Source organism: Pan paniscus, chromosome 10, assembly GCF_029289425.2.
Source record: "Pan paniscus chromosome 10, NHGRI_mPanPan1-v2.0_pri, whole genome shotgun sequence".
NCBI classification, from domain to species: Eukaryota; Metazoa; Chordata; class Mammalia; order Primates; family Hominidae; genus Pan; species Pan paniscus.
In genome coordinates this window covers 139,338,331-139,409,395 of record NC_073259.2, presented here as the reverse complement: position 1 = coordinate 139,409,395, position 71,065 = coordinate 139,338,331, and the positions used below count along the sequence as shown (strand labels likewise).

Below are 71,065 nucleotides of genomic sequence, written 5' to 3'. Positions count from 1 at the left end.
AGTGAATGCCTTCTCATCCCCTCTTTCAGTCACTCTCTTGAATGGTTCCTAGTGGATACAAAACGGTTTTTCTCCAATGGGAAAATAGAATGCAGGCAGCCACTCAGTTTGCTCCCAACACCCCTTTCCAGCTGCTCACTGGAGCTACCTTGGCAAGTACTCTAGGAGTATGGGAAAATGAAAACAACAAACTCACACCTTTTTAACACACACAACCAGTTCTGTCTACCCAGCCAAGGTATATTCTTCTTACGTGGAACGTCGACCTATATCTGCCTCCCCACCACCTGGACAGGCACCTGCACCTTAGTCTTTCTAAGGTTTCCCAACATTAACACTGCCCCAGGAAATCAGACCCTATCAGTACCCCTCAAAGTTCAAGTCCGTCAGCGCAGAGCCATACAACTAATACCCCTACTTACAGGGTTAGGAATGGCTACTGCTAAAGGAACCAGAATAGCCGGTTTATCTACTTCATTATCCGACTACCACACACTCTCAAAGGATTTCTCAGACAGTTTGCAAGAAATAACGACATCTATCCTTACTCTACAATCCCAAATAGACTCTTTGGCAGCAGTGACTCTCCAAAACTGCCGAGACCTAGACCTCCTCACTGCTGAGAAAGGAGGACTCTGCACCTTCTTAGGGGAAGAGTGTTGTTTTTACATTAACCAGTCAGGGATAGTATGAGATGCCACCCGGTGTTTACCGGAAAAGGCTTCTGAAATCAGACAATGCCTTTCAAACTCTTATACCACCCTCTGGAGTTGGGTGACATGGCTTCTCCCCTTTCTAGGTCCTGTGACAGCCATCTTGCTATTATTTGCCTTCAGGCCCTGTATTTTTAACCTCCTTGTCAAATTTGTTCCCTCTAGAATTGAGGCCATCAAGCTACAGATGGTCTTACAAATGAAACCCCAAATGAGCTCAACTAAGAACTTCTATTGAGGACACCTGGACCGACCAGCTGGCCTAAAGAGTTCCCCTCTGGAGGACACTACAACTGCAGGGCCCCTTCTTCACCCCTATCCAGCAGGAAGTAGCTAGAGCTGTCATCGCCCAATTCCCAGCAGCAGTTGGGGTGTCCTGTTTAGAGGGGGGATTGAGAGGTGAAGCCAGCTGGGCTTCTGGGTCGGGTGGGGACTTGGAGAACTTTTCTGTCTAGCTAAAGTATTGTAAACACATCAATCAGAACTCTGTGTTTAGCTAAAGGTTTGTAAATGCACCAATCAGCACTCTGTAAAAACGGACCAGTCAGCACTCTGTAAAATGGATCAATCAGCACTCTGTAAATGGACCAATCAGCAGGACGTGGGTGGCACCAAATAAGGGAATAAAAGCTGGCCACCTGAGCCTGCAGTGGCAACCCGCTTGGGTCCCCTTCCACGCTGTGGAAGCTTTGTTCTTTCACTCTTCACAATAAATCTTGCTGCTGTTCACTCTTTGGGTCTGTATTACCTTTATGAGCTGTAATACTCACTGAGAAGGTCTGTGGCTTCACTCCTGAAGTCAAGCAAGACCACAAACCCACCGGAAGGAAGAAACTCCGGACACATCTGAACATCTAAAGGAACAAACTCTGGACACACCATCTTTAAGAACTGTAACACTCACTGTGAGGGTCCGTGGCTTCATTCTTGAAGTCAGCGAGACCAAGAACCTACTGGAAGGAACCAATTCTGGACACACAGCCAAGTGCCCACCCCGGAACCCATCACCCAGTCCATGGGAATGGAATGTTCTCCTCTCACAGGCCTGGGTCACAGGAGCACACCTGACCTGGGGGTGGAGTCAGCCCCACCCAGACCAGACCACGTGGACAGAGTGAAGGAGCAGGGGACTCCCAGATAAGCCAGGGGTGTGGCCTGCAGCAGAGACATCCCCTCAGCTGTCCCCTCCAGGACTCCCAGGCTGCTGTCACCCAGGGCTCATCAAAGCCTCTGGCAGACGGGAGGCCCTGCCCAGCATCCATGATGCCCACTGAGCTTCTCCTGGGAGCTGGCCAGGTTCCACAGGGAGGGTAGTGCCAGGAAACCCAGTGCACAGAGGGGCTTACAGATGCCCATGGGAAGACAGCTGGGTGTGCCTTGCTCCCACAGGATGTGGATGTGTCCCCTGTGTCCCAGGCTGTGGGCCCATTTGTGTCACTCATCACCCTGGCCTCATTTTCTGAGTGACTGTGCTTCTCCCTAGGAGCCCCGAGAAGAGACAGCCAGCGGGTGCTGCTAGTTAATGAGGCTCAGCTGGAATCAGCTGTTTCAAACTTAAAAGGCTGTTAATGGGATTTCTAATTCCAGGGGTGGAAAGAGTTAAATTGTATTGCCAAAGACTCTTGCAATCCAAGATGTTTTCTGATTCTGGTTTTGTTCTGGTAATTAATTGGATAGAAGTTGTCCAACTTTGTGGAGACACCAGAGCTATTGCAGGTTTCACTGAGTCTCTGGAAGATTAAGTTACTTTGTCTCTCCCGGGAACTCCCAGAACCGGCCACATTGGTGCCATTTCAAAGACAAAGGGCTGAGCAGCTTTCACAGCGTGTGTCCATTGTTTTCTAACTCCAGAACCGTGGAAAAGCAGCAGGCTGTGTCTGCTCAGAGCAGGGCCCTGGGCTCGCCCGGCCCAGACCCCAGGACCCCAGGACCCAGGAGCCCCGCTGAGGTGCTGGCTGGGGCCTCGGGCAGGTCCAAGCCTTGGTTTTCTCATCTGGAGAAAGGGGCTGAGGACAGCACCTGCTGTCTAGGGTCTCTGTCGGCTGTAGGAGAGAGTGCAGCAGGCATTTGGCCCCAGGCCTGGCACATCCTGAGCCTCACAAATGTCCAAGAAATGACTCCATGGGTGAATCACCACTCCTCTGTTATGCAGCTTGCGATGTCTTCCCACTGTCCTGAAAGTCCCAAACCTTTAACATGCCATGGAAAAGTCCCCAGAAGGCAGACTAAGGACATGTTTCGGGGACTGAAAGTGGAAGAAGTTTTTAAAATAGGGAGAGAATTTGTGTTTGGGCTTTCTAAAGAGTGTGGTGCTCAGAGGAGATTCGAACTCCATTGGGCTCCCATACCTTCCTTGGGGAGGTAGAATCGTCTTTGGTTTCAGTAACACAGGGGGCCCCACAGCCTTGGCTGACTCAGCCCTGGCAGCTTGGGTCTGTCCAGTCCTGCAGGACCGGCCCCACCCCTCACATCTGCTGTCCTTCATCCTCCTGAGACCCTGGGTCTGAGCTAGGGTGGGCTCCCGCCCACCACAAGCTTCCCCACAATCAGCCGCCCCCCAACTTCACCTGCAACCCCCTTAACTGCTGCTCCTGTCTTGCGGGATCTGCCACCTGTGCTTGGAGGTGCCCCCACCACCTCCATGCTGGTGGGCTTTAAACCATTTCCACGAACTCTCCACCCCTTCACTCTTATCTCCTCACTTGTTCACATCAAGTATTTTCATTTAAAATGTAAAGACATGGTTACAGAAATGTAATTCCCCATGTATTATGAACATTGATATTTTAGAAACTGCCTCATCCTTCTCAGTGTCTCTTTCCATATTGCAGCATGGGCATGTAGGATTAGATAAGTATACTTGCTATCTGTATACACATTTATTCTTTTTCCCTTTTCCAGTTCTAAGGCTCGGGTAAGTGCCACTAGTTCTGCTAACTGGGTGCTGGTCCCTGGGGGAAGAGGCTTACTTTCAAGTACTGTTACATCACTAACTATGGCATAACCTGCCCGTTGTATGCCATTCTCCACAAATGAGCTTCCATCCTATACAGGTTAAGGTCAGGATTAGCTAAAGGGACTTCTAGGAGATCCTCTTGGGTGGCATAAATCTGGACTATAATTTTTTGGCAGTCATGCTTGATTGGTTCCCCATCGTATGGGAGAAGAGTGGCAGGGTTGAGGGCCACACACATGTGTATTTGAAGCACTGGTCCCTCAAGGAGTAGCACCTGGTATCTAAGCAGGTGGTTGTCTGATAGCCATAAACTTCCTTTGTCACCTAGTATGCCATTTACATCATGAGTAGTCCAGATAGTGAGATCCCTTCCTTGTATTATTTTGATAGCCTCTGATACTAAGATAGCCACCATTGCAACCACCCATAAACAGTGAGGCCAGCCTTTTGCTACTACATCAGTTTCCTTACTTAGATATGCCACTGGTTGTGGGGTTGTCCCATAAGTCTGAGTAAGGACTCCAAGAGCTATTCCCACTCTCTCTCTGTGACGTATAAAGTGAAGTTTTGTCCTATGGGAAGACTTTAGGCTGGAGCTTGTACTAGGGCCTGCTTTAAGGTTTTGAAGGCTGTTTCTGCCTCTAGTTCCCATTCTACTAGATGAGTATTTGCCCTATGGGTCTCCTTGATTATAGAGTGGTCTGGCCATCTCACTGTATCCTGGGATCCACAGTTGGCAAAAGCCGGTGATTCCAAGGAAGCCCCACAACTGTTTTAATGTCTTAGGGTGAGGATAAGCCAGTATAGGCTGTATTCATTCCTTGCTGGGGGCCCTGGGTCCTCTGGCTAAGATTAGGCCTAAATATTTGACTTGTTGTAGGCAGAGCTGGGCCTTTGATTTAGACGCCTTGTAACCTTGATTAGCTAGAAATTTCAAGAGATCTAGAGTAGCCTGCTGGCATAAGGATTCTAAACTTGTAGCCAAAAGTAAATCATCCACATACTGAAGGACCAGAGTGCCTGGACTTGAGAAGTGGCCTAGATCTTGGGCCAGTGCCTGACCAAACAGATGAGGGCTATCCCTAAAACCTGGAGGCAAGACAGTCAAGGTAAGTTGGGATGTGTGGTCTGTGGGATCCTCAAAGACAAAGAAAAACTGGGAGTCGGAGTGCAGGGGAATGCAGAAGACATCCTTGAGGTTCAGAACAGTGAACCATTCTACTTACTCTGGTATTTGAGAAAGCAGGGTATAGGGGTTAGGTACAACTGGATATAGAGGAATTACTGCTTCATTGATGAGTCTAAGATCTTGCACTAGTCTCCACGGACCATTTGGTTTTGTACTCCTAGAATTGGGGTGTTGCAGGGAGTGCTGCATTTTCTTACTAAGCCTTGAGCTTTTAAATGTCTAACAATATCCTGTAATCCTTTATGAGCTTCGGGACTTACGGGATATTGCCTTTGATAAGGAAAAGTGGTGGGGTCTTTTAGCCTGATTTGGACTGGGCAGGCATGCATTTTTTGCTCTCCAAATTGTCCTTCAAATGTCCAGACTTTGGAGTTGATCCCTTCCTCAAGTAGGGAACAACAAATGGGTAACTTTCCCCTATTCATGTAGATAATAGCTCCACCTTTGGCTAATATGTCCCTCCCTAATAAGGGTGTGGGATTTTCAAGCATAACAAGAAAGACATGTGAAAAGAGCAAAGTCTCCCAACTACAACTGAGGAGGTGGGAGAAATACCTGGTTACAGGCTGTCTCAGGATTCCTCGGATGGTAACAGACCTTGGAGATGGCCATCAGGGGCAGGAGATTAACACTGAGAAAGCTGCACCAGTGTCCAGGAGGAAGTCAATTTCCTGGCCCTCAATGGTTAAACTTACCCGGGGCTCAATGAGGGTGATGACATGAGCTTGCACTTGCCCCACATACCCTCAGTCCTGTTGTTGGATCATCTGGTTGGGGGCCCAGAGAATCTTTGTCCCCTGGGGCAGTGCACCTTCCAGTGATTGCCTCGGCATTGTGGACATGGGTGAGAGGGCGGCTTGTTTCTTGTTGGACAGTCTTTTTTAAAGTGTCCTTGCAAACCACACTGATAACAAGCCCTACTGGGTGATTGGCATGCTCCATATTCTGTACTCTCTGAACCACCAAAGTTTGTTTGTCTGAGGGCCATGACTAAGGCTGCAGCCTTTCTCTGATTTCGCTTTTCTTTTTTGGCCTGTTCTTGGTCCCTATTATAGAACTCCGAAGTTGCCAGGTATAATAATGCCTCCAGATTTTGTTCAGGGCCCAGGGCTGCCTTTTGGAGCTTTCTCCTGATATCTGTGGCTGATTGGGTAATAAACTTATCTTTTAGGATCAATTGACCCTAGAGGGAGTCAGGTGACAGGGGGGTATATTTTCTTAAGGCCTTCTGTAACTGCTCAAGGAAGGCAGAAGGATTTTCTTCCTTTTCCTGAGTTATGGTGGACATCATTGAATAATTCATGAGCTTTTTCCTAATTCTCCTTAGTCCTTCTAGAACACAGGTCAACAGATGTTTGTGACTCCAGTCCGCATGATCTGAGTCTAGGTCCCAGTGGGGATCCATACTGGGGACAGCTTGCTGACCGGTAGGGAACTTGTCCCTTTCTTCGGCTGTCATTCTATCATTTACTTGACTAAGATATCAGGTATCTCCAAACTCTCGGGCTGCAGCTAAAGCCACATTCTTTTCATTAAAGGCCAGGGTTTGATCTAACAATAGCATGACATCTCTCCAAGTGAGGTTGAAGGTTTGCCCTAGACCCTGTAGGACATCTATATACCTATCAGGATCATCTGAAAACTTCCCCAGGTCTACCTTGATCTGCTTTAAATCAGAGAGGGAAAAGGGGACATGTACCCAGATTGGGCCAAATTCCCCTCCCCTTACAGCTTGAAGGGGACATAACCCATAGCCCAGGGGGCTTTATGGTCCCTTGGAGATTTCTTTGCTTGTTTCCTTCTGGGTGGGGGAGATTAGAGGAGGCTTATCATTAATAGGAAGGGGAGTTATAGGAAGGCTAGTATGTGGAGGTCAGCTGAGAGGTCCTCCTGTGGGATGTAAATTGCAAGCTTTGCATAGTTGTGGATTATCCTTCAATAAAAAGAAAGCTTGGTCACAAGGTATTTAACTCCATTTGCCTTCCCTCTTACAGAAAAGTTTAAGCCACAGGATAGTATTGTAATTTATACTTTCCTCAGGTGGTCATTTTTCCCCATCAGAGAGAGAATACTGGGGTCAAGCCATAGTGCAGAAAAAAATAAGCCACTTCTTTTTCAGGGTTTGTGGGTCAAATTGGTCCCAATGGCTTAGGATGCATTTCAAAGGTGAGCCTGTTGATGCCTGAGTGTTTCCCATCTGAACGAAAAAACTGCCCATGGTTTTGGTTTGTTTGTCCCACCCTCTCCCCCAAGAACCCACAACAGTCCCTAGACCCTGCTGATCGGAATAGTTGCACTCACTGAAGCAGCAGCGGAAACACTAGTTTTCCTCCTAAACCACAAAGAGGACCGAGGAAGGTTGGATTTAGTGGCCCTTACTGACACGTTCTCAAAAACCTGCACCTTTGCCTTTCCTCTTAGACCACAAAGAGGACTGAAAAAAACTGGATTTAGTGGCCCTTACCGACACATTCTCAAAAACCTGTTAGAGTCCTAAGCATTTTCTTCTGTTAGTATTGGGACTTTACCCTTGTCCTATAAAGATGATATGCCCCAAAAGGGAGTGGAGGGCCATACCCTGAGGGAGGGAAGGGATCTCCAAGGTTGGAAGAGTGATGCCTTTTGTCTTCACTAATCATCTGAAGAGGAAGGATATCCTCCTAATTTTGGAGTCTATAATTTCTGAGGCTCCCCATCGGAAATAGCCTTTGTTAGGCCTGCTAGTCTGAGGAGGGATCCTAAAATTCCAGATAGCCCCCCCGCCAACCTACTGGGCTTGGGGCAAAATTGTGTCTTTCTGATTGGTGAGCCCAGGTCCCTAAAGAAAGGAACAGAGTCCCTAAACTTATATTAGAAATCATCCTTATAGGAGAAACTAGAAAAGCACCAGGGGGTGGTTTTTAGAAGCAGGACTAGCCTTGGAGAAGAGAGGTAAGAGGAAGTTTGTCTGACAGGCATTAGGACCCAGGAGGCAAGGGTCAGGCTAGATAGGATAGATGGGCAAGTCTCATTTGGGTGACGTAACTTTGAGAGTTCTGCTCATGGCTGCAGGGTCAACCACCTTTTTGTCAGGACCCTGGAACTGAATGGCTTTCCTCTCTGTCAACCCACGACTCAGCCAGGAAATGCAGGAAAAGTGGAAGCTGGTTCCAGGCAAACCAACCCTCCCAACTCCAAAGAGTTGGGGGTTGCTACAGAAGCCTTTCCCAGAAAGCCTGACACCTGTGTCTTTAGTCCCATAGCCATGCTAGTTGCTTTTAACTGGCCAACAGGTGCCTGGTGTTTAGCCCCCGAATTCTAAGGAAAAATAGGTCAGAATAGCAAGTGAAAGGGGTCCGATAGTACTCACTACATGGCAATCTCCCAGGGGAGCCCCCAAGATGTGTCTGGAGTTGGTTCTTTCTGGTGGGATCGTGGTCTCGTTGACTTCAAGAATGGAGCTGCGGACCTTTGCAGTCAGTGATACAGCTCTTAAAGTTGGCATGAACCCAAAGAGTGAGCAGCAGCAAGATTTGTTGTGAAGAGTGAAAGAACAAAGCTTCCACAGCGTGGAAGGGGACCCAAGTGGGTCGCTGCTGCTGGCTAGGGTCACCAGGTTTTATTCCCATATTTGTCTCCTCCTATGTTCCATTTCTGTCCTATCAGAGTGCCCTTTTTTCAATTCTCCTTGCAATTGATTACTTTTAGATTCCTGCTGATTGGTGCATTTTGCAGAGCGCTGATTGGTGTGTTTCACAGAGCACTGATTGGTGCATTTCACAATCCCCTTGCTAGCTACAGAGTGCTGATTTGTGCATTTTACAATCCCAGCTACAGAGTGCTGATTGGTGTGTTTTAGAATCTTCTTGTAAGACAGAAAAGTTCTCCAAGTCCCCACTCGACCCAGGAAGTGCAGATGTCTTCACCTCTCAGTAACGCCAAGACCCAGACACCCGCTTCTCACCATCCATGTTTAAAAGCACAGCGGGAAAACCACAGCATCCTTTCTACTCCAATTCAGAATTCACTGCATCCCATTTCTCCATGGAGCACTTGATGCTTGAAGTATTTACTGATTGACAGATTATATTCCCCACACACAACAAAAATATGTTCAAAATTTAAATACAATGTAATTCTTGTGTCTATAGAGTTCGAAGTGTTAAAATACTTTTCTGGATCCAGTTATGGTCCCATTTTTAGTAACAAGTAATTCTTCCAAACAACATGAAGAGATCAAATATTTATATTATGTCATGTGTATATTTCTGTTGCATATATATGCTTACGTCTGTATAAATATATGGCATAAGTGTATTTACATAATGTATGTGTAAATATTGACATATGGGATATGTAATATGGTGTATTATTTATGTAATTAATATTTCAAAAATTTTTAGAGCTTTTTTAAAGGAAAGTGCACCTTGTAGAAATGGATTTGAAAATTTCATGAGTCTCATTTGGAGGGTGCCCTGGGGTCTCTGTGCGCCCTCCCAGGACGTGCCTCTGGAGGATGCGGGATGGGAGATTGTCTTTCCTGGGAAAAGCAGGAGCTGGGAAGTCATAATGGGGAAGGGGAGGCCAGGGAGCTGACCGCAGGCTCCTTCCAATCAGGTATTTTTAGGACTTTAGGCAGCTGTGATGATGCCCTGGGTGGTCCCTGAGAGGGCACCCGCATTGGGGTCCCGCAGACTCAGGGATCCTGCCTGGGCCCTGCTTGGGATTTTCCTGCATCCATGGTCACCTTGGGCTCCTTCCTCAACTGTGCCCTGCGCTTGACCCACACCCAGCCTGGCCCTAAACACCATGGGGCTTTTGTTCAGGGGCCCTGCACACCAGGCCTCAGGATTCCATCCTCCCAGAATCATGGCCACAGAATAAGGTCCGCAGAGACAGGTACTGAACACATCTCAAACACCCGTGGGGCGGAGGTGTGAGGAGCTGGCCTCTCTCCACCCTCAGCCACCCTCCAGGGGCCCAGCCCTGCCCTCCCACTTGGCCTCCCTCTACCCTGGATGGGCTCCACCCCTCCTCACTCTGCACCTGTGGGTCCTCGGCCCCTGGACCCTCCCCTTCCTGTGCCCTCCCAACTCCACATCAGCGGTGGGGAGCTGGGGTCTGCAGGACCACTCCACCTCCAACCTCATGCTGTGAGGGGCCGAGGGGTAGCTGGGTGCCTTGTGGCTGTGCCCCATATGTGGTCAGAGACCCCACATCATCCCTCGCTGGGCACATGGGCTCTGTGGGGCATCTGAGTCCACTGAACTTGAACACCAGGTCCCAGGACTTAAAACTCAAGGACATCGGTGTCCCGTGTGATGCTGCCTGAGTGTCGGGAAGATGAGTGGTGCCTGGGGCATCATGGAAACAGCTCCCCTGAAGGCCAGACTCAACAACGCCTCCTAGGATGACCTGCTGATCCTGGGACCTTGCTCCCTGGGAAGCCCCCAGTGCGGCCCCTGCCCCTCTGCTGACACCCCTTGATCTCCACCCTGGCCCTGGCCGTGGCCCTGCCTTGTCAGCAGCTCCTGGGTCATCTCAGAGGACCTCAGCCTCTTCGAGTCCCAGCTGCACTCGTGACCCTCCCGGAATGCTTTACTTTTCCAGTATCCTGCCTGCAGCCTCCTGATGCTGACACTAGAAACCTGGGACGTGCTGGACACCCGTCTCCTCTCCCCATCCAACAGTCACCGAGCCGCAGATCCTGTGTCCTGAAGGCACCTGACACCATCCTCGTTCCCCGGTCTTCACAGCTCCACCTCCTTCCTGCAAGGCTTCCAGACCCGCCCTCCCTCTGCCCCCTTCTCTAGCGCTCAGTCAGGGGCCTGTGCCAACCCATTCTGTGCGGCCACCTCTGTGTGCGGCCCTCACACGGCTTCTCCCCGCATTTAGAGACCCCATGACCTCTATCATAAACCCCAGGGCCCTGCCACACCCCGACTCATGAGGCCTCCCCGCTCACCTCCTCTCTGTTCTCCCCACACCATGCTCCTGCCAGGGCCAGGGACTGGGCACCTGCAGCTCCCCGGATTCAGAAGCTTCCTGAGCCAGCTCCTCCCCTCTCCCCAGGTTTCTCCACACATCACTTCCTCAGAGGAGCCTCCTGAGGTCAGCCCAGGATGGGTGTCCTGTACCGACCAAGGAACTTATCGGAATGGGGCCCTTGAAGTTAATTCTTATATCATATGGAAAGAGCCACAAACACACAAGGACGTCCCCACATGTGTGTTTGTGGCTGCACTGTGTATGGTGGCTGAGAACTGGGAATAGTGACCCAGATGTCACCCGTGGGAGGGCAGCCGAGACGCAGTGGTCCATGGGCACTGCGGAATTTTCTGCAGCTGCTGTGTAGGGTGAGTAGAATTCCCGGCCCTGGGAGCCTGTGCCAGACACACAAGGGGTGCAATGAGAAGTGAAAACGTCAACTACAGTCCAGATGCTCCTCAACTTACATTGGGGCAGGGGTGCAATGAGAAGTGAAAACGTCAACTACAGTCCAGATGCTTCTTGACTTACAGTGGGGCAGGGCTGCAGTGAGAAGTGAAAACATAAACTACAATCCAGATGCTCCTCGACTTACAGTGGGGCTGTGTCACGAGGACCCACCCTAAACTGAAAATGTCCTAAGTCAAAATGCATCAATGCACCAAACCTATGGAACAGCATAGCTTTGTCTGGCCTACTTTAAACATGCTCAGAACATGACGTTAGCCTACTGTTGGGCAAAATCATCTCACAGAAAGCGTATTTGATAATACAGTGTTGAGTATTTCCTGTGATTTATTCAACACTGCACTGAAAGTGAAAGAATGGCTATGCAGATAATCAAAGTACGGTTCCTACTGAAAGCAGATCATTTTCACACCATTGTTAAGTCAAAAAATCCTAAGTTGAACCATGGGAACATCTGTTTGTATTTATGGTAATGGTACAAATTAATTAAAAAGTAAGTGTCCTATGGACAAATATTAATCATACAAAATAATATGGAAAAGTGAAATTACAGATGTGATCAGCCTATGGGAAATTTTAAGAATTTTAATGTGTGTTATTATTGCAATATGGTTTTCTCAGTGAGGATTTTTTTTTTAAGTAGAAGGACAAGTGTGTGGCTACTGTCTGTTTCCCTGACACAGCACTAAGTCTAGGAGGGCAGGGATCTTGTTTTTCTTCCGAATGGCTCTATCCCAAGCTTTAGCAGACAGTCTAGCCCACAGCATGTGCTCAGTGAACTGGATGAACAAATGGATCCATGGGTGGATGGACTGAAGGATGGATAGATGGGTGGAGGGGTAGAAGCATGTATGGATGGGTGGATGGGTGAATGGTGGATAGGTGGGTGGATGGGTGGAAGTATGGGTGGCTGGGTGGATGGGATGGATGGATGGATGAATGGGGGGATGAATGGTGGGTAGGTGGGTGGATGGGTGGCTGGCTGGCTGGCTGAATGTGTGGGTGGATGAAAGCATGGACAAATGGGTGGATGGATGGAAGGATGGATGAATGGATGAGTGGAAGGATGGATGAATGGTGGATGGGGGGTGGGTGGTGGGTGGGTGTATGTATGGATGGATGAATGAATGAGTGGATATGTGGAAGGTTGGATGGATGGATGGATGGATGGATGGATGGATGGATGCATGGATTAATGGGTGAATGGAAGGATGGATGAATGGTGGGTAGGTAGGTGGGTGGATGGATGGATGGATGCTGCTGGCCTGGTCAGGGGATCACTGACCCATGCTGGGAACCTACGTATTTCCTGTTCCTCCAGGTCGGCCCTGTGCTGACCTTTAGAGCTGAATAATCTTAACCTGCATGTGTGGAACTGGGATGGCTCCATGGATGCCTGGGCTGAGGCTTCTTCCTATAAGCTTGGCAGGAGGATGGCAATTCTCCTTAGCTGCAGACCTACAGGCTGGAGCAACAACTATAAAATACATTTCCTGTTGAATAGACAAAGTGTCCTCCAACACTTCAAAGGACACTCACTGACAAGCAGGTCTCCACACTGTCCCTCGGCCTCCAGTTCCCTCCCCAGATGCAGCTGGTGTTATCATCTCTGTTCATCCTTCCAGCGAATACTGTGTCACCAACAAGGAAACACATGGCGACGTCTCTTCTTCCCACGCAAATGACAGGGTGGTTTGTGTGCGGCTCCACATCCCTTTCACACGGCGCTCATGGGAAAAGTCCCTGTCAGTCAACAGTGATCTGCCACATTCTTTACCCACTGGATGGAGGATTCCAGGCCTGGAAGCTCCAGGCTCATTTAACCCACGCCTGCAGCGGGTCCCTCACAGGCTCCCCATCCTTTGCTAAGATGCTCATGTGGGTGCATTCATGGGAATCATTCCTGGAGAGCTGCTTGGTGGAAGAGGAAATGCATTTTAAAATTTGTCTTCTAATTTTCACGCCCTTGTTGGTGTGCAGTTCTGTGGGTTTGGACAGCTGCACAGACTCATATAAGCACCTCCAGGACAGCCCCATCACCTCCACATCCCTCCACACTTCCTCTTGTACTCACCCCTCCCCTCCACCCTAACACCTGGAAACCGCAGGCCTCTTCTCTGACATCCAGAGCGTCCTATAAATGGGCTCATGCAGTGGGAGCCTTCTGGGTGGGCTCCCGGCCCTCAGCCCAGGTCATTGAGAGTTGCACGGGTGGCTGTGCACACCCACGGCCTGCCCTGCCCATCTCCCTGCTGAGCAGCGTCCACCGCACCGATGCATGGAGGCTCCTTCTGCGCTCACTGATGGGGGCGTTTGCGTTGTTCCCGGTTTCTGCAATTACAAATAAAGCCACTAGGAACTTTAACCTACATTTTTTTGTGTGGAGGTAGGTTTTCACTCCACATGAGTGGGTCCCTGGGGTGGGGCTGCGGACTCAAGTGCTGAGTGTGTGGAGTGTTTCGCTGGAGCAGCAGCCACCCTGTTTCCATAATGAAGTGGCTGCACCGTCCACTGTGAGCGCAGCTTGCTCGGCAGCCTCAGCAGCACCTGCTGTCATTTCCTTCTTTCTTTACTTTCCTTTTTTTGTTAATTTTAGCATCCTAATAGGTGTGTGCTGTGACCTCATGATGACTCTAATTTGCATTTTCTTAATAATTCGTGACATTGTCCATTGTTTTATGGGCTTATTTGCCACTCGTATATTTTATTTGGGAAAATGTCTGTGTACATTTTTCCTCATTTAAAAAATATTGTGTCCTTTGCTTTGTTACGGTTGAGTTTTCAGAGTTATTTACAGATTCCAGATACAGAACTTTGGTCAGATATATGAATTGCAAATATTCCTTGCCAGCCGGTGGCTGGTCTGATCATTCTCTAAACTCTGTCTTCTGCAGAGCAAAAGGGTTTAATTTTGATGAAGTCAAGTTTATAGATTTTTTTTTTTTTAAGAATTGTGCTTTTGTCATTGCCTAACCCAAAGTCACAAAGCTTTCTCCAATGTTGCTTCTAAAACGTTTATAATTTTACGTTTTACACGTAGGTCCCCGATACATGCTGAGGTAGTTTTTGCGTGAGGTGGGAGGTGTAGGTGGAGCTCACTGTTTTGCTTGCGGACCTGCAATGGCTACAGCCTCATCTGTTGAAAACATGATCCCTTCCTGATGTGTTGTTTTTGTGGATAGATGCGTTTAAAATTTTAGTGAGTAATATAAAAGCCCTCTCCAGCCAACACACATTTATTCCTCCATGAATGAATGCACTGCGGGTGGATGGGGCTTTGTCTCCCTGGCGCTCAGTGCACGGGTGGGGATGGGTTCTGTCTGTGGGGGGAGGTGTGGGCCTCTGTGGGGGAGGCAGAAGGTGCCCAGGAAAGTGGTCACGAATCAGCCGCACATAGTTACCCCTGGCGTCTGTGCTGACTCCCACGCCCACCTGCATCTCTGGGGGGGTTCTCCAGGCATAGTTACCCCTGGGGTCTGTGCTGACTCCCACACCCACCTGCATCTCTGGGGGTGGTCTCCAGGCATAGTTACCCCTGGGGTCTGTGCTGACTCCCACGTCCACCTGCATCTCTGGGGGGTGGGGGCGGTCTCCAGGCACGAGATTGTCTCAGGCTCCTTGGGTTCCAGAGTGCACCAGGACTGACAGCCCCTGCTCCCAGGGCAATGCTGCTGACACGGCTGCTGGTCAGGCCACTGGCCGGCCAAGGTCAGGATCCAGGGGCCTCTGAGTTGGGGAGGGGCTCCTTTTCCCAGGCAGCCCCGCTCTCCCAGCCAGAGCCCGGGAAGCCAAGGCTGCTCTCTGCTCACTTCTGCTCCAGCTGCTGGCTCGGTGGGCCTGGGTCCTGCCACTGCTCCCCAGGGAGCTGTAATTAGGATTCCCATGCAAGGAGTTGATGGAAATGGCATTTCACAACACTAATGAACTTCTGCTTTCTTTCCGGAGCCACTTAGTCTATTTAAAATGCAAATTGAAGTCAATAGAAAGTGGCTTGTCTGAGTGCCATCCGGGGATGTGGTTGGTTTCTGTTGGAGGAAAGATGGGCTGTGGTTCCCCTGGTGGAGAAGAGGGGCACACTCAGACCTGTCTGTGCCCAGGGCTGGCTCAGCGTTGCCCTCCGCAGGGGAGGGGCTCCCTGGGTCAGGACCTGCACAGGGACGGGGAGGGGAGTGACCCGAGGATCGTGTCCCGCCAGAGCCCATGAGGCCCGAGTCCTCCGGGTTCTTGAGTGGAGTTGTTTTTATCCCAATTATCCAGGTAACTGCCCGAATTCCTCCCCCATTACCTGTGTAGGTTCAAGTCACCACCCACATGTGGGCTGCCTGGGGCATCCACACCGCTGGCCAGGTTGGCTGACCTCCTGCTGACTCAGATTGTGACCCCCTCATTCCCTGAGTATCCGAATTGATCAGGGGAAGTTGTGGAAACAGGAAGTTTGGGCTGCTGGGAATAGCAGGTGAGGAGTAACGCATCTCCTGGGAATGTGATGACCCTAAGATTTAAGTCAAACATGCGCTCTCAAAGTTGTCATTTGTGTGTATGGCCACCTACCTTCTCACTAATCCATCCACCATCCATCCATCTGTTCATCTGTCTGTCCATCCACTTATCTGAACTTATACTTAGTTTACTATCCAGTCTTCTCTCTTCCATGCATCCATCCATCCATCCATCTGTCCATTCATCTGCCCATCCACTTATCTGAACATATATCCAGGTTACTATCCATTCTTCTCTCTTCCATCCATCCATCCATCCATTCATCCACTTATCTGATCATATACCCAGGTTACTATCCATTCTTCTTTCATCCATCCATCCATCCATCCATCCATCCATCCATCTGTCCATCCACTTATCTGAACATATACCCAGGTTACTATCCATTCTTCTCTCTTCCATCCATCCATCCATCCATCCATCCATCTGCCCATCCTCTTATCTGAACATATTCCCAGGTTACTATCCATTCTTCTCTCTTCCATCTATCCATCCATCCATCTGCCCATATATCCTCCATCTAATCTCTCATCCATTTATACACCCATTACCCGTTTTAACCAGTCATCTGGATTTTACCCAATTACACCATTTATCCTGCAATTATCCAGTCTTCCACTGCACACCCATCCCCGTTTTTACCAATTCTCCATTTATTTGTCTGCCCATTTTCTTCTCTGTTCCTTAATGACCCTATCATTCATCACTCTCCAAAGAGAGTGAGGTTTATGCCACCCAGTCCAGAAGCTATTGTCCTTTCATGTTAAGAGAATCGATGTGGTCACTTAATCAGAAGCCACTTTGTTTAATTGTCACATTATCACACCAGAACCACTGTTCCTGCCTGGACCCAGCCTCTGCTCCCCAAGGGAGTCAATTAGCCATCTGAGTGGCCACCTGACACATGATGTGCAGAGATGGGAGGAGACATGCCGAGCAATTTCTTTTACGCTGGGGCTGTTAATGCTGTGAAGTCTGACTAAGGGTTACTGTCCACTGATGGTGCTTTTCATGCGATGCGTGTGGTTCTGTTCCTGTCTGAGTCCACCCTGAGTCTGCCTTTCTTCCACACCCTGAGCCCCTTCCATGCAAATGTGCCTTTCCTGACAGCCAGGCTGGTGTGGACAGAGAAGAGCTAGGCAGCCATGTAGAGTGTGGTGGAAACATGTCTTCTCTGGAAACATCAGCCTTCACCCCCACACCAGGGAAGTGCTTTGAGCTTCACTGTCCTAGATGCCTTCCTGTGGGCTGTCCACAGGCCTCTCTCTGATGCCAAAGGGATTTGCTCAGATGAGAAAGAAACACCAGGGGGGCTGGGAGGGTGTGCAGACCTGAGAGGTGAGTTAGAATATCTAGGAGCTGCCACTCCCACCGCAGGAGGGGACCATGGGAGATGCAGGAGGGGACCATGAGAGATGCAGGAGGGAACCACGGGAGACCCAGGAGGGGACCATGGGAGACCCAGGAGGGAACCATGGGAGATCCAGGAGGGAACCATGGGAGACCCAGGAAGCGACCACGGGAGACCCAGGAGGGAACCACAGGAGACCCAGGAGGGGACCCCAGGAGAGCCCAGGGCTGGAGATGTGGGTGAGGAGTAAGTGCAGGAAGGGGCTGACCATGACCATGGAGTCCTCTTCTCATTTCTTCCAGGCCCTCTTGGGCCTTGTTTCTAGGGCTCTGCACCCAGATCAATGGGAGGAGGACGGTGCCATTCACTGAAATAATAGGAATAGGTGTGTGAGGGGGAGCTGGCAGGGTGGGAGGTAAAGACTCTGTCTGGGGAAACCACTCACTGAGGGGCACCTGGCCATGGCCTCAGATCCCACCCTCCTGAAACCCACTCTGTTCTACCGAGTTGAAGGTAAAGGCACCTTTCTCTTGGCAACAGGAGGTCCAGCGGGGCTTTTCCCATAATTGTAACCCCCCCCCCCCCACACACACACAAGAATCCCTGATCTCCCCAAATTTGGTCAAGATCTAAAGTTTGTTTTGCTGTACAACTACTTTTACTGGAGTTTTACTTGCTTCCAACAAGGGAGGCAAAATTTCCTGTTTCCATGACAATGGAAAGCAGGTAACTTCTTCATGGAGTTTGAGCTCACTCCCAGCAGGGAAGACAAGGTTGAGTTTTTTCCTGCCTCTAGGATGGTAGAGAGCAGTCTTTAGCCTGAGACCCATCCCTCAGTAAGTAGCTGAATTGGGGTCTTGTCTTGGCTTAAGTATAACAACCGGCTGGTCTTAACTTATCTTTATCATTAGAGTCTTAACTTATCTTTACCATTAGAGTGCTCAGTGATCATATTATTGGTTTTTGTTGTTGTTTGTTCCGGTCTTTCTGTCATCAGATTTGACCAACTCTACCTGACTTGGTCAAATCCAAGTGAGAATTCCAAATTACGGGTAACAAAGCCTCTCTAATTTGGCTAAAATTTCTCACAGCTGAAAAAGAGGAAAAAACAAAATTCAAAAACCCAAAAAACTGTGTGCTTGGTTTCTGTGTTTGCTTCCTGCTTTAAAAAAACAAATGTTCTTTCTTTACTTTTCTTCTACTCTATAGCTCCTTCCTCCCACTTTGACATTTGCATACCAAAAATCTAGAGAAGGCTTCTAAGGACTTGAACCCCTTTAAAGAATTCAGAACAAAGGTGCCACTCACGCATTCTGGGGTGTTCTGTTTTCTTTATGGAGTTTCAAGAGTCATGGGCAGATTTTTCTTTGGCCTAAAGCTCTGTTTTCCTGTATTGCATGACCTGACCTCTTTGGCTTTGGGGGTAGCAGAGATGACCTTGTACTGTGAAAGGATTTGACCTTGGCGTGTGTAATGGCAGATGAGAGCTACAAAGTTAGGAGTGGCTGAGCAAATACAGGAAATGGTCTTGGCTGTTTTTTGTTTGTTTGTTTGTTTGCTTCTCCCAGGAAGTTGTTTAAGGATCCTAATTCTAGTTTGGAGATGCATTCTTAAGGGTCTTCTCTATTGCTTTTTCTCCCCAAATTAATCTAGATTCAGCTTGTCTGTGTGCATTTGCATGAGGAACTAAACTGTTGTTTTCATAGGTAAATAAACCGAGTTTTCTCAGCTCCAAGGAGAAGAGGCATTTTGCTCTTCCCAGCTGAAAGGCACCAATGGGTGACTGGAGGCCTCATAGAGGTGTCTGGGGTGTTGACTCCCCACGACATGCAGGGGCCCTACAGGGAAATCTCCAATGAAAATTAATTTAATAAAAACATGTATTCAGGAAATGCATAAAAGGGCTGATCAGCCAGCATTTTGAGCCCTCTCAGAGGTCATAGACCTCTGGAGAGAGAGAAACTGAGACATGTAAGAGGGCAGAAACGACTCAGTGGTGACACACTGTGGTGTCCTGTCCACAAGTAGCACACATCGATCCACCACACAAAAAAGCTAGGCTACAGCTCAGTTCCTGCTTAAAAAAAAAAAGGGAAACAAATAAGAATGAGGAGAAAACAAGGAGAATAGCCCCTTTGTGAACACTCTGTAGATTTTATGGCACCTCTACTGCCAGAGTTTATGTAAAATGGAAGTAATATGGTCTTTGTGCACATTTACATTAAGGAAAAAGAGCCCTAAGGTCAACCTGCAAACAATAGAGTTCCTAAGTTTTCTTTTTCTCTATTTTCTTTTTTGCCTACTTTAAATCTTATGCTATTTTTCTATTAAGATAAAAACCACCGTTTGGATCCAACAGGCTTTTTTTTACAAGCTGGTGAATTTTTATTTATCTCATGGCTAAAGTTCTGAAGTAAAAGCTATAGGATCCTTGTGTGTGTATATATTTAAAAGGTCTTTATAATTTCTATAATTTTATGTTTAATTGGCAATTAAATCTATTTTGATTTCCATCTAGCACACTTTTATTTTTTCTCCCTGCACATTATGAGGTAAATTTTGCTATTTGATTTTTACCTGAGTTGTTTCCTTTAATATAAAAATTTAAGGCTTATTTAGCTGACAACTGTCTAGAGTAGTGAAACAGGTTATCAATAATTTGAAAGTCTAAGATAGGAAAAAATGTTTTTATAAACCTATAAGATGTACTTCTATGGGCATGCCTAATACATATATCTATTTATGTGTTGTGTGCAAAATGTTTAACTGCTGAAAATATATAAAAGGGCTCTAGTTAATTGGCTTAAGAAAATAAAAGCTCTTGAATCAAATACTTTATCAGGAAAAAAGAAAAGACGAGTCAAATGTTTTTCAAGTTTATTAAATAAGCTAGCTTTAAAATTATTGGTAAAGTATAATAATATTATAAATATGTTAAGAATTGCCAGCACACATTTTTGTTTGCATTTACTAATTCAGCAATTTCGTACTTATCCCTGCCGAATACTATAAGGTGTCAAAATTTGGCATAAGGATTTCAAAACCATAAACCCAGCCCAAAATAGAGTGATGTCTGCTTATGTAATTTTTTAATAAATAAGACATTGCTATTGGTTTAATGAAAATAGCTACATCCAGAATTTAGTAAGATTGCCATAACTTGTAATCTGTGGCTTTAGGCAGTCTAGTCCACAGGCAGTAAGGTTTATTTTGGGAAAGGACTGCTATTGTCTTTGTTTCAAAGCTAAACCATAAACTAAGTTCATCCCAAAGTTAGTTCGGCCTATGCCTAGGAATGAACAAGGACAGCTTGGAGGTTAGAAGCAAGATAAAGCCAGTTAGTTCAGATTTTTTCACTCTCTCAGTTATAATTTCACAATGGCCGTTCCTTAACTTTAAATGATGGCTATTGCAGTTTTCATAAATAATCTAGGTAAATGATTAAAATAATTAGATAAATGTAATGGGATAAATACTTGTAGACAAACTCATCATAATTTAGAATCTAAAGTTATATCAAATTAAATATACATTTCATTATTTGGGTATTTTCCAATAAAAATATATTTGTAGGAAAATGTTTTTTCTAAAAAAGCGCGTTCTTTTTAAAAAGGTGAATGATTTTTGTATAATTCGAAGCTTATTTAAAGGTTATGTATAAAACAAGGTAAAAGGAACCAGGAAATGAGAAAAATGCAAAAAAAAAGTTATAAAAAGAAAGGGGATTTTTTTGGTAATAAAGCTTAAAGAGAAATAATTTTGTATGAGAAGAATCTTGTATGGTAAATTTAGTCCTCAAATAAAATGACTGGTGTTTAAGAAAGAGGAACATTCAGGACACACCAGAAAGTCCAAGCTGTCATGAATGGTCTTTGTAAGTCACAGTAAGAGGATTTGTCAAAAAAGACCAAAAACTTTCAGATCAAGTTGTCTATTAATTAAAGGGAAATTATAATGGTCTTTATAGAGATTGGGCTTAATGTAAAAACCACATATAAGAACAATAAAATTTTCTTAAGGGATTGATTTACTCTTAAATAATTATAAGAGATTTTAATTTTTTTAACCCAAAGTTCAACTTTTATTGCATCTTGCCATTTTAGGTTTTCTCTTCCCTTTTAAAGGGTGAGAAATAGTAATACTCTCCTTCAACTCATTTTTAAGCTCATATGTTTTTTTCTTTGAGATCTGTTTGTTGTGGCCTGATGGTAACAATGTTTTCTTAAAGTTCCAAAGGCAATGTTTTCTTCCAACATACCATTCTGTGTAGTGCAGAAGGTCTTTTCTTTTGCCATTGGTAACTGGCCTAACAGATTTTACAGTTTATTGAAACAATTGCTATGCCATTATTATTGTTTTGGTCTGCTTAGGAAAAAAACTCAGATTAAAAGAATTTTTTAAAATTAAGGTTATTACATCCCTCTATCTTTCTGTATAAGCTTTTAAAGTCCTTGTGACATTGTGTTACAGGGCTTTGACTCCTGAATCTAAAAAGGACACCAAGTCCTGATAAATTTTAAACACTGACAACAATTAAAGCCTCATCTTCAGGGCCAGTAGAAGATGCCAATCAAAATAAACTGCATTCCTGAGACACAGGGCCAGAAATTAAAGCTATTCAACTCCTAAAGGCCCAGGGACTATCACGGAAGACGTGGGCATATGAGATTGTCAGGGCCAATTTTGAGAGATAAAATAAGTTCAGTTTCTGTATGAATTAATCATTAATGTCAAAGGCACACTGATGCAAGACCAGCATATAGGCCCCTGTGTCAGATTAACAAGGTTTTCTTGAAGCATTCACCGACTCCTTAATAAATGTTATAAAGGTTATAGAAAGCTTATGGAAGTTATATCTTATGGTCAATATTTAAATTTTATAGATTGTTTATAAAATTTTGAAAAACAAATTTAATTGGCTTCATACTGTTTTTATTAGGGCTTATTGCTTGGAAAATTAAGTCTCCTCTCTGAAAGAATAAAGGTTTTTGCCCTTTTAAAAAAAAAATCCTTGAGTTATCACTTTGGTGTAATGAATGACTTATTTTACAACGACCTGTGATATCAAATGTCTATCAAGCCTTTGATATATGACAAACTCTCAAATTATAAATTATGCCTTTTTCTGACCTAATTAATCCTTTAAGATGTTAGGTTCCCTAAAGTCCAAAAATGACATAATTTGTTTTATTCATCATAAAAATTATACAAGAAGCATTGTCAAATATGAAATGGTGTTGGTTTTCTTTGGGCTGTATTTGTATAAATATGTATTCCAAAATTATGGGAAACTCCTACAATTCTGATATGACTTAGTGTACATTATCAGTAATAATTATAATTGTTATATTAAATTATTTTGTGGCACAGAGGTAACAAATTTCCTTGTCAATGTGTCTTTGACTATGGCTTCCCTAAAACTGTTGTCATCCCTGGAAAACTGTTGTCTTGTTTTGGTCCTCTTTAGAAGGTGTTTTTATAATCAGGTATAAAACTCCAACAGGTGCTCTTGAATACATATTTCTGATAACTTTGGAGACTGTGAAATCAGAACAGAGAAAAAACTTTCAGGACTCATGGATAGCTGAAATGTTTATGAATATCAAGCAGAACAAGAATTTACTGCATGGACTGAACTAAGGGAAGACTGAAGTAAACTTTTTGAAGTGATTTTTTGAAGCTTAAACCATTGCTAATCCTTTGTTTTGTTTTTTCAGAGTCAAGAAAACTTTTCTTTTGAGCTATTGACAGCTTTTAACAATTTAGTATACTCCTATGAACAAAATTTGGAGCATATTTTCTTCTTTCTACCTTTTTCTCCAGAATTTAGAAACTATTTTTGAGTATTCTTAACTTATGGCAATACAGTTATTTGCATAAGTGCAATAAGAATCTGTTTTCACTTGTAACAGAAAACAATTGGAGAAACTAGTTATTTTACCAGGATTTTGACTGGAATGATGTGTTTTCCTTAAAGATATCAAAATTGACTTATGGAGCCAATAAAAGCCCCTTAGGGAAAACTAACCTCATGACTTGTCTGCACAGTCCCTGTACAGGGTTCCTCGCCTGTGGTAAGTAAAAAATGTCACTTTCTAACAGGCCCAGAAGCCCTGAGTTTATCTTAAGACCTCAGAAGGAGAGAAATTCACCCAACTCATAGGTATTTGATGGTAAAAATCCATGGCTGGGCTCAGCTTTAAAAAGGTCTTTTCTAAGATTCCTTCTGTGGAGCAAAGTTCCATCAAAATTAATGTAAAAGCCAAATAATCAGGCCAAGTATAATAAAGCAAATCAGTCCTACCATGACTTGTCTTTAATAAAGATAAAAACTAGAGAGAGGAAAAAATATGTTTCAAAAACTATAGTACACTGTTAGATTCTAGCCTTGCCTAATGTTTTTCAATTTTTATTATTTTCTACACTTTGGGCTGAATTCTAATTTTCTTGGCTACAGTCTTCGAAATAGTGTTTTCCATTTTTTCTTTCCTTTAGAAGGAAAAAAATACCCCCCATTTTTCCTAATTTAGAGTCACTAAAAACTAAGCTGTGCTTTCTTAAAGCCCTGTGAACTGAAGCCAGACAACTTAAACTTCAGAAAAAAATAACATACATATTTACATACATAAGCCACTTTCATACCTGCCTACTGATGTATAGACTTCAGAGTAATGCAGCCTATATAAATTTTCCAGGATTGTTCTTTTGTTTGTTGTTGTTTTCTCCCTTTATCCCCCTATTTTCTCTTCATAGGACATGAGACTTCATAGGACATGAGACTTAACTTTTCTCGTAACTCAGGATGTACCAATCTAGGAATAAACCATCCTAGCCAGGAGATATCAGATGAAACCTGAGACCAGAGACTCATTTTCTTCTAAAATGCTTTCTTCAAAAGATTTTTAAAAAAGAAAAGGGGAGAAATGTGAAAGGAAAATAAATCTTGGGACCTCAAAAATCACTAAGCTAAAGGTCAAGCTGGGAACTGCTTAGGAAAAACCTGCCTCCCATTCTATTCAAAGTCACCCCTCTGCTCATTGACTTAAGTGCATATCTGATTGCCTCCTTTGGAGAGGCTAATCAGAAACTCAAAAGAATGCAACCATTTGTCTCTTCTCTACCTATGACCTGGAAGCCTCCTCCCCACTTCGAGTTGTCCTACCTTTCCAGACCCAAGCAATGTCCATCTTACATATGTTGATTGATGTCTCTTGTCTCCCTAAAATGAATAAAACCAAACTGTGCTCTGACCACCTTGGGCACATGTCATCAGGACCTCCTGAAGCTGTGTCATGGGCACCTGTCCTCAACCTTGGCAAAATAAACTTTCTAAATTAACTGAGACTTGTCTCAGATATTCGGGGTTGACAACTCCCTCATTCACTCCCTCCCTCACTCTGTCCCTTACTCATTCATCTCACTAACTCATTCACTCATTTACTCTCACATTCTCTCACTCACTCATTCACTCACTCCCTCACTTATTCATTCATTTACTTATTTGCTCATTCACTCACTCATTCATTCACTCACTCACTCATTCATTCATTCATTCAAAAACTCATTTATTCCCTCACTCACTCCCACACTCACTCTTTCATTCACTAATCTACTCATTCTCTCACTCACTCCCTCCTTCACTCACTCTCTCACTCACTCAATCACTCATTTATTCTATCATTAATTCACTCCCTCACTCACTCCCTCACTTTCTTATTCACTCAATCACTCATTCATTCACTCATTCTCTCATCCACTCATTCACTCCCTCACTTATTCACTCCTTCACTCTTTTGCTATTCATTCCTTCATTCACACACTCCCTCACTTACCCATTCACTCACTCATTCACTCCTCATTACTCATTCACTCGCTCACTCGCTCACTTTCTCATTCATTCACTCACTCATTCTCTCACTCATTCACTCCCTCACTTATTCACTCCTTCATCCACACACTTTCTCACTTACTCATTCACTCCTCATTACTCATTCACTCACTCCCTCACTCGCTCATTCACTCATTTATTCATTCACTCATTCATTTACCCATTTATTCACTCACTCATTCACTCCTCATTACTCATTCACTCATTCACTCATTTATTCATTCACTCATTCATTTACCCATTTATTCACTCACTCATTCACTCCTCATTACTCATTCACTCATTCACTCACTCAATCAATCACTTAACTCATTCATATGGGAGGAGACATTTGGGTAGGGGGCCGGAGAACCCCAAGTGCAGAAGAGGGCCCGGGGGTTTGAGCCCAGGCTGGGGAGGGGCCTCTCAGTGGCAGAGCATAGTGTGAACACACTTGCACATCATTATTGAATTGGAAAATGAGATTTCCAGAACCAGGCAGCCTTCCCTCTCTGGGTGCCAACAGCTAGAACATCTGTTCCTGAAACAGTGATATGGCCGTCAGCACAGTCAAGAATTGCACCATTTGGGAGGCAGGAAATCGTTTCCAGGAGAAAGTGCTCCATACAGATGGCTAAGCATCTGGTCCTGGAGAATCTGCAAATGCAGAAAACTTCAGCATTTAAAAGAAACTCAGATTTGTTCCCTTTACCTAATTGTTCCCAACCCTTCCCTGAGACTTTTCTCTTTTAGAGACAATGGAATGGGCTAGAATGTGCTGAAGGGTGCAGAATGCTGGGCAGGAATCTCACCTCTGGGGATAAACCACAGACAGGTGATGTGGTGGGGAGAATTTCCCAGCTCTTTCCAAACCAGTGGGAAGTTCCAGTTGGGAACATATTCCCCAGGGCACTGAAATATTAAAATAGAGCATGGACTTATCAGAATGGTGCATGGACCAATCCGAATTGACCACAGACCACACAGACTGGAGCATGGGCCAATCAAGATGAGGCATTTTCCAATAAGGATGGAGCATAGATCAATGAGAATGGATTATGAGATGATGAGCCAATTAGGATGGAGCATGGACCAATCACAATGAAGCACAGGCCAGTCAGGCTGGAGCATTTTCCAGTCGGAATGGAGCATGAGTCAATCGCAATGGAGCACCAGCCAATCAGGCTGGAGCATTTTCCCATTGGAATGGAACATGGGCAAATCACAATGGACACCCATCCAAAACCCAGCACAGAGGGAGCACTGTGTCCAATTGAGTGTCTGTCATGGCTGCACTCACCAGGTCCCCTTCTTATCCTGCCACCCTAGGCCGTGGGTCAGGAGACAGAGGTGCCTGGAGGAGCCCCACTTCTGCCTGTGCAATGGAACACCCAAGCTGAGAGAGGACTGTGAGTGACAGAGGGACAGGAGCCCAGGGATGCACTGTGTCTGTCTGTCTGTGCAGGAGCCCAGAGACCTCAGGCAGCCCCAGGCTTCCAAGCTAGCATTTGTGCTCCTCACATCTGGGGTTGACTCTAGGACAAGCTGATACTTACAGACACAGAAGGCGATTTAAACGTGTCCCCAGGAGATGACAATGTAGTCTAGGGTAAATTCATTTGTAAGAGTCTGTTGACATTCATTGTAAAAGATGAGTACTTCTCACTGGTCCTCACATGTCTCATCCCTGAGACGGAGGGGGAGAACATCATTTTAATTGCCATACGGTATGTGTTTCCTGAAGACTTTATGGCTGCTTTGCAGTTTATCATTGAGGGGTAGATTTATAGCACTGTCTGTGGGCCCTTGCCTGCACTGGGCTTGTCAGGCTCTAGGTAAAATGGAGAGGGTCTATGGGGTGTGCCCTTTCCACGCAGGTGTCTCCAGAGCTGACTTGTGGCTCAGGGCCAGAGGCAGGTCTGGGACAGTCCAGCCAGAGATCAGAGCCCAGGCCTGCTGTGCAGGTCCAACTCCCAGTGCTGACCCTGACAGCTGTGTTGTGTGATCCCAGAGCCATCCTCACAACTGAGCATGGTTCCCTTCTCTGTAAAGCAGGGAAACTGATGCTCTCCCAGGGACACCACTCGGCAGCTATTCCCCCAGTGCCTGGAACAGCCCCTTAAGGATCACCCTTCACCCAGCCTCAGTCCACGTGGTTTGGGGACATCCCCAGTCCAGGGGCAGATTCCATAACCAAGTCACAGCCAATCAGCACAACGCCTTCCAATGGGAGGTGACTGGCTCAGGCATAGGGGTGCGAAGCCATCAGGGCCAATCAGATGCAAGGAGATTTGGGCTGAAAGGGTCTGGTCTTTCTCACTGGCTGTGACCTGAGGTGGGCGTGGCACAGATTGCCCTGCTGGAATCAGTGGGCAGAGCCTGCTTGAGACTGGAATCCACGTGGAGGAAGCAGAGCCAGGGGTGGACCAGGCCTTGGTGATAGTGACCTGAGCTCTCGACACACCCAGATCTGAAAACAGGCCACTCTCGCCCTCTCCTAGAAGCACCCATTCATCCCCTTTGGGGCTTAGGCCCTGCGAGTGGGGTTTGTGTCACTAACATCAATGAGGACAAGATGGTGTTATTTCAGAGAATAATCAGGGAACTGAGACAATCCATCTGAAACAGGAGGTGATGCTGGTGCCTGGCCACAAGAACCCTTAAACAGAGGTTGCTGTTAGTATACGGAGCTCTCCTGCTGCTGGGGTGCCCCTCATTTAACCGAGATGGATCAGGTAGAATGAACCATTTCAGCACGACGAAGTCCAGATGGAAGTGTGAGTCTCAAATGTGGGCATCATTCTCATCAGTGCTGGTGTTTCTGCATTGCCCCCGACCCCAGCCTGGCCCGTGAGACACCTGCCCCTGGGTGTCCTTGGTGGGTGCTCCTCTCCCTCCCCCAAGCAGTGGACCAGGCTCATCCTGGACCTCCTCCTTTCCACCTGCTCCCCATCCCCAGGGTCAGCCCCTGTGGCTCAAACACCTTCTACTGCTACTGACCACACACCAGAGGGAGACCCACCTACACCTCTGCCATGTCACACTGACCTTCACCTATTTCAATTTTCTTCCCTTATCACCACCTGAGGTTTTAACGTAGGTTATTTTGGTTACTCTTTGTTTGCAATGCAAACAAGCCCAGTAAGGGACAGGACTTGGTCTTGGTCTCAGCCTCAGTTGTCCCCCATTTGTTGAATGGACAAATGGATTGATGAATGGATTAATGGATTGCTGGATGGATGGATGAGGGGAAGAATGAATTAATGGATGAATGGATAGGTAAATGGATGAAAGAATGGATGGATGGATGAGTGGGTGCATGGATGAATGGATAGATGAATGAATGGATGGATGGATAGGTGGATGAGTGGGTGAATGAAAGGATAATGGAAAAATGAATGAGTGGATGAATGGTGAATGAATGGATGGATGGGTAGATGGATGAGTGGGTGAATGAATAAATAATGGAAGCATGAGTGGATGAATAGGTGAATGAATGGGTGGATGGATGAATGGATGGATGGAGGGATGGATGAATGAATAGATGGATGGATGAATGGATAGGTGAAAGAGTGGATGGATGGATGGATGGATGGATGAATGAATAGATGGATGGATGAATGGATAGGTGAAAGAGTGGATGGATGGGTGGATGGATGGATGGATGGCTGATGGATGGATGAGTGGGTGAATAAATGAATGGATGAGTGGAGGGAGAGATGGATAAAAATTTGCACAGCTCACATTCTCCTCTCAAATGATTTTTCTGAGTCCTTCCCACTTTCACTGGCCCCTGGTCACCTGCCCAGTGTCCTATCTGCTGTGCCTCCCTGAAGTCCATGAGGACCCTGTGACCTGCACTGGTCAGAGAAGCCTTCTTGGAGGAGGGGGCTCAGGTAGAGCATGGAGAAGAGAAGAACTTAGAGGTGGAGTGGGGGCACAGCCTGCAGATGGTGGGGAGGGAGGCTCCATCCCCAAGTGGTGGGTGGGGTCTCACAGCCTCGCTCTGGCTCTGTTGGACTTGAGAGAGTGCTGGTAGCTAAATATGCTTTTTCCCAAAAAGTCTATAACCAGGTGATGGGAAGTTGGGCAGGTTCACAGCCCAGCAGGAATGAGGCCAGGAAGAAAACAGGATCCAGACCCAAGCATGTGCTGTTCATTTGAATATCATTTGCATGGAATTCTTAGTGGTCCTCCTCTCCCCACTCCTTCCCTGCCGCCTTCTCTGGGGCTTAGCTCACAGTGGGGCTTGTCTCAGCTCCATTAGACACCAGGGAAGGCACAGGCAGAACCACGAACACAGTTGGGTCCCCAGTGAGTGTGGCCATGAAGAGAGGAAGGGCCTCCTGGGGCTGGGCCACCCCCTGGTGGGCTCGTGAAGACAGAGGGAGCCTTGGACTGGGGACAACCAGCAAGCCTGGTGTGCCCCTGCTGGGACTGCCCTGCTGAGTCTATCGTTAGGTTGCTCTTTGTTTGCCTGACCACGGGGGGCCTGCAGGAGAGGATGGCCTGGGGACAACCTCAGAATGGGAGGGTTTGGGCCCCTTCTCTGCTCCCTTTCTTGGAGTTTCTTGTGTGAGAGAGGAAAGGGCTGCTTGGGCCACCCCACAGGAACCATGAGACCATAACTGGGGCTGTTTTAAGTCTCCAGGGGTGTGGAAGTTGTGGTGCAGGGAATGAACCAGGCCTAGCTTCTGGGAGAGAGAATGGGGAGCTCCCTGGGCCCTCTCCTGCCCCTACAGTTCACAGCCCATGGGCCAGAAGTGGTCCATTTCATAACCATGAAACCCTGGGGAGCACATGGGCTCCTGGAGAGGACCAGGGCCTCTTCTGCTGCCATTTGGGATGACACAAGTTCTGTAGAGCCGGTGGAGCCCATACGAGGGTGGGAGTAGAGGGTGACACCCTCTGGCGCAGGCTGGGGAGAGACCCCAGGCAGCTGCGTGGGGAGTGCAGTGCCTGGGTGCAGGCAGCAGCCTGGGGTGTGTCCCGCAGGACCCCAAGCAGAGGCCATGGGTGCGGAAGAGAATCCCAGGGCAAATCTCATGAGAGCAGCACTGGGACACGTCTGCCGCTAAGGTTATTCTAAAGGCAGAAGCACAGGGACTTCCTGAAAGGCTGCATAGGAGCATGAGGCTTGGGCTCGGCTGCCTGGAAGAAGGGAGGCACCCTGTTCTTGGAGGCCAGAGGATGAGAGCGAGGCAGGCTAAGGAGGAAATCATGGCCCAACCTGGGCTCGGGGCAGGGGCCTGGCTGGGGAAACTCCTGGCTCAGGAGCAGAGCACGGGAGGAGAAGCGCAGCCGGCCCCTGCTCTCCAGGCCTCTGGGAGGCTGGGAAGTGCATGAAAGCACCTCTGAGCCTCGGGTTCTCCATCTGCACAGTGGGCAGGATGATGACGGGCCCTTCTTCCCTAGAAGGAACTTTTTAGGCACAAATGCGGAAATAACATAGAAAGACTCGGAGGCTTCGCCCACATAAGGCAGGAGATCACTCCAAGGTAGGATGACTGCTATTTTAATTGGCTGTAATCAAATGTAATGTCTTGTTTCCATGATTTGGATTGGAGGTGGAAATCTTAATTCGAATCATCTATCCTGCAGTAAACGGACCTCCCTGATGGTGGCTTCCCCCGTTCCCTGTAACTGCCTGTGACTGATGAGCCATCAGCAGGGATGGGAGGGATGGAGCCTCGGACATCATTTACTCACTTCTGCTTGTTAAATAACTCAGGATCTGGGGCCGCTTCTTAGGGCTGGGGCCGAGTCTCCGTGCCCACCATGGTGCTGGACGTGTCTGCTGTCTCTGGGGAGACAGATGCGAAGCAGAAAGGCAGAAGGAAAAGCTGTCAGCCCAGGCGTTCCTGCCAACCCACGCCGGCCTGCAGGCCACCGCCCTCTGCCCATCCCGGAAGGACGTGTTTTCCTCTTAAATACCTGAGTCAAGAGGCTGCGGTGCATCTTTCCCTCCACCCTCTTGCTGAGCTGCGTGGCTGCATTGAGGGGATTTTTCTGTCTCTGCCATTAAACAAATCCTGGCAGGCTAATTAGCTGTGGGAGGTTTCAGGTGCTTTCATTTTCAAAAGAAGTCAAAACAAGCACATATTATGCTTGGAACAAGCCTAGCTTTCTAATGAAAAGAGACTGCAACTGGATCATCAAACAAACGTAAACAAATAGATCAATAAATGTGCATGCATACATGTGTTCACAGAGGACAATTTGAAGGTGAAACATGAAATGAGAGCGCGCACGGAGGTGCCAGCCATGAGATGTGCAGGGGCCAAGGGTGCAGGGCCAGGGCCAGGAGGATGTGCAGTGGAGCCGGGTTAACGTTACTGCCACGCCCTAAGAAACGGGGAGCAGAGGGGAGGCAGGTCTGGAACCACCTAGGAGGCAGATTTGGCTGATTTGATTCAGGAATCCTTTCTGCCTTGTGATTTAGGAGTTAATGTTTCCTTCTCCTCTTTCTGCTCCTCCTTCCTCCAATAAAGTGCCTGACCTTCATCAGTGCACACACAGGTGGCGCTGGCTCAGGGCCCATCCAGGGTAAGTGTCCTGGGCCCTGCAGGGCATGTCTGTGGGAGGGCCACTAGGGTCAGGGGACAGGGCCGTGGGGAAAATCTGCCCCGTGGATGGATTTGACTGCAGCCACTCTGTCCTTCTGGGGAATCAAGGAGGAGTCTTCCCTTGTCCCTGGGACAGCAGGGGCTTCCCCAGGTGATGGCCTCTCAAGGGCTCCTCCCCAGCACGCTTCCTGCCCTCCCACTGCTCTGAGTCAAGTTCCTCCCGCCCACCTGCTGACTTCATTCCTGTTCCCCTCATCGTCCTGGGCGGGGCCTTCCTGAGCTGCTCCCTTAACACTGAGGAGCTTGACCAGCCACAGGGGCCTGGCCCTCTCCAGGGTGCTGAAACCTGCTGCCACTTCCTGGGTGTCCTAGCACACCCTGGCTGTCCCAGGATGAGCAGATGTGGGACCCCGTGGCAGAACTACAGTTGTCTTGATGTTTCCATCATGCCCTAAATCCAGCCAGAAGCAGCTTGAAGATACCTGGTGCGCAATGTCCTGCCGATAGCCAGCTGCTGAGCAGACGCCTGGGAGAGAGCATTTTTATGCTGTAAGAAGTGTTTTGTATCTGCAATTTTTCTTTTAGTCCCGGTGATTTATGTTGTTGGTTAGTTAGGTTTTCTATGCGGGCCGTCATATATCTGCAAATGTTGTTAATGGTGTGGAGACTGAGGGCAGAGGAAACAACGCCCATGGGATCATCACCCGGCTCAGCAAATGCTCATCAATCCTTCTGCACTCGGCACTGCGCTGGGCACCTGGGGGCTTTAGAGAGGGTGAGATGGGGTCTTTGAATCTGGAGAGTCATCGCGTAGTTGTGAGCCACACTACAGCTCCTCAGCAGAGGAACAGTGAGGACGCAACATCAAACAGAAGAATCTTGAAGACGAGGCAAGTGCATTGAGGTGCTGCCACCGCCTCCAGCCGGCTCTTGCCGCAGCTGATAAACGTGCAGTATTGGCGTTGTCGGGAACTGGCTTTCTGGGGCCTCTGTCACCTCCCGTCTCTGCAGAGCTTGTGATTGAGCCTGTTCACAGGACACCTTCGTGCTGGACACAGCTTCCTGTCGTGATCCAGAAACTCTCCGAATTTAACCTAAGATTGTTAACAAGAATTTCCTGGGGCTTTGGAGGGGACCATCAGGAGTGGTGCTGCTCCCGGAGAAATAAGAAAACTGTGTCAGTCAGGGCTCGGCTTCAGCTTGAAGTGGCAGAAATGCAGCTCACACTGGTGTAGGTCAGGGAAGTCCACATGAAGCGGGGAGAGCAAGGTGTGACCGGGTCTCTGTGAGGCTGGAATAGGGAGCGGGAGCTCAGCATGGTGCTCTTGCGTCTTTCTCTGTGCAAACTTTGCTTCCTCCACTCACACTGGCTGAGCCTCACACTGACCACTGTGGACGCCATTCCTCTGGCATAACAGCTACGTGGGTAACAGACTCCAGCATTCCCTCCATGACGCCTGTTCACTGTCCTTGTAGATTTCGAAAGGGCTAGAAGAGAAGAATGTGAATGTTCCCCGCATAAAGGAAAGGTAAATGTTTGGGGTGGCAGGTATCACAAGTGTCTCGATTTGGGGTGGCAGGTATCACAAGCGTCACAAGTGATCTTGATTTGATCACTACACATTATATGACTGCACCCCGACTATGTACATCTATTATGTATCAATAAACAGTCTTGGGGAGAATCTTTGCTCTACCTGACCCAGCTTCTGTCAGCAGCCCAGCCCTGAACCAGTCGCTATGGGCAGAAAGGCAGCTGTCTGAGAAGCTCCCAGGCTGTGGGGTGAGGGGCAGCAGCCGGTCAGTGTGAGTGGATTTTCATTTGTCTTTTTCAGGTTCTGGACATGTTTTACCCCCAGGGGAGGCCTGAGAGTCTCGGAGGCTGCAAGAGCTCCAAGTCCTCCACGACTCTCTTTAGTTCCTTTTCCGGGGAGCAAAGGCCACTCCTACCTGCCCAGAGTCAGGAACCTCATTGGGGTTTGTGGGAGCAGCTCTGATTTGTTTTATTCCAGAATCCTTTTTGTCTGCAAGGAACTGGATTATAATTTTGAAACCATTTTTTGGCACTAAACTGATACAATCCAGGATATTATGAACATGCAACATTCAGAAAACTGGGAGAAACTGGTCATTGTCATGTGTCGTTTAGAAATATCAGATGCTGGGCCAGGCATGGTGACTCAGGCATGGTGGCTCATGCCTGTAATCCCAGCACTTTGGGAGGCCAAGGCAGGTGAATCGATTGAGCTCAGGAGTTCAAGGCCAGCCTGGGCAATGTGGCAAAACCTCATTTCTACAAAAAAAAAAAAAAAAAGTCTGGTGGTGTGTGGTTGTATTCATAGCTGCTCAGGAAGCTAAAGTGAATGGATTGATTGAGCCTGGAAAGTTGAGGCTGCAGTGAGCCATGATTATGCCACTGCACTATAGCCTGGGTGACAGAATGAGACCCTGTCTTAAAAAAAAAGAAATCAGAAGCTGTCCCATTGACGTCAAGGACACCGTAAAATGCCTGATATCACTATCACAAACAGTATTTAATATAGGTCCTTGATAATGCACAGAACAAGGAAAAACTAAGCATAGATATCGAAAAGGAAGAGACACCATTAACAATATTTGCAGATATATCATGGCCCACATAGAAAACCTAATTAACCAACACCATAAATCATAGGGACTAAAAGAAAAATTGCAAATACAGAACAATTCTTACTGATCAGCACTGTCTGATTAGAAGACGCAATAGAATACGTAAGATTTCGTTTACAATAGCAGCAAGACCTTTGAAACATATGCTAGTAAACCTAATTAATGAGTGAGATCTTTGTAAAGATGATTGTAAAACTCTCCTGCAAGACGTTACCGTGCTCTCAAGAGAGGGAGGAGGAAGTTGCTCCACTCCTGAGCAGGGAGCCTGAGACTGCACGACCGTCCGTTCTTCCCTTTCAAATCCACACGTTCCGCACAGCGTCAATCCATATCTCCACACACGTTGTCAGGGACATTTGCAAATGGATTCTAAATACACCACGAAGAGTAAGTGCTAAAACAGTGCGAAAAGAGAGGAAGAGGAAGAAGAGTGGAGAGCAGTGATTCCCCGTTTTCAATAGATAATAAAGACGTTGTGAACGAAACACCGTGGCACCGACGGAAGTAGAGGAAGAGATCAATAGGATATAATGGAAGGTTCAGAGACAGAGCCGTGTGCCATGAACTTAAGATGCAATAAGGGAGCTGTTCACACCCTAATGGGTGGCAATGAATGGTGTTGAGATGCTTGCCTGTTCTGTGGGAGAAAAATAAAATCAAGCCTCACCCTCACCCCGTTCCCCAAAACAAAGACAGACTTATGACCTAAACATCAAGCAGAACTATACAGACAATGCACACAAATATAAGAAAATGGGCCGGACTCGGTGGCTCATGCCTGTAATCCCAGCACTTTGGGAGGCCAAGGCAGGTGGATCGCTTGAGGTCAGGAGTTCGAGACCGGCCTGGCCAACATGATGAAACCGCGTCTCTACTAAAAATACAAAAATTAGCTGAGTGTGGTGGCACACGCCTGTAATCCAAGCTACTTGGGAGGCTGAGACAGGAGAATTGCTGGAACCCAGGAGGCAGAGGTTGCAGTGAGCCGAGATCGCACCACTGCACTCCAGCCTGGGCAACAAGAGTGAAACTCTGTCTCAAAATTTAAAGAAAGCAGGAAAATGTAACCTGGGTGTCAAAAGACCCTAAACAAGACAAAAACACACAGGGCTAAAATGAAAAATACATAATTTTGTCTACATCGACATTTAAAATTTCCATATCAGTAAAGATACAGTGAAAAGATTAGCCACAGACTCGGAGAAAACATTACACGACATAGAACAAAAGATTCACACACAGAGTCTGTAACTGCCTCCCTAGAGTAATATGGAAAAGATAAACAACCCAGCAAAAATTCAGGCAAAGGATATAAACAAACAATTTATGGGAGAGAAATGACAAAGGGCAACATAGAAAAATACTCAACTCAGTAGGAATGAGGGCAAACAAGTTAAAACAAGATACAACGTTTCACCTATCTGATGGGCAGAAGTGAGGAAATGATCATGTCAAGTATTAGCCAAGTGGCCGGACACAGTGGCTCACGCCTGTAATCCCAGAACTTTGGGAGGCCAAGGTGGGTGGATCACGAGGTCAGGAGTTCGAGGCCAGCCTGGCCAACATGGTGAAACCCCGTCTATACTAAAAATATAAAAAGTTAGCCAAGTGAGGTGGCGCAGGCCTGTAGTCCCAGCTACTTGGGAGGTTGAAGCAGGAGAATTGCTTGAACCCAGGAGGTGGAGGTTGCAGTGAGCTGAGATTGCACCACTGCACACAAGCCTGGGCAGCAGAGCAAGGCTCTGTCTCAAAAAAAAAAAAAAAAAAAAAAAAGAAAGAAAGAAAAAAGTATTAGCCAAGATATGCGGAAAGAGGATTCGTGTATGCTGTTCGTGTGAATGTATGTTCGAATGGTCTTTTCTGGAGAACAATCTGGATGTATCTATTGGCACAAAAAGTGCACACAGGCCATGGTTCCCAATTTCACTTCTCAGCATCTACCTGAGCATGGGCAAAGGAAGCGGGTGCTAGAATGTGTGCTGCCATGTCGACAGTCATCTTGGAGACGTGGGGAAAAATAAAACTTTAGTCTCTTCCAAGGGTGATTTGGTTAAATACAGCCTACGGTATGTCCATGTTATGGAATATTGTGTAGCAGCTGATGCAAAATGGTAGAACTACATATATGCATGTGGAAAGATTTCTAAGGCTTGCTATTCTACCAAACAAGCAAGGAAGAAGACATGGCCCCAGTGTGATGTGTGTGTGTGTGTGTGTGTGTGTGTGTGTGTATAAAAGCCATGGTGAAAGGGGCACTTATTTCCATCCATATGGATGTATGGATGTAAAAGCTTAGAGACCCTCTGGAAGAAGAGACACCCCCACCCCCACCAGGCCACAGTGTTTCTCTGGAAATGAACAGGAATGTGGTGAGCAGGAGGGAAAGGATGGGGTGGAGTCAAGAATGACTTTCACTTTAATCTTCAAATGTACGGTTGATATTTGCAATGATCTTGAATCCACGTATGGGGAAAAAACAGCAAAAAACAACATCTTTGCTCTAGGGGATGGTGTGTGGCTGGGAGATTAAGGAAAGGGTTGAGGGCGGGGCAGGAGGAGATGGGGTTTGAAGGATCAGGCAGGATTTACCATCACCCCTTTTTAGTAGTTATTTGAGGCATCACTTACACTCAGTAAAATAACAAATCTTATGAGTACAGACGGACGGGACTTCACATATGTACAGGCCTTGTGACCGCCCCCAAGTTGAGGCACAGACACCACCACCCCAGGAAGCCCCTCACGCCCTTTCCAGTCCACACCCAGAGGTCACTGCACCTGTGCTCGGTTTCCACACAGTCTTGCCTGTTTGGAAACCTAAGTGACAGGAACTGGATATAAATGGAATTCTGTGACATGTAGTATTTCATGACTCCCATTTTTTTCTCAACACAATTTCTTGAGATTTCTCCCTAAAGCTGTCTTTCTCAGGAATGATCGTAGAGTAATGTTGCATTGTATGAAGATTCTGCTATTTGTTTCTGCATTTGCCTGGGTTGTTTCTGGGTTTCACTGTTTTGAACAAAGCTATTGTGTCATTCTTGTGCAGTTGTTTTTTGTGGACATATTTATGTATTTTTCTTATGTTCCCAGGAATGGATTTTCTGGGTCATGGGGTTGCTCTATGGGTAACCTTCTTAGAAGCCATCAAAGAGGGTGCCTTAGGGGTGCACCATTACACCCTCCTCCACAAAACCCATCCAAGAGGGTGTTTAGGGGTGAACCATTGCACACTCCTCCACAAAACCCATCCAAGAGGGTGTTTGGGGGTGCACCATTACACACTCCTCCACAAAACCTATCAAAGAGGGTGCCTTAGGGGTCCAACATTGCACCCTCCTCCACAAAACCCATCCAAGAGAGTGTCTTAGAGATGCACCATTGCACACTCCTCCCCAGAAGCCATCCAAAAGGGTGTCCTAGTGGGGTGCACCATTGCACACTCCTCCCAGCTACACACAGGAGTTGCAAGGGCCCCCTTGGTCTTCAGCAGGAGGTCAGCTGTTCCAATTCCAGCCATCCTTGTGGGCATGTACTGGAGTCTCACTATGGTTTAATTTTTACTTCCCTGATGTCTGGCGATGCTGCACAACTGTCCCTGTGCTTATGGGACATGTGAGAATCCTCTTTTGTGAATTGGCTAATCTAAATTTTTGACCAATTTTAGTCATCACATTAAAGCGTCTAATTAATAGGGTCTCAGGTCACACATTCATGATTCTAAAATCTGGACAAAGCAGAGCGTAGAGAACATCGTCTCTGCTCTGTGAGTTTATCTTTGCTTAAAGCCGTGTCTGTTTAAGTCTGTGTAGCCCCTTCCTTCTCCCAAACCCAGTTTCCTCTTGTGTGAAATAGCGCAGGCCATGACTGAGTGCTGCTCTTCTGCAGCATGTGGGCAGGTGTGGCTCCCCTGGCTGGGACTTGGAAGCTTCTGGAGGCTCTGGGTTGATTCCTTTGCCTGTCAGTCAGTTTGCTGAAGGGCAGGATTGGAGGTGGGAGAGGCACTCGGCCTCCAGCTGCAGAGGGAAGCTGCCCAACCTCCCTGAGATGCCATGAGGCTGAATCAGGGGAGTCTGTGAGTCCTTCAAGGGGTGGCCACGGTGCAGAGAGTTGAATTCCAGGAAAAATCCCCTTTCCCCCTGGCTCAGCCAGAGGGCAGGGGCCTGAGATCTCCAGGTGTGTGCAGTGCTCAGCCTTTTGTGCAGTCAGGGATTCCATGGCCCCCTCGCCCTTCACAGGGAGGAGCAGACATTTGACTGCAGGTGTGAGTAGAGGGTCGCTGGGATGGAGGTGATGGAGACACTGTCCCTGGGTCCCCGCTGAGAGATGTGTCCCATCCATGGCCCTGTGGCCGGGTTCATTGTGGGGTGATCCCCCACCCGTGGTGCCTGTGCACTAAACACATAAACTCCTCTGCCCAGGATGCCACAAAGCCTATCCCCTCATTTTGGAACTCAGCGTCTTCTCATCCCTGTCCTGGGACTCAAATTCATTGCTTACAGAAGTTCAAGGCAGAGAGAGATATGGGTTAGGATAATGGCAGTTTAAGCTCCCATCTCTGAGTACATTTGACATTGTAATGAGGCAGGTTCAGCAACACACTAGACGTGATTGATATCGACAGGAGAAATTCCTGTCTTCCAAGCCAGCTCTGCACTCTTATCCCAGGCACCACATCAGCAACAGGAAAACAAAGAGAGGCACAGGCAGCCCGGTGCCACATTCTGGGGGTGAATCCACTGCAGGAAATGCTGCCACAATTAGCTTAGAAACCTTACAGATCTGTCCCTGGGAGTCGACCGGGGGCTCTGCAGAGAGGGCCCTGAGCAACAATCAGTTATGGGACAAAAGGGACCTTCCCATGGCCCCTAAGCAGGTACCTCTCACGGTGAAGGAAAATGGGGAATTTGAGCCCCTAAAGCTGTTCTACTCTGGGACCAGCAGCATCGGCATCACCAGGAGCTTCTCAGAACTGAAGACTCTCAAGCCCTCCCTCCACATCTGCCTCACCTGTGGATTAGAGCCCTGAGTGGGATCTGGACCCATGGCTACCCAGAGTGAGGACAATCTTCCCCAGCCCTCCTTGTGGCCTCATATGACCAAGTGACTAATTTCTGACCAATGCACTAAGATAAGAGGCCATGGGAGCCACTTCCTGGTCATTTCCTGACAGAGGTGAGCCCTCTCCTCCTCCTCTCCTCCACTTCCTCAGCTGTGAAATAGGAATGATGATGATGTTGATAATGGTGATGATGATAGTGATGATGGTGATGAGGATGGTGATGATGGTGATGATAATGGTGATGGTGATGATGATGGTAATGATGGTGATGTGATGATGGTGATGATGATGGTAATAATGATATTGACGATGATGATGATTGTTAAAATGATGATGATGGTTACAATGATGATGATGGTGGTAGTGGTGATGATGGTGATGATGATAGTGATGATGATGGTGATAATGATGTTGATGGTGATGATTTTATGATGATGATGATGATGGTGGTGGTGATGATGGTGATAACGATGATGGTGATGATCATGGTGGTGATAATGATGACTATGATGGTCATGATTGTCATCATGATGATGATGATGGTGATGGTGGTGATGATGATAATGATGATGGTGATGGTGGTGATGATGATAATGATGATGGTGATGATTATTGTGATTATGATGATAATGATGGTGGTGTTGATGATGATGATGGTGGTTATAATGATTATGATGATGGTGATGATGATGATGGTGATGGCGATGATAATGGTGATAATGATGATGATGATGATTGTTATGATTATGATGATGGTGGTGGTTGTGGTGATGATGGTGATAATGACGATGGCAATGATCATGGTGGTGATAATGATGATTATGATGGTGATGGTTGTCATAATGATGATGATGATGGTGATGGTAGTGATGACACTAATGATGATGGTGATGATTTTATGATTATGATAGTAATGATGGTGGTGGTGATGATGATGGTGATGATGGTGGTGGTGATGACGATGGGATGATGGTGATGGCTATAATGATTATGGTGATAATGATGTTGATGATGGTGATGATCGTTATGATTGTGATGATAATGGTGATGGTGGTGGTGATGATGGTGATGATGGTGGTGGTTATAATGATGATTATGATGGTGATGATGGTGATGGTGATGATGATGATGATGGTAGTGGTGATGATGGTGATGTTGGTATCCCAAAGAGAGAAGAGGATGTGGTGAGATCATGACAAGGCTCAGAGCACAGACAATCCCACCACAAACGCTGGATGAAATATACTTACTATTGTTATAATCATCTCAAATTATTAGTTATGTGGAGACATTCCCCTCCCAGGGGCCATCTCCCCTATCCTGGACTCCCTCTTTATAAACAGGAGCTGAGGTCCCCTATAGAAAACTTCCCTTCTGGTATTGCCCTCAGCAGCACGCCCTCCATAGAGCATGTAAACTTCCCCCAGACAAAGAGGAGACACAGGTGGGTCCCCTGACCCTGTACCAAGGGGGTCAGTGTGCTTGGCATCCTGGAAAGAGTGATTAATGTAAGGAAACTTGTGTCCCTGAAATAGGCCATGATCAATGGCATTTGAGTTGCTCTTGGCTAAGGGATTGGAGAATGGACATCAGATGGTAGGTGCTGAATCATTTTACTAATGAAGCCTCTGCCTTGCCTACATCATGAGAAGTTTTCCATGGGAGGCTTTGGAGCAACTGCTTTTTTTTCCTTTTTCTTTTTTATAGAGATGGGGGTCACTATGCTGCCCAGGCTGATCTTGAACTCCTGGCCTCAAATGATCCTCCTGCCTTGGCCTCTTAAAGTGCTTAGATTACAGGTAGGAGCCATCATGCCTGGCCCAGAGCTACTGCATTAAGGGAGGTGCAGCTGGTCTCCCCAGGCTGCTGTCTGCACATCTTAGTACATTAGCGTGGAGCGGGCAGGCAAAAATGTCACACCCTGCTCAATTCACTGTCTGGCTGATTATTAGTGAGGTGGGACATCTTTTCTTTTGCTTAACTGTTTTTTGATATTCCTTTTCTGTGAATTACCTGCTCATAATATCTGCTCATTTTTCTATCGCTCTTTCTTTCTGTTTGTTATTCATTTATGGAAGCCACTTAGATGTTGCATGTACCAAACTGTTGACTAGTAAGCATGAGGCAAACATCGCTCCTCAATCTGACCTTGTCTTTTCACTTGTGTGTGGGGGTGGTATTTACAGGAAGAGGTCTACAGTACATCGCAAGGCTCTAGAGGGAATCAGGATGCGCCAACCTGAGGTATGCCATTTTGGCAGCAGAATTCTTTTGAGCAGAAAGCATTGGAGTTCCTAAAATTCTTTATCTGCCTAAAACCAGAGCCTCCCCCAAACAACTCCATTGTCCTAAGTGTCTCCCCAGGAACAACTGTAATCTTCTCTTCTTGGAGGGGAGAAGCCCCCCCACATCGCGGCAGACATTGTCACAAAGGACCATGTCTCCCATCTGCCCTCCTGAGGGCCCATTTATCTCTCAATAAAGTCCTTTGCATTTCCGTAAGTGCGCCTCTGCCCTCCCTACCCCCATTAAGATGAGATGTGAGCTCCAGAATCTCACTGCTCCTCTGGTATTTGCTTATTTCTGGGACACCCTCATGCACATGAAGTTTAAAATTCCAAATGCATGCTTTTTTCCTGTGGATTTTTGGTCTTTTTTTGAGACAGTTTCACTCTTGTCCCCCAGGCTGGAGGGCAGTGGCGCATCTCAGCTCACCGCAACCTCCACCTCCCAGATTCAAGTGATTCTCCTGCCTCAGCCTCCCAAGTAGCTGGGATTACAGGCATGTGTCACCATGCCTGGCTAATTTTGTATTTTTTAGTAGAGACAGGGTTTCTCCATGTTGGTCAGGCTGGTCTCGAACTCCCGACCTCAGGGGATCCACCCGCCTTGGCCTCCCAAATTGCTGGGATTATAGGCATGAGCTACGGTACCCAGCCAATTTCTTCCTGTTAATAACTTTCATCCGTTTAACTCACAGGCCCCCAGCCACTGAAGGTGAGAGAGTAGAGGAAAAGTTTTCCTTCCCCTACAGTTCTTTGAAATTAGTTTTCTCACTTAAACCTCCACTCTGCTCTCCCAGCAACCAGGGAAGGTTTCTGCATTAAATTTAGTTCAGGTCAAGACTGTAAAAGCAGAAACCCAGGAGGAGAAGAACGTCTGAGCAAAACAATCTTCCTAGCAGAGTTTCTGTTTTAATACATTTCCCCAGGAGATGAGTTTCAGCTGGAGGCCCTTTTAACCAAGTTGATCTTTGCCAAGAGGGTGGGGGGAGATCCGTCCCTGCCGGGTTCTTTGAGGCTCTTCCCTGTGTGAATTAAAGGGTTGGGGCTAGAGCTTGGGAAAATCTCCTGGAGAATCCACAAAGCTGGGGGCTGCTGCCAAGGTCTGAGGTGAGGCCTCTGGAGGGGAGCCCTGCAGACCCCAACTGCCCTGGGCCGGGCCTCCTGCTCTGGGCTGCACTCTCTGCTGACCCCAGTGTGGGTGGAGCAGCCACAGGACACATGTGGGTCTCGAAGGCTCCTCTCCTGTGCTCCTGGGGAACAAGGCAGCAGCGGTCCCTGCTCTTTTCCCGCCTGGGCCACCATCTTCAACAGGTGAATGCATCTCTTTAAAGCCTGGGATGGAGGATAGAGGTTGGGAGATGGGAATGGGGAGGGGACTCCAGGAGTCCCTGGGAAGGAGGAGGAGGAGGAGGAGGAGGAGGTGGCCCTGGCCTTCAGAGCCCAGTGAGGCCCCATCCCCTGTGAAGGCTGCACTCACCCTGAAGTGTGCCTGTGCCCGAGAGATTTGTTTCCACGTCAGGGTCTCATCTGGCCAACTCCAGGAGCCTCCAGGTGAGCCAGGAAATAGGAACCTGTCATGCAGGGGATTCCCCATCCCAGTTAAATACTTCCCACCCCCAAGTCCCGAGCTGGCACTGGGGCCTCCTGTCTACGTGGTGGGTGTTCTCAGGAGGGAAACCCTCCTCCACTTCCCTGCCAATCATACACTTTTAAAAAACAAATCCACAAATTAAAACATTTTGACAAGCCGAGGAGTGATACACCTAACGCCCAATGAATGAGAAAAGAAACGTGAAAAATTCATGCCTGATTTCACTCCGTGTCACAAAAATGAATGTGTTGCTCGGGCTCATACATATTAGAAAGGAATTTTTGCTAAAAATCAAAAATTGCAATCTTCAGAAATGTTGTCTGCTCCCACAGCTCTGAAACAAAAGCACACCCTCCTCCAAGCAGGAGAGAGCCCAGCTCTGCCCCCCGGGGACACCCAGGGCCTTCACCCCAAATAGCGGATCCTGTGGGACCCGTAGCACTGGGGCCCTGGGGCACTGGGCGCTGGGCCTGCGTGGATTTCCCAGCCTTGCTGGAATTCCGTGCTTCGCAGCAAACTCCTTCATGCGGGGGAAGCCGGAGGAGAAGGCCCAGGCAGAATGGGGTGTAGACAAATGACAGGCGCCCCGTCCCGGGGGAATCAGGAAGGGGTCCTGCAGCCCCTGGTGTGGCCCTTTTCCCATGCACAGTCCGGGCCCCCCACGGCTTCTGCAGGACCCACCTCAGCTCCGGGTCCAGGCTGGGCCAGCGCTCTGTCTCCTCAACCGTGAAACGGGTTGCTCAACCCACTTGCTGGTTGTTGAAGTTCAGGCCTTATCCTCGGGCACAGTCGGTTCTGGAAGCCACAGTCTGCTGCCTGCAAATGTGCTCCTCAAATCGCCTTCCCACCCGCAGCCCCTCAGCCCACCGTGGTACCAAGTGGCCAAGGTCTACGGCCACACCCCCCGGACGCCTACGAGCTCATCTGATCTCGGAAGCTAAGCAGGGTCGGGCCTGGTTAGAACTTGGATGGGAGACCAAATGGCGACAGCGCTGGGCTTTCTTCCTCAAACCCCACGACCACGACAGCGCGATAAACAGGGACCCTGTTGGAGGCCACGTGGGTCACAGGCCTGCACCGGACACAGCACTTTGGCGAGGGCAATGGGGATCCTGATTGGCCGCCACGGGCCCTCCCAGAGCCAGACGCGGAAGGGGAGGGAGCTCTCCCAGGAGCCTCACGCGGGACACTGAGCACAGCCCCTCCCCGCACACGCGGTTATCGATAAACGGAGACTTGACACGTTCGTGGACTCTCTTTTCCCTGGAGGGTAGCTGGGACTGGTGTGAATTCTCCCGTCTCACCCCACAAACCCTAACCGGCATCCGCGAGCTTTCTCGTCTCGACTTTCACAAGTAAATTGTGTTTTCTTTTTTAAATGACACAAAGCGCGAGCTCCTGGCGTCCGTGTCAGGTTGGAAGAGAGACGCTGTCCCACGGGGGAGAGACGGGGACGGTTGAGAATTCTCTGGAACCCCCAGCGGCGCAGACACCCACCCGCTGCTGGACGCACGGAGCCCGCCCTGGGCCTCCCTCCCCGGCTTCAGGTCCCCGCCTCGGCCCTGCCCACCTGGGGCTGCGCTCCCTGCAAGTCTGCGGCCCCCACGCGGCCCTCGGACCCGGCGCGGGTCTTCCGCGGACGCCTCCAGCCAGCTCCGGGTCCCTGCGCGGAGGACGCTAATTCGTGTCGTTAAGCGGGTGAAGCAGGTGTAGACAGAGATGCGTCCTGCCCTCCCCACCCGCTGCCCCCGCAGCAGCCACCGAGCCTCGACCGGCGGCTTCCGAATGCACAAAGTCCACGCTCCTGCCCAGGACCCTGAGTCAGGGCCTGTTCCACGCGCTGCCGCCGCCTCTAGGGCCCTGACCCCTCCCGGGCACACCGGGCCCGTCCCCGGAGGCGATGCTGGCCCCGGGTCTGCCCTGCGGTTCCCCCTCCCGCGCTGCTTCCTGCCCGCAGTAGGGGCCGCTCCTCACCGCGCAGGCCCCGCTCAGAGGCGCCGCAGAGCCGGAGAGGCCCCCGCGGCTGGAGAGGCCCTGCCGCCCCCCAGATGCCCCCGGGGCCCTGCCCGGTTCTTCCCTTCCCAGCCCCGACGCCTCTGGCTTCACCTCTTCCCTTCATTTCACGGATCCGCTTATTTCAGGGGAGCTCCAGGAGGGCAGGGATTTTGTCCGTTTCTTTCACTTTTGGATCTGCAGAGCCCAGGACAGCACCTGGCCCGTAGTAGGTGCCGCAAGAAACGCTTGTTGAAGGAAGGAAGGAACGAACCCACGAGCATTGCAGGAGGATTAAATGAAAGATCAATTCACCGCACCTCACGGTAATAGGCACCCTGTTTCCTCCCAGCCCCGAGACTGGAGAGTTTGTTTTCATCCTCCTGTTGTCTGAACACAGCACAGAGCAATCCTGAGACACAAAGCAACGTGCCTTTCAAAATTTTTAATAAACATGGAATCTTGCTATGCTGGCCAGGCTGGTCTTGAACTGCTAGCCTCAAGCGATCCTCCCTCCTTGGCCTCTCAACATGTTGGGATTATAGGCTTGAACCACTGTAACCAGCCTCAAGACAGGCTTTCTAAGACACAAGATTCCGCGTGTCAACTGTATCCACGGAAACCATTCCTTAGTTTATTGTCACCGCCATTCCTAACTCTGATGTGAAAATCCCTGCGTTCATCAACATAACGCGGTTAGGGTCACACTCATCACGGGGCCCCCATTGCCTCTGGCGCACCCCACGACTGACATCTGCGGGGCCTTCCCGCTAGGCTTCGAGTTTCAGCTTCCGCAACAGGCCTGTCTTTCTGCAGGGGCCAGGGTGGGGGTCCTGCGCTGATGGACCCTCTGAACCCCCACTGCTGCAGAGGGGCTGTTCCTTCCGTTACATCCCTTGTGCCCAAATCCACCCTGTGTCTTCTCTTTTCTCAGCAGGACATTTTAAAAGCCCAGACCCCTTCCTTGCAGAGCAAATGTCCAGGCTTCGGAGGTCACTGTCACATCCCAAGAACCCCCTTCACCAGGGGCCACTCTTGAGACTGGGCTGAAGCCCCCTGGAGAGGTGAGCTTGGTGGGCTCTGTAGGTTTAGGGAACTTTGAGGTTCACTGCCCTTAGGAGGGAAGCCCTCTCCGGTTCTCCGCAGTCCCCACCCCTCCCTATCATCACCCCCGGGTACCTGCACTCCCACAGTTCTGCCTGGACCTTGGGGGCATTTGAGCCCTGGGCCCATCCTGAGTTGGTTTGGAGGCTGGGCTGTGTGGAGCTGTGGAAGGCCCTGGGCATGCGGCCGGCTCACTGCTGGGAGCCTGGTTTTCTCACTGTCCAGCTGTGTGGCTCGGGGGCCCCTGTCTCTATGTCTCAGTGATGACAACACTGGCCATGTGGGTCCTGGTGGGCCTTGAGTGGGTTCCTCTGCTCAGACATGAGGTGCTTAGACCTCGCCCTAGCTCTGCCCTGTGACCTGGCAGGTCACCCGGGGTCACTTTCCCATCGGAGTGAGGGTGGGGACTGGAACCAGCCACTCCCAGGTCCCTCTCTGAGGTTGCTCTTGGCACTGGTCCTGGCGACAGGGCTGCAGGGGACTCTGGCCTCCCTCTCCCCTCTCAGTTCCGCTTGCCTTTGTCCTGCTGCCTGAGATGAGGGCATGGACAGCCGGGTACAAGACGGGGCAGGCAACCTCGCAGTGGTGGTAACCCTGTGCATGAACCCTGGGCCTGGCACGTGGACCTCCTGTGACCGTCCCCACAGGCCCGTGAGGCTGAGCTTGGCACTGCCCAAGACCACACAGTCCATGTGCGGTGGAGTTGGGGTCCAGGCTGCCCACCAGGGCAGTGACTGCAATGGTGGCAGCAGGGGACAGTCACCATGGTGAGCTCAAGCCAGGCGCTGCACTGACCTTGAGGGAGGGCTCCATGCTTCCCCTTCCCACAGCTGCAGTGAGGGCTAGGAGAGCGGGGTCAGCTGCAGGCTTGAGTCCTGGGGTGCCCCTGGGCTGACGGGCCCTGCCTGACCTGCTCCTCCAGTGCCCCAGCCCTGCCCCACCCACGTCCCCTCCTCTCACTGCCACCTGGCCCACTCCGCTGTGGTCTCAGTGCCTTCCCAGGCTGGGCATCATCTGATGGGAGGAAAGTGAGGGCCCCAGACTCTGTGTCATCCTGGCAGGACCCCTCCCTTCCCATTGCTTTGAGCCCATGAGATGGCCTTGGACAAAGCAGCAATGGGCCCTTCCTGAGACACAGTGCGGCCATCTACTGGGAAACTGCCCAGTGTGACTCTGATGACTGTGATGTGAATCCTACAGCAAAGTTGAGCAGTGCGCAACCTGGGCTACTGCACCTGGCAGCCCCGGCTCCTCCTCGTCTGCCTCTTCCTGCTCCTTCATTCTCCCCCAGAGCTCTAATTGTCACTGAGATTTTATGTTTCATTTAACAAATGACTGTCTCCCCGCTTGAACAGAACCTCCATGGGGGGAGGGAAGAGTGTCTGTTGTATAAATAGTTGTATTTCAGTGCATAAAACAGTGCCTGCCTCAAAGGGAGGACTCAGTCAATATCTGTTGAATGAATGAATGAATAATTGCCTGGGTCAGCAAATAAATGGCTGAATGAATGATTTCTCCTTTCCCTCGGCACTGTCTGGAGTCCCCAGGACAGGCATGGGCAGCAGTCGCTGGTCTGTGGCCTGTCCCACTGGACTTGGGGGTCTCACGCTTGGTCTGGGCGGAGATCACCCACCAGGCTCCCAGGTCGATCCTCTGCTCATGGGAAGCTGCGTCCGGCCCAGCTGCCGGGAGCTCACTGCAGGGTGGAGGGAAGAGCAGGGACGATCTGCGAGCGCCTGAACAGCACACAGGAGCCGAGGAGCCGCTGCTTAAAATGCAGGTGTCGAGAGGAGTTCCGCCTCCTTTTCTGAGCTGAATATGAGATTTCCGAGCAGCCATGACGAGTTGGGGTGGTGGAAGTGGGGAGTCCGTTCCTCAGTCAGATGAAGGAGGGGGTCCCCTTGGATCTCCTCTCGGGGCTCGAACCCTGATACTTCAAGGTCTCTTCCCACCTGCCCTTGGTGGATCTGGAAAGCTCCTGGGAACAGGGTGGGTCCTCCTTGTTTTAAAGGTTGTAAGTTGAGAGCACCTCACATAACTGCCTGCCTGGGGCGGCTCTGACGGGCCTCAGTCTGCTTGTGATGTCACACAGGAAGCCCCTGGGGACTGGGCTGCTCAAGTCCTCCTGGGTCAGACCAGAGCACTGGGCCCCACGGGTTCCGCAGTGAGTCCAGCATCGTTTCCTGCGCAGTGACCCAGGCCGGGTCCCCGTGGGCTCTGACTAGGGGACAGTGGGACTCGGGGTTGGGGGGTTTGCTTGAGTCATGGATTCACTGTCCACTGTGACTGGGGACCCCCAGGGGGATTTCTGGGGGACGCATTCACCTATTGCACTGGGGTTTCTCTTTCAGAAACACAACACCCTGGAAGGCAAGAAATGGGGAGCTGCATCCGCATCCACAGGGTCCCACCAGCCCGGAACATCCCCGCTGGCCTGGAATCCCACCCCACACACCCCGCTGATCCTGGGCCCGTCCCTGTGACCAGGAGATGGAGTCCAGGGATTCCCCAGGCCTGGGCCACGCAACTGCCCTAAGAGCCTGGCATCAGGGAGCGGTGCTGTGTGCACCCCCAGGTCCACTGAGAGTAGGGAGGGGGCTTCCCCACGGGTAGGTGGGGATGGAGGGTGGTCCGAAGATCAGGAGACGGATCCCCGCCCCTCTTCGCAGGTGAGCAATAAAAGCTCTGAACGGTCAACTGAACTACTTAGGGCGACTGGCGGGAATCTAACCAGGTCTGCCTGACTGTGTGTCTGCCTGTGTGTCTCTGTTGTCTCTTCATCTATCTGTCTGTCTGCCTGTCCATGTGTGTCTGTCTCTCATCTGTCCACCTGCCTGTCTGTGTGTCTGCCTGTCCATCTATCCATCTGTTGTCCATCTCTCCATCTATCTGTCTGTCTGCCTGCCTGTCCATGTGTGTCTGTCTGTCATCTGTCCGCCTATCTGCCTGTCTGTGTGTCTGTTCGTCCATCCATCTGTGTGTCTGCCTGTCCATCTATCCATCTGTTGTCCATCTCTCCATCTGTCTGTCTGCCTGTCTGCACAGCCCCTGACCTCACACTCAGGCTGCGTTTGCAGCAGCCTTTCCCATCTAAGCATCCGTGTCCTCCTTGCTGAGTTGGAGGTAGGAAGTCACATTGACATTCTGTGTGTCTGTGAAGGTAAATAAAATTATAGACACAGGAGGAGCAGACTGTCTGCTTCTTAGAGATAATGAAATCACTTCTGGCCATGAGCAAAGTGGACACACTGTCTCCGGGGTCAGCAACCCCCCTGCTGGGCCCTGGTCCCTTCTGTGTCCTGGGGTGTGAGGCTCCCAGGAGGCCATGCTTGGTAGAAAAGGGTCCTGTGAGTGGGCCGGGGCAGCCAGGAAGCCAGAGCCACCCAGGGAGTGCCATGGGGGCCACTTAATCATGGAACTCGCCACAGAGGGGCTGGAGGAGCTGCAGAAGAAATGGTGGGTCGGTGACCCCGAGTTAGGCATCAGCAGGAAGCCACTGCCATCCGGGGCTGCAGGGGCTGGGGAGGGGTGAGCACAGCCAGGGGCTGGGCGGCTAAGTCCAAGGCACCAGGCACAAGCATCCCTGTCCTCTCCCTGTGGAGCCACAATGGCTGTGCTTAGTTCCTCCAGCAACGTGACGTGATGGCACAGTGAGACGTCGCCCACCAGGGAAGCCCACGGAGACTCAGCGCCCAGCGACTAGGGGGCTGGTCACGGGGGCACCTCTGCTTGGCGCGCACAGACATTCCAGGCCCCCAGAAGGAAACGGGCTCAGGATACCACGTGGTTTCCACAGGAGTTTAGACACAGGAGCTCCTCGCTATTGAGGGAGGTTGTGTGTCTGCACAGGGAACTGCTGCAGCCAGATTCCAAGACACCAGCCAAGGGCACCTCACCAGCAGGCCTTTCCCAGGACCACCGTCTCAGGCCTGCCAGGTCACTCTTTCTGGGCACTTTCTCAGGAGGTTGCTCCAGCGCAGGATGGAAGCACAGAGAGTCCGGGGTTGTCACATGATCCTGGCTGAGTGTTTAGACCTCCAGAGAGGAGAGCACAAAGGCGGAACAGGAAGCCCAGAACTCCCTCCCGGCAGAAACACCAACTCACAACAGCAAGGCCCAGAAGCCTTTCTGAGGCAGCTACAAAGCTCTGCGAATTGATACCAAGTGTAAGAAGGTGTAATCTGTGACACTGAGGACATAAAGCGGGGGGTTGTAGAAAGGATAGAGGTTTTTGCATGCAGTTGGAGTTGTTACCAGCTTAAGGTCGATTGTTATGAGATGTTTTATGCAGTCCCCATAGTAACCACAAAGAAAATACCAACAGAAGAGCTGCTTCAAGATGAAGCTGAACATCTTCCCAGCCGCTAGCTGCCAGAAGCTCATTGAAGTGGACGATGAACGCAAACTTCGTAGTTTGTATGAGATGCCTGTGGCCACAGAAGTTGCTGCTGATGCTCTCGTGAAGCATGGAAGGGTTCTGTGGTCTGGATCAGTGGTGGGAATGACAAACAAGCCTTCCCATGAAGCAGGGTGACCCGACCCATGGCCATGTCCACCTGCTACTGAGTAAGCGGCATTCCTGCCATAGACCAAGGAGAACTGGAGAAAGACAGTGAAAACCTGTTCGCCGTTGCATTGTGGATGCCAATCTCAGTGACCTCAACTTGGTTATTGTTAAAAAAAAAACATAGGAGAGAAGGACATTCCTGGACTGACTGATACTATGGTGCCTCGCTGCCTGGGGCCCAGAAGAGCTAGCAGAACACGCAGACTTTTCAATGTCTCTAAACAAGACGACGTCTGGGAATATGTTGAAAACCCTTAAATGAAGAATGTAAGAAACCGAGGACCAAAGCACCTAAGACTCAGTGTCTTGTTTTCATTTTTTTTTTTTTCTATACAGAGTCTCACTCTGTCGCCCAGGCTGGAGTGCAGTGGTGCGATCTCGGCTCACTGCAACCTCCGCCTCCTGGGTTCAAGTGATTCTCCTGCCTCAGCCTCCTGAGTAGCTGGGACTATAGGCGCCTGCCACCACCCCTGGCTAATTTTTGTATATTTAGTAGAGATGGGGTTTTACCATGTTGGTCAGGCTGGTCTCAAACTCCTGACCTTGTGATCCCCCTGCCTTGGCCTCCCAAAGTGCTGGCATTACAGGGGTTAGCCACCACGCCCGGTCAGTGTCTTGTTACTCCATGTGCCCTGCAGCACAAATGCTGGCATCTTGCTCTGAAGAAAACAGTGTACTACAAAAAATAAGGCAGAGGCTGCAGAATATGCTACACACTGGCCACGAGAATGCAAGAGGCCAAAGAAAAACATCAGGAACAGACTGCCAGGAAATGCAGACTCTCCAGCAGTGAGCTCCTACTTCTAAGTCTGCATCCAGACAAAAACAAGATTTTTTGAGTAACAAATAAGATCAGACCCTTCCAAAAGAAAATACCTATAGAAGATACACCAAAGAAAATGAGAAAGAAATCAAAGCAGCTCAGTACAAAAAAACAACAACAAAGAAACACAAAGAAAGGCAGCAAGAGAAGAAAAGAGGAACAAATAATTATAAGACAAACAGAAAACAATAAAATAGCAATAGTAAGTCCCTCCCCATCAGTCATTAATTTAAATATAAATGGGTGAAACTCCCCAGTCAAAAGACATGGAGTGGCTGAATGCATAATAAGATGCAGCTATATGCTGTCTACAAGACATTTTATATTATTTTATTTGTACAAATTCATGGGGCACATGTGAAATGTTGTTACACATATATAATGCATAGTGATCAAGTCAGGGTATAGGGTGTTCACCACCCAAGTACAATATACTTTTGTTAACTATGTTCACCCTATTCTGCTATCAAACATTGAATTTATTTTTTCTATCTTACTGTTTTTTGTACCCTTCAACCAACTTTTCTTCATCCTTCCCCTATCCCCACTCACCCTTCCCAGTCTCTGTTATCCGTCTTTCCACTCTCTACCTCCATATGACTTTAGATATAAGGACATACACAGGTTCAAAATGAGAGAATGAACAAAGATACTCCATGCAAATGGTAAACAAAACAGAGCAGAGGTGGCCACATTCATGTCAGACAAAATAGACATCAAGTCAAAAACTGTCACAAGAGACAAAAAGGACTTTACACAATGACGAAAAGGTAAATTTACTGGGAAGATATAGCAATTATAAACACATATGGACCTATTAACAAAGCACACTAATATGTAAAACAAACTGACAGAACTGAAGGGAGAAGCACAGAAATGCAGCAGGTGGTTTCAATACCCCATTTCCAATAATGGATAGATCAGCCAGACAGAAGAACAACAGGGTGAGAGAAGACTTGAGCAACAGCATAGATCAATTGGGCCTGAGAGACACTGGATCCCTGGTGTCAGGGGAGCTTCTCATCATCCCCCACTGCCTCCCTTTCCGGCAGCAGATTCGGGGTCTGCATGGCCCTGCAGGGGGGTTGAGTGAGTGTAGTCATGAATTTGGGAACCCTGAAGGGAGAATGTCATTGTCCTAAGGCTGGGAGACAGGCTGGGTGTGCAGGTGTGCATGTGGCATGTGTGTGTACAGGTGATCATATAGATGTGATGTGGGCATGTGTGTGCAGGTGTGTGTGCAGGTGTGTGTGCAGGTGTGTGTGCAGGTGTGTGTGGTGTGCACATGCATGTGTGTGGAGCTGAGTGGATGTTAGTGTGCACGTGTATCTGTGTATCCACATGGGTGTGTGGATGTGTGCATCTAGTATGCATGAATGTGCAGACGTGTTTTCATGTGCATATGTGTGTATGTGTGTGCATGGATGTGTTTTTGGTTGTGTGTATATGTGTGTACATGTGTCATGTGCCAGTGTGTATTTGAGAATGTGTGTACACACAGGTATATGGGATGTATGGATGTGAGTGTGCATGTGTGCATATGTGTGTACGTGTGTGTTATGAGTATTTGAGCATGCATGTGCACACGGGTACATGGGGTGTGTGGATATGAGTGTATGTATATGCGTGTACATGTGTTCTGTGCAGGTGTGTACTTAAGCATGTGTGCATAAGTGTGCACACATGTCTGTGGGATGTGTGTGTGAGTGCACATGTGTGTCTATGTGTGTGCATGGCATGTGTGTGGTGTACATCCGTGTGGGTGTGTAACTGTGTGCAGGTGTGTGCAGATGTGTGTTTCAGTGTGTGCGTGTGTGCACATGTGCATTTTGTTTAAAACTCAGGGGGAACCTGTGGTGAGAGGCGTCCCCACAGCAGGCTGCTCCCCACTGAGCTTACTCCAGAGGCCGTAGGCCTCTCGCTGGGGGAGGGGGGCTCAGGGCCTCGGCGGCAGAGGCCCAGGTCACATCAGGGTCACAGCACCAATGGGGCTGGGTGGATGTGGCTGCCAGTCCAGCTGGTGGGAGCTGGGTCACTGGGGAGCAGCCCCCAGCCTTGACTCTGACAGCCAACTGTGGCCGGGTGCGCCCAGGGCTGCCGGGACTTCTGGTTCTCTAGGATGAGGTGGAAATCCAGGTTTTACCTGGAACATCCCAACTTTGAACTATTGGCAACAGACTCAGAATTTCACAGGACACCATATGGGCCACATGAAGCATCCCAGGCTGGGTGAAGCCCCCGCCCCACTGGCTTTCTCAGGACTAATGGTGGCAGCAGCTCACAGCCCTGAGGCAGGAGCCATCCGTGCTCAGGGTTTTAAGCGCTTTTTCTCATTTTGTGCTCTCCTGGGAGGTGCAATTTCGAGGTGATGGAAGCCAACAGAAGGGGTGACCTTGGGGGATTGGCCCAAGGTCACCCGGGCTCAGGGGCGGGGCCGGGATGGACTCTCCTGGACTTTGTGCTGTAGCCCCCCAGCACCTGCACTTCACTGCCTCCCTGTCTATTAATTCATAATGCTAATAATTATTAGCTTTGTCATCACCGTTATTGGACGCCAGTCCAGCGCTGCTTCTGGCAGGAAGGTCTGAGGCTGTGCAGGGAGGAGGGAGAGGCCTCTGTCTTCCTCCCTTCCCCACCCGCCTCCCCTGGAGAGCAGGGAACGGAACAAAGCGTCCCTGGGACTGGCTTGCACCTGCTCAGAACCTGAGGATGAGCTTAAAGCTTTCCTTGAGGAGCTTGAACCCTAGCTTGTCCTGCCATGGTCAGCGTGGGGACCCTGCTGTCCACACCTCTGGGGACCCGTCCATGCAGGCATCTTTCTCTCTGTTCCAGGGGGACAGAGACCCTAGGCCTCTCCTCTGGGGTCTCTCACCACTTGGAGGAGAGGTGGGCTCCCCGCGAGCTCCCATCGGCCGCTGCTGTTGCTGGGCTGCCTGTGCCTTCCCTTTGAAGCTACAATTCACATTCCCGGTATCTGTGTACATTCCTGGTTCCAATGTCTTCTGCAGAAACTCCCCGCCCTGTAGTCTCCCTGCCTTGCTATGCTCTATTAGTGATCACCCACCATGACGGTGACAGGTTGCATTAAAGTCATGAAGAGCAGAGCTCCTTGTGAGTGGGTCCAGGATGCTCCACTTGGCTGGTGGATGGAGCAGCCGCAGTGCAGGACTTCCGGGGACAGCTGTCTCTTTTCTCAGGTCCTGGCTCAGCCTGGCTGCTGGGTGCCCCATTTCTGGACTTAACTTACCATGTGAGTCCCTAAGGGGCCTCTTCCAGGACTGTCCCAGATGAGAAGACCTCCTGGGCCCCTCCTCCCTCTCCCCAGGGCGACTGTGAGCTCCGTGGGGCCCAGGACGGCCCCACAGGTTTCCCTGCAGAGAACTGGGCAGAGTCTGACCTCCGCAGGCACCCTGGGCCCCTGACCATTTGACACTGCTTGCTCTTCTCCAGACGCTCATCCGACCTGAAGTCACAGGTGCTGGTGCCATGGCGACAGGTGCATAGCAACCCACACATTCTCCAGGCCAGGGCAGGTGGGTTTATTGCTCTTAGGCTGGGTTAGTGACGGCTGCACCCGGGACAGTCACAGTCGAAGCCGCCTCGAACACAGGGCCTGACCACCCAGGAGCAGCCACAGGAAGACAGCCCTGAGCTCTGTACAGATGACATGAGGTCACACATGGAGACGCGATGGCACCAGTGTCCCGAGCTCTGTACAGAGACATGAGGTCACACGTGGGGACACAATGGCACCAGTGTCCTGAGCTCTGCACAGAGGACATGGAGTCACATGTGGAGACATGATGGCACCAGTGTCCCAGCTCTGTACAGAGGACATACGGTCACATGTGGGGACACGATGGCACCAGTGTCCCGAGCTCTGCACAGATGACATGAGGTCACATGTGGAGACACGAGGGCACCAGTGTCCCGAGCTCTGCACAGAGGACATGGGGTCACATGTGGGGACATGATGGCACCCACACCCCGGGCTCTGCACAGAGGACATGAGGTCACATGTGGAGACACGATAGTACCAGTGTCCCAGCTCTGCACAGAGGACACGCGTCGCATGTGGGGATACAATGCCGTACGTGCCCCATCTGTGATCATTGTCACCTCCCAGGCACAGCCTCACTGAGGACAATGGAGTGGCCTGGGAGGACCATGCAGTCACCTCTGCACAGCCCATGTGGCTGGCAGCTGGAATGTGGGGTAGGTCAGATGAGAGCCACCCTGGGACCCAAATCCCCACAGGCCCCCAGACCCAATCCCCGATCACATAGAACAAGCCAGTAAGTGTGTGTCCCAGATAAGCCAACCGTGCTCTCCCCGCTTGGGATGTGGCTGCCTCACAGGGGTGGGTCCCAGGGGTTGACTTGGGTTGACCAGATGGACTCTGGAGCAGGGCAGCAACTCTGCTCTGGATGGAGTTCAGGGTTTGGTTGGAAGAAGCTGGAGCCAAGAGGTAACACTGGGAAGGGGGCTCCTGGGAGGAGCCAATGAGAGGGAGAGAAGCGGGAGGACACGTATCGCTGGGGTCCAGGAGCAGGGTCCTCACGGGACGCGGGCGGCCACCCGGTTCAGGAGCAGGAGGTGGGGCGGCGGCTGAGGGGCGTCTGCTGTGGATGATGGGGGCCCAGGGAGGAAGGAGGGAAACGTGGAGGGAATCGGAGGACAGTGTTGAACCCTGAGCACGTGGTGGAGGCCAGGGAGGGGCAGGAGAGGTGGGTCTCACGGGAGGAAAAAGGAAAGGGGAGGGGGAGGTGTGGGGTCTGGACTGTGGGACATGGGCTGAGGGGCGGGAGCGTAGGGAGGGGACGCAGGGGTGCCTGACCTTCAGCTCCGTCCCTTGACCTGGCCGGGTGACGGGGCTCCAGAACCCAGAACCCACCTCCTGGGTGTGTCTCAGGGTAGCTTTGCAGCAGCGGGAGAGATTTAGGATCAGGTAAAAGGGTAAATTCACAGCGGGGTGTCAAAATAATCAACAAAAACGTCTTCAGTGGCATTAACAACAGTACCCAACCCCACGTGGTTGTATTATATTAGTATTGCCCATTATGATCGACAGCCGTGATGCATCCACGCCGTCGTCACAGGACTGCCTCATTCGCCCTAACAAGGCAATCATGTCAATTCGACAGTTATCTGCATTTTACAGGTGGGTAAACTGAGGCCTGAGCCGCACGGTTGTGAGTGTGGAATCCAGGCGCTGGCCTGCCCGACCTGGAGCTGAGCTCTTGCCTCTGACTGTTCCCAGGTTGGGGAGTCCTGCCCGCCTCTCCCAGGAAGCTCCAGCGCCCCCTTCCCCGAATCCCAGCCTGCAGAGCTTCTCTTCCAGACGCAGGTGCCACCGTTCGCCATGCTGGGAGCAGAGCCGCCCTGGTCCATGTCGGGAAAACCTCTCCGTCTTGGTCTCTCTGCACGCTCTCAGTCACAAGCAGGAAAACAGCCTCAGCATTAATCCTGGGCAATAAATTGCGGTAGACGCGCTGCAGGAAAAATCAGGGCCTGCCCCGTCTCAGCTCTGGGATTGGGGTCCTGAGTGATGGAGCAGACGGAAGCCCCCTCGGGAGTCCAGCGGCCTGGGTCGTTACTCCAGGACTGAAGTCCTCACGGATGAAAAGACTTAATTTTTCACTCAGGTGTGAAACAGACCAGGGCTTTCAGCCCTTCTTCTGCTGCGTGTGCATGACGGATGCCGGTCAAGTGTGCAGCAGACACACTCCTGGGGGCTGATGCAGACTCTGACAAGCCCAGAAAGGTTCCACCGGGGAGTGAATAGAGACGGCAGCCCCTGAACACCAGGACGGACGGCTCTGCCGTGAAGGACTCACCACCCGGACACGAGGCTCCTCCCCAGCCCCTCCCCTGCCTCCCCTGGTGCTCTTGGCTCTCCCTGTGGGGCTGCCCCTCCCCACATTCAGTCCCTGTGGGCCAGGTGGGGCCCTCGCCTTTTTGTACACATGAATCACGTGATTAGGGCCCACATAACAAACAGACATCCTCCCTAGGACAGCACTCTGTGGGGTATGGGTCACATGACCTCATCAGGGCCAATCGGAGCAAGATCAGGACCACTGCAGAAGCTACTGGGGAAGGCCCGTGCTCTTTCTTAAGCACAAGTGAGCTGGGAGGTGCTGCAGCATTGATGGGGTCACAGCCAGAGGGGATTCTGGGGCTCCCAGGGGACAGTGTGTGGGGCCTGAGATGGAAGCAGCACAGGAAGGAAGAGCTGAGAGCCAGAGAGAGAGAGAGCAGGAGAGAGCCGGGGGGGGGGTTGGGGGGGTGGAAAGAGAGAGAGAGAGAAGGAGTGAGAGAGAGAGGAGAAAGTTGGGTGGGAGAGAGAGAGCAGGAGACAGCAGGGGGGAGAGAGACAGAGAGAGAAAGAGAGAGAGAGCAGGAGACAGCAGGGGGAGAAAGAGAGAGAGAGGGGTGGAATTTGTGACAGAGAGAGAGAACTTCCTGGAGATGTATCTAGATACCAGAACCAGAACTAGGCCAGAACCAGCTAGAATAATCTAGATTTCTTCACTATGTGAGCCAACACATTCCCGGGCATCTGCTGATTGGCATCAGGGTTTCTGATGCTCTGCAGAGAACTGCTCCCAGCTGTTTGCCCTCTCCTGACTGTGGACAACCAAGCCAGGCATTTGTCCTGCCAGCTGTGACCCCAGCCCTCCTCTCTGGTGACACAGCGCGTCTGAATGTAGCAAGGGTGAAGTCACCCACCATCAATTACTCTAATGACCTTTTATTTATTAAAAAGTAAAACATTCCCAACCTGTGACGCCTGGGTATTTGGAAAAACATTACTTGTCACACCACAGAAAACCGTGGTGACACAAAGGTGTGCTTCAGCGCCATGGAGAAGAGCAGAGCGAACCCGGCTCTAGTGCTGGGCTCTGGCGCTGCCGTGAGCACGTGCTCACCACACGTCCTTGTCGTCTTCTCCGGGGAGAGCCCTGACTTATCCCAGGGAGCCACATGCCCTTCTATCCTGCTGGTTAGGACATAAATGTCCCTGCTGCACCCGGGGCTGCCTCTGTGGTGACGATGACGCCGAACCTCGGGTGGGGGAGGGAGGTTCGGAAGGGCCTGTGTCCCGAAGCCTGGACCTCCCGGTGCCCTGCCTGTGGGTTAGTTTCTGCATTAGTTGCTGATGTCTGTCCCTGGCACTTCCCACCAAGAGCCTGAACCTGCACACCTGGGCTCAGTCCCCGAGACACGGGCCGCGCGGCACCTGCCAGGGCTTCTGGGTTGAGATGGTTGCAGTGGACACCAGGAGAGTCGTGGGTGACGGTCGAGAAACTGCCCAAGAACAATCGCTCAATCCCACTGGTTTAATCATACACTAAAAGCCTAGTCATTGAAAGAGGGTGACATCAGGTGGGGGTTCCCCTCCCCTCCCTGGGAAGGGAGCGTGGGGCTCACTTGTGGGTGCTGGATCCTCATGGCCTCCTCTGCTTCTAAAGGACGGGGGAGGCAGGAGAACAGGTGAGGCCCAGACTGGGGTGGGAGGAAGGTGGAGCTGACCCCATGGCCTCCAGGGGACGGGGCGGGGAAGAGGTGGGGCCTAGGCTAGGGGAGGAGGAAGGTGGAGCTACCCGATGGCCTCCAGGGGTGATGGGCAGGTGTCTCTGGGATACCCCTTCCCACAGGCAGCCACTGGACTAACCCGAGGAGAGGGGAGGGGAGCGGAGGGGAGGGGAGAGGAGAAGAGAGGAGAGAAGAGAAGAGAATGCTCTGCCCCAGGAGGCGACGGGGGGTCAGGACCAGATGTGGAGGGAGCCCCAGGAGGGAAGCGCTCAGCCCCAGCGAGGCCGGAGTGTCCTTGTCGTCTGTAACCGAGTTCCTTCTCATCCAGCATGTCTGGGCTGGGGCACCCTTGACAGAACCACACGGGGTGTTGTGTTGTGGTGCTGCGGTCATGGCGTTGTGGTGTGTTGTGTGGTTGATGCTGTGTTGTGATGTCATGGTGTGGTGTGTGGTGGTGTTTTGAGTTATGTTGTTGGTGTGGTGATGTGGTGTGTGGTGAATATTGTTGATGTTGATGTTGTGTTACGTTGTGGTGTGCTGTGGTGTGTGGTGCAGTTTGGGGTTGTTTTCATGGTGTGATGTGTGGTGTATATGGTTGTAGATGTTCTTGCTGTTGTATTGTGTTGTTGTGTTATCTTGATGCACTGGTGCTGATGGTGTGGTATGTGGTGTTGTTTTGTGTTATGTTGTGGTATGGTGCTGGTATTGTATGGTTGTAGCTGTTGTATTGTGTTGTTATGTTGTTGGTGTGCTGTGTCTCTGTCCACACTGGGCAGATGGTCCTGGGGACACTCCTGGAACCCCCCGGCTCCCGACATTCCCAGCCTCTGCCCTTGGGAACAGTCCAGGCTGGACCTGGTGTGGGACAGAAGCCAAGTCTGTGCCAGTCTTCAGCGGGACCACCCTTAGGGTGAGCACGTTCCCCTGGAGAGCCTCGTCTTTGTCTGTGGATTTCTGGGTGGGGCCGTGCCTGGTGCTAGGAGGTGAGCAGGGCCCAGGCCTGGGGACAGCTCTGGGTCCCCACCACCTTCGTCCCACCCATGGGCTCCAGAGCTTCTCTCCTGCACCGATGGGTCAGCGGCCGCCACCTCGATTTCTACATCTCCGCTCCAGAGCCCAGTCCTTCAGCGTGTAGATGAGAAAATCAATGCCCAGGTCTTGGAAGAGTTGAAGAGAAAGCCTATTGCATGTCAGAACATGTTAAGTCTCCCTCCAAATGGAGCTGCAATAGGGCACACTCCTGACGGCCAAGACTTCATCTTCAGGCACTTCTTCCAGCGCCCCTCTAGAAGAAGACGGCAGAGCTGCCCAGGCCCCAGCTCTGCTGAGGGCTGAGGGTGGGCTGCGGCCAGGGCAGGTCCTCAACTGAGCGAGGCGGGGAGCCCCTGAGTCTGGAAACAGCCTTTCAACGTCATCGAGGGCATTGTTGTGTCATCCTCAATGTAGATAATGACAATGACGCTGGCAGCTGCTTCGCTCCTTCCAGGCACTCTGGAAGCGCCATTTCTAATCCCCTCCCCAGAGCCCACAGGCTGGGACTCTGAGACCTGTTCCTTCTTTACCAAACCTCTCTCTTCCGCAGCGGGAGGCTGGGATGTCGGGCAGCATCCTCCTTGTGGGGCTGACGTCGAGGATGGTGACAACGACACTGAGCTCACTGCGTGGCCAGCAGGGATCTTAGCAGACCCAGACACCTGGGTGCAAGCAAGCCTGGCTCTCCATCTCCCTCCCAAGTACCCCAGGAACGCTACCCAGGAACGCTACCCAGCTTTCTGTGCCTGTTTCCTGCTCTGTAGAATGGGAATCACAACAGTGGCACTGTCCCAGTTAGGGCGAGGCTGCTGGAGCCCCCCCAGCACTCAGCTTTGTGACTTAGGTGGGTCTCTCACTCGAGTCTGGCGCAGATGCATCTGATGGTCAGCAGCTCCCTCCACGCCCAGAGGCCCTGCAGTCAGGCTGCAAAGATCTTGAAATTCTTAATTTTATGTTTGAATTTGTGCTTTGTAAGTGAAGTTCAATGGAGCTTGCCCTGGGGGCTTGGAACCCTGGGTCTCTCAGTTCCCCCTCCCTACTCACTGAACGCTGAGGCCCCAGCCCTGTCCAGCCTCCCCTCATGCAGTGACCAGGCCAGTCGAAGGAGGCCGTATCCCACCTCCATCCCTGGCAGGGGTCTGGGCCGGGCACCAGGAGGGTTGGAGTTGGCGTGTGCCATGTGGCAGCAGAGGGTCCATCCGCGCCCCACACTGGTGGGCTGGTGCTGGTCCCTGCATCTCTCTTGAGGACACCTGCCATGTATTCCCGCCTATTAAGTGCCTAGAACTGGGCTAGGTCTCCTGTTGCCTTGTTCCATTTCATACTCACCCTCCAGGGGCACAGATGCACCTGCATGACACCAGGGACGCCTGGGGCTCAATCCCAGGTTTCCCAGACTCTAAAGCCCATGCATCAACCTGCACCAGACACTGCCTCTGAGTCCAGGAGGCTTGAGGGACGAGGACTCCAGACCTCGAGGCTCCAGCAACCCGGGGGACCCCACGGAGCTGTGTCAGTTGCCCCAGACCCCTCTCGTGGTCCTACTGCCCCAGGCCTCAGAAGGGAACAGGCACCACAGAAACACTGCTGACACCGTTGGTGTGTCCCCTGACTGCCCCTGGAGAGGGCCCGACTGGGATTCAGCACCCAGACTGTGCAGGGAAACATCTCCTCACAGGAAAGGAAATCTCCATTTCTACCAATGGACATTCCGTGCAAGTCACCCTGAAAATTCATGGCGGAAGGTCTGCTCCAAAACCGATTTCCCACTCCGTAGCTCTGCCTTCGGAACCCTGAAAATTCATGGCGGAAGGTCTGCTCCAAAACCGATTTCCCGCTCCGTAGCTCTGCCTTTGGAGAATCTCACATAAATAAGGAATGAGGTGCAGATGTGGAAGGAAAGAGAGACTCCGTGATCCTAAGAGGAGGGAGCTGGAAGCTGGGAGATGGAGAAAGAGGGCAATAAGAAAATCAGAGGTGCATAGCCCCCAGCCGCTCTCCAAAATCCCATCGCGGTGATGCTGGTTGAGGGGATGGCACTGTCCTCATATGACCTCCAGATTTAAGCACAGAGTCTGTGTCCCTGATGCTGAGAGAGTCTGTGTCCCTGATGCTGAGGCCACAGGTAATGACTTGTGGGCTCCTCCTATGGGGCAGGACCCGCCCCGTGACACCTGCGCCCATTTTCCAGGTACCTGAGGCACAGGAGGCTGAAGGAGACTCAGAGCTAACTCCTTGCCCCCCAGCCCTGCTAGACACAGCGTGGCCCCTGCAAACTGTGAAGTGCAGCGCGCCCCAGCAGGTGGTGGGAGCGCCTTTGCTACCCTCATTGGCTTCTGCTCCCCGTGAGGTGAGGGGCCGACACTCCTTTCTCTAGAGCCCCCTGCAGACCCTGATGGGTCAGGGCCTCCTGCGCTGGGGGCTCTGGGAGCATCTGGGGCTGTCGGAGCCGGTAGAGCCTACAAAAGGCTGAGCCTCCCTCCACCCCTGCCTTTCATTAGAAAATCCGAACAGCCACATATTTCATTTGAGAAATAAATATTCATTAAAACCACATAATATGGATGTATGGCTCTATTTGAGGGGAAATTAAAGGAATAAATAACCCATAAGTCTTTGAATGTGTTGTCCTTAGGTAGAAATGTCTCCAGGTTTTCTATGGCCACCTACTGAATTATTTAAGTTAGTTAAGCTTAGATGTTAAGAAATAGTCAAAATGGTCCTAGTTCCAGCATTCTTATTTCTTATAAGATCAAAGGTTTATGCAAAGCATATGGATTGATTGCTCTAATGAGAGTTCAGTAAAGTTGGGGCAAATAACATTTTTAAGCAAATTTCAGGGAGATTCTGCAAATCTCTAACATAAATCACCAAGGCGCTCAGGGGAACAGATGGCCACCTCATCTTCCCCAGCCTGATGTGGCCCTGGGATGGGAGCAGTCACTGCAGGTTTGCACCCTTGGAGCACTGGGGAGTTTCACTGAAGTACCAGGAAGAGGAGTTCTGAGCTGAATCCTGGGTTCCCGTGGGGTCAGAGCAGCCTCCCTGGAGGGGGCTCTTGTCTGCAAATTGCAAGTGCAGCCCTGCCTGCCTAACCCCCGACCCCAGGCAGAGACTCCTAAAGGGCAGCACTGGATGGGAGGTGGGGGTGGGTGGAAAATGGCTTTCACCCCCGGGAGAGCTCATTCCTGGGTGTCAAGCTCACAGGCCCCTGGAGGGTTTCCAGGATCAGGCGCCTGAGGGGTCCTGAGCCTCATGTCAGACAGAGCCCGCTCCCCACCCTGATGGAAGTGACTCCCAGCAGGAGAAAGCCTGGCCATAGGCCCACAGAGCCCAGACACCCCCTCCTTCTAACTCATGCGTGTCTGGAGGCCTTGGGGTCTCGCCCACACCCCACAGGCTGCAAGCAGCACCTGCCCGTGTCCTCCAGTTACCCCCCAAGGATGCGGCTTCTGGGGGATGCCCTCCTCTGAGGCTCCCCCTGAGCAGAAGCCCTGTGTGAAGCTGCTCCTGCTGGCTCCCCTCCCCCATCACTCAAGGCCCCTCTAAGAGGCTGGGAGGGTCCTGGGTGGAAGGGGACAGAGCTCGGTTGAAGAGAAGACCCTGGCCTCTGGGGAGGAGCTCCGCTCCCTTCCCCTCTCCCTCTCCCCACACTGTGGGTGCCCTGAGGAGCTGGTGGTTGTTTCAGGGCTTGTGAAACTTTGGACTGATCCCGTCTGCCCCGGTCCTGGAGCGGATGGTCCTAGGGGCCTTTGTAGCTGTTTCAGGATCGACCAGACCATCCGTGTCTCTGCTCTGAGGCTGTCAGACAGATGGGCAGCAGCACCTTGAGGCTGTGCTGTGGCTCCTGCCTGAGGGTGACCACGCACGTGCTACTGTGAGCTATGGCGAGAGAGTCCGGCTTGGAGCTGCCGACCACCCCTAAGAACACACCCCAGCTGCCAGCCCCGAAAAGCGAACAAGTGACAACAGGGATCCCAGCCCGTTTTCCATTTGCTGTGGACACATGTCTTTCATTGTGGCATCCACATCAGGGAGCTGTCAGGGCAGTGGGACCTGACAGAGGGGCTGGATCAGGGTGCATGGGTGCTCTCACATGCTGGGTGACAGTACACCGAGTGACCTTGCTGGGTGCTCTCATGGGCTGGGTGACAGTACACCGAGTGACCTTGCTGGGTGCTCTCATGGGCTGGGTGACAGTACACCGAGTGACCTTGCTGGGTGCTCTCATGGGCTGGGTGACAGTACACCGAGTGACCTTGCTGGGTGCTCTCTTGGGCTGGGTGACAGTACACCGAGTGACCTTGCTGGGTGCTCTCTTGGGCTAGGTGACAGTACACCGAGTGACCTTGCTGGGTGCTCTCTTGGGCTGGGTGACAGTACACCGAGTGACCTTGCTGGGTGCTCTCTTGGGCTAGGTGACAGTACACCGAGTGACCTTGCTGGGTGCTCTCTTGGGCTGGGTGACAGTACACCGAGTGACCTTGCTGGGTGCTCTCATGGGCTGGGTGACAGTACACCGAGTGACCTTGCTGGGTGCTCTCACATGCTGGGTGACAGTACACCGAGTGACCTTGCTGGGTGCTCTCACATGCTGGGTGACAGTACACCGAGTGACCTTGCTGTACCTCAAAACCTAAGCACAACCATCAAAGCTACAGCTACAACAGCCACACAAAAATCAGCCAGACAGGTCCTCTGGTTCCTGCCAAGACAGAGCAGTGCCGCCCTCCTGGCTCCTCCCTTTCACGACAAAATATCCTGGGCATCACTCAACAAGTGCGGGAAGACTCTGAAACCCGGGGAAAAGGCAAACCTGGGGCCTCGGACAGAAGGAACCACAGGCCTGAAGTCCTCTGGGCTCCAGCTGCTGCCTCCCTCACGGGCCTCCCCCATCTCCGCCCTGCAGCCGTGGGGCAGAGCAAACCCCCTGGGCCCACTCAAATCAGGTGCCAGGCGACCATTCGGGCAGCTCAGATGGGAACAATTAGAGGTGAAAGGAGGCTCTGCCAAATGTTTGACTTTTGCATGCTACTCAGCTGTAATTGTTAGATCCACATTTATAATGCAAGGAGAGAAGAGAGTTCTCACCCTGAAGCCTGGAGTCTGCTGCTCCCCAAGGCAGAGCGCCCACTGGGGCTGGGGTTCAGGAAGCCAGTGCTTTGCTATTCCAACTGCAGGGTGTGCTCTGAGGCAGGAGGCCTGCTTTGCGTTCTGGAAACCTCTGAGCTTTTCTACAAAGGAGCTCAATTCCTCTTTCCTGATGTCCCAACTCCTCCTCCTCCTGCAGCTGAAGCTGGAAGTTACAGCAGCAGAGCACAGGCAACAAGCCCTGCGTGACTCAGGACTGGTGTCCCGAGTCCTGGGCTGGGCTGGAGGTGACCCCACAGCAGAGCAGAGGCTACACTGGTGTCCCGAGTTCTGGGCTGGGCTGGAGGTGACCCCACAGCACAGCAGAGGCTACACTGCTGTCCCGAGTCCCCGGGCTAAGCCAGAGGTGACCCCACAGCAGAGCAGAGGCTACACTGGTGTCCCGAGTCCCGGGCTAGGCTGGAGGTGACCCCGCAGGAGAGCAGAGGCTACACTGGTGTCCTGAGTCCCCAGGCTGAGCTGGAGGTGACCCCACAGCACAGCAGAGACGACACTGGTGTCCTGAGTCCCCAGGCTGAGCTGGAGGTGACCCCACAGCACAGCAGAGATGACACTGGTGTCCTGGAGGTGACCTGCAGAGCAGGATGCTGAGGCCCTGGGGAGGCCACGCCCACACTCAGGGCTGCGTCTCCAGTGCCGCTCACCAGGTGACGGGTGCAGGTGCGAGCAAGGATGACACAGCTTCTGCCCCACGGTGGGCCCTGAGTTCATGGGGTGGGGACAGTGCTAAGGACAGGAGCTGTGGGAACAGAGGCGGCCTCCTGACCACGGATGCTGGCCCTAACTCCCTTCCCCCTGGAAAAGGAGAATATCTTGGGCCCCCAAAATCACTCAGGAAAAGTCAAGCTAGGAACTGCTCAGGCAAACGTGCCCCATTCTATTCAAAGCCACTCCTCGGCTCCCTGAGATAGATGCATATCTGATCTGCCTCCTTGGGAAAGGCTAATCAGAAACTCCAAAGAATGTAACCATTTGTGTCTAACCTACCTGTGACCTGGAAGCCCCCTCCCCACTTCGAGTCTTCCCGCCTTTGCTTCCAGTTGTGCCATCTTTCCAGAAGGAACCAATATACTTCTTACCCATATTGATTAATGTCTCATGTCTCCCTAAAATGTGTAAAACCAACCTGTGCCCGACCACTTTGGGCACATGTCATCAGGACCTCCTGAGGCTGGGTCCCGGGCGCGTCCTCAACCTTGACAAAATAAACTTTCTCAATTAACTGAGACCTGCTTCGGATTTTCTAGGTTCACACCCCAGACACGGGCAGGTCCCTTCCCATGGGCAGAGGACGCAGCCAAAGGGAGAGCAGAGAGCCCACCAGCCTCCCTCCCAGGGCCCCAGACCAGATCTGCCCCACCTGCCAGCCTTTGGGCTCAGACCCCTGAGGGCAGCTCATGGGGTCCCCAGCTGGGGTCCTCAGGGCCAGGCTGTGGGAAAGAGCTGGAAGCCCTAGCCGTGGGCGCTGAAGTTCCGTCCTGGAGAAAGGGGATTTGTTCTCAGCCTCTGGAGAAGAGCACCGCCTTCCCGTTGGTAGGGGCCATCACAGCAGGCTCTCGCCTGGGGTCTGTGTGGACAACTGGGTCTCACTTCACTGTGTTGATTCATGGGCAAGGCTCTTAGAGACAGAGAATCTCAGCTCAGTGAAGACAGAAGTGAGGAGAGCCTCACCAATCACAGCCAAGCCACCGAGGCAGACACAGCCATGCCATGCTGGAGGCCTGGAGGCTGGAGGCTGGGTGGCTGCTGCAGTTTCCTGAGGGAAGAAATTTGGTCTGAAATCGGTTCACAGTCAGGAAGAGTCCTGGACTGAGGTCTGAAGTTCTAGGGTTCATTTCTGTCTCCAAAATCTAAACCTAGAATAGAGAACTCAAGTTCAAATAGCCCAGCGATCCTACGGGGATGGCACGTGGCATTTTCATGTCGTTGGTGGGCCACCTGCACCCTGGCATGGTCACAGTGAGGAGACAGATCCTTAGAACCAGGTTAGCAGGTGCCAGAGCAGCTGTAGGAAGAATGGGCATTGGCTGAGATTCCTCTCGGAAGCTCCTGACAGATCAGCGTTGCTTCAGGATCCTCCCTCAGGAATTGGAACAAAAACCCCTCTGAGGCTGGGACCCACGGCCGACAGTGAGTTGGGGAGCTGGGGTTCTCTGCTCCTCTAGTATCAGATGTTTGCACTCTTCTTCCTCTGGCTGTGGCACGAGACCACTGGGCCAAGCCTCTGTGTGAGTTTCTTTCATCTCCACGCGGTTTCTGCTGTGACCTTTTTCCCCAGCACTGACTTTACAGGAAGTCCGCTTAAATGGGGCCAGCATTTCTGCGTTCAATAATTCAATGCTTGCGCTCACCGCCAGGCCGGTTAATTTAGTAACAGTGGGGAGCACAGGCTGCCTTCCACCTGTAGATCATGTTCCATCATGTTCCGCTTTGACTTCCAGAGCACACGGGTGGGTGAGGACACTGTCCTTCCCAGCGACGGCTGTGACTTTTACGTGGCCATTTAATGCTCCCAGTTAACGTGATGGTGAGAGGAAAATGACCTGTGCTGATAGCAGTCCTGGCTGCCTAAAGGTTCCCAGCATTTTCCTGGTAAAACGCTAGTGCCACTAATACACAGGTGTATGCAAACAGTGTGCACGTTTGTAATACAGTGGACACACAGACCATATTTCAAAAGCTTTCTGGCAGGGATTTGAAATTAAGTGACAAGACATCCCTGTCAAGGACAGGACAAAGCAATGTTCCATGGTTGCTAAGATGCCAAGTTATTTGGACAACAATTTTCCCTTGTCCTAAAGAGCTACTGTTGATTCCAAGGGACGCATCCTCCTTGTAATGACCCGGGTGACAAACTGCTCCTGGGCTCACATTCTTCTGTGCCAGCCCCAGATATCTTCCCAGCTCAGTCCCAGGGAGGAGGTATTGAGGTGTGGCCCTGCTGTGGCTGGGGACATGTTCCCCAGGGGTGGCTTGCAGACCACCTGCCTTAGAAACAGCTTGGCAGGGGGAGGGGAGGGCTTCAGATGCACATGTTTGTTCATGCCTGTCCAGAGCCGAACGCTGAGGTGGAGGCTGCCTTTCCCAGGGGTGCCCGTGTCCACCGCTTTGGGAACCTCTGATGCAGGGCAGGCGGCCAGGGCTGGGACCCAACGGGACTCGGGTCTGCCCTGTCCCTGCAGAGTCGTCCCCGTGATGGTGCATTTTTCCCTGGGCTCTGCCCTTGTTACTGTGAGTGGCTGTCAGGAGCGGCTTCATCTCTGGGAGCTCTGCAGATTCAGGCAGCTCTGAGTCCATTTCTAGGGGAGGAACGGGAGTGGCGTTGGGCAGAGAGGAGGCATTGGGAACCCGGGGCAAGGGTGACCCCAGGCCACATGCCCAGGTGTGCAGAGGGGGGCTTTCTGCGTCTGGGAGTCGGTGCGACCTGGGATGAGTCTCCCTCCCTGCAGGGGTGGAAAAGCTTCCCTTTCTCCAGTCCCAATCTCCAACTGTGGCCTCCCTTGACAAACGCAACAGAAAATATGAGTGGCATCTGTGGGCCGCAGCCCCTGTGTTCTGTTTCCAAGGTCAGAGACCAGGACTAAGAGGCAGCACGTGGAGAACATCCAGAAGCGTCCATCAGTCAGAGTCGCCCTGCCCAGCCCACCCTCCATCCCGGGGGCCAGGGCATAGGGGGTGGGTTGGTGTGATGTGGGGGTGGGTGTGGTGTGATGTGGAGGGTGGGTGTGGTGTGATGTGGAGGGTGGGTGTGGTGTGATGTGGAGGGTGGGTGTGGTGTGATGTGGAGGGTGGGTGTGGTGTGATGTGGAGGGTGGGTGTGGTGTGATATGGAGGGTGGGTGTGGTGTGATATGGAGGGTGGGTGTGGAGTGATGTGGAGGGTGGGTGTGGTGTGATATGGAGGGTGGGTTGCTGTGATATGGAGGGTGGGTTGGTGTCATATGGAGGGTGGGTTGCTGTGATATGGAGGGTGGGTTGGTGTGATTTGGAGGGTGGGTGTGGTGTGATATGGAGGGTGGGTGTGGTGTGATATGGAGGGTGGACGTGGTGTGATATGGAGGGTGGGTTGGTGTGATGTGGAGGGTGGGTGTGGTGTGATGTGGAGGGTGGGTGTGGTGTGATGTGGAGGGTGGGTGTGGGTGTGATGTGGAGGGTGAGTGTGGTGTGATGTGGAGGGTGGGTGTGGTGTGATGTGGAAGGTGGACGTGGTGTGATGTGGAGGGTGGGTGTGGTGTGATGTGGAGGGTGGGTGTGGTGTGATGTGGAGGGTGGACGTGGTGTGATGTGGAGGGTGGGTGTGGTGTGATGTGGAGGGTGGGTGTGGTGTGATGTGGAGGGTGGGTTAGTGTGATGTGGAGGGTGGGTTAGTGTGATGTGGAGGGTGGGTTGGTGTGATGTGGAGGGTGGGTGTGGTGTGATGTGGAGGGTGGGTGTGGTGTGATGTGGAGGGTGGGTGTGGTGTGATGTGGAGGGTGGGTGTGGTGTGATGTGGAGGGTGAGTGTGGAGTGATTTGGAGGGTGGGTGTGGTGTGATATGGAGGGTGGGTGTGGTGTGATATGGAGGGTGGGTGTGGTGTGATGTGGAGGGTGGGTGTGGTGTGATGTGGAGGGTGGGTGTGGTGTGATGTGGAGGGTGAGTGTGGTGTGATGTGGAGGGTGGGTGTGGTGTGATATGGAGGGTGGGTGTGGTGTGATATGGAGGGTGGGTGTGGTGTGATATGGAGGGTGGGTTGGTGTGATGTGGAGGGTGGGTTGGTGTGATTTGGTGGGTGGGTGTGGTGTGATACGGAGGGTAGGTGGGTGTGATATAGAGGGTGGGTGTGGGTTTGATATGAATCTCCACCTGGGAAGAGCCAGGGCCCGTCAGGTCTCCCCACCTTTGTACCCAGCACAGAGACATGGGATAAGGCCCTTCTCTCTGGCCTCCTCTCCAACCTGCAGTTCCCTGTCCATCTTGGCCAAGTTCATCTGATCTGCAGATGGGGAGCCTGCCTGGCACGAATCCTATGGTCCCTGGTAAGCATTGTGAACCCGAATACTGGGCTGCATTTTTCGACAGCACCTGTGTTCCCCCAAGGAAAACCCACTTTCCCCTCTCTCTCTGTCTCCTTCTCTCTTTCTCCCTCTCTCCCCAGCTTCCTTTGGGAAATCAAGAGCAAAGCTCGCTCCCAACTCATGGTGTTCCCCAAGCAGAATAGAGGCCGGCTGTGTGCATTGAAGAAATGAATGAAGTGATCGGGAGCTGAGTGCCGGCGGAGACCGGCCCCCCTGGGCATATGTGAAAACCTGAGGACCCCACTGAACTTTCAAAATCCAAAGAAGAGAATCCTGAGGAAAGATCTGTATCATTTGCTGGGGTGTAAGATGTGCAAGGATATTAACAATTTAACAAACACATATCAAAGGGAGGTATAAGTACGATTTTCCATGATAATTTTCTATTGGAAGCATGAATGATACATAGACATATATTTTCTTGATCTGGTTTAGTAAAGTATTATTAATATTAGATAACCAAATTCCTACTGTAACCCAGAGGGCTAAATTGTATGAACAATGTTGTCTGATGTCCTGGTTGCCAGGCACTGTGGACAGCCACCCCAAAGTCCTCCCCACCTCTTCTTCCTGGCCCTCTCCAGGCAGATGGGATGGAAACTCAGAACTTGACTGACATTCCCAGCCTCCTTTGAAGTT

At 50.7% G+C, this 71,065-nt stretch overlaps 2 protein-coding genes and 1 pseudogene across 2 annotated transcripts; 1 reads left to right on the top strand and 2 right to left on the bottom strand.

Moving 5' to 3' along the window:
* Positions 1-30,508: 30,508 nt before the first annotated feature.
* On the bottom strand, positions 30,509-46,442 carry LOC129393591 (uncharacterized). Its single transcript, XM_055096504.2, has 3 exons — positions 46,336-46,442; positions 44,735-45,111; positions 30,509-33,065 (listed from the first exon to the last, which is right to left on the bottom strand). The coding sequence occupies exons 1-3, from the start codon at positions 46,440-46,442 to the stop codon at positions 32,773-32,775; spliced, it is 777 nt and encodes a 258-aa protein (XP_054952479.1). The 3' UTR covers positions 30,509-32,772.
* Positions 46,443-46,668: 226 nt separating this feature from the next.
* Positions 46,669-47,540, bottom strand: LOC117975251 (uncharacterized). The gene is given in 1 exon segment (XM_055096394.2): positions 46,669-47,540. A coding segment is annotated over 1 exon segment (645 nt). The 5' UTR covers positions 47,408-47,540; the 3' UTR covers positions 46,669-46,762.
* A 3,059-nt stretch (positions 47,541-50,599) lies between these two features.
* Positions 50,600-52,033, top strand: LOC117975307 (small ribosomal subunit protein eS6-like; annotated as a pseudogene).
* The last annotated feature ends 19,032 nt before the right edge of the window (positions 52,034-71,065 follow it).

What these genes read in the sequence shown, in the direction of transcription:
- LOC129393591 (XM_055096504.2), bottom strand. Translation starts at nt 46,442, where the DNA reads ATGCCCAGGGCCTTCCACAGCTCCACACAGCCCAGCCTCCAAACCAAC. An exon ending in GCAGAACTGTGGGAGTGCAG is followed by an intron (nt 45,112 to 46,335) that starts GTACCCGGGGGT and finishes TACTGCGGGCAG; the next exon opens with GAAGCAGCGCGGGAGGGGGA. An exon ending in TGCAGGGAGCGCAGCCCCAG is followed by an intron (nt 33,066 to 44,734) that starts GTGGGCAGGGCC and finishes CTTCTCTTCTAG; the next exon opens with CCCTTTCGAAATCTACAAGG.